At 37.1% G+C, this 72,089-nt stretch overlaps 1 protein-coding gene, 1 long non-coding RNA gene and 1 pseudogene across 2 annotated transcripts; 2 read left to right on the forward strand and 1 right to left on the reverse strand.

Moving 5' to 3' along the window:
- Positions 1-2,394: 2,394 nt before the first annotated feature.
- On the forward strand, positions 2,395-4,730 carry LOC147486780 (pentatricopeptide repeat-containing protein At1g08070, chloroplastic pseudogene; annotated as a pseudogene).
- Positions 4,731-14,771: 10,041 nt separating this feature from the next.
- LOC147486781 (protein FAR1-RELATED SEQUENCE 5-like) lies at positions 14,772-20,189 on the forward strand. Its single transcript, XM_086573850.1, has 4 exons — positions 14,772-15,485; positions 15,594-15,778; positions 16,074-16,320; positions 20,091-20,189. The coding sequence occupies exons 1-4, from the start codon at positions 14,772-14,774 to the stop codon at positions 20,187-20,189; spliced, it is 1,245 nt and encodes a 414-aa protein (XP_086429976.1).
- Positions 20,190-21,029: 840 nt separating this feature from the next.
- Positions 21,030-21,504, reverse strand: LOC147486782 (uncharacterized). The gene is made up of 3 exons (XR_015201065.1): positions 21,476-21,504; positions 21,257-21,358; positions 21,030-21,145 (listed from the first exon to the last, which is right to left on the reverse strand). It is a non-coding gene; the product is annotated as an uncharacterized LOC147486782 (long non-coding RNA).
- Between the last annotated feature and the right edge of the window lie 50,585 nt (positions 21,505-72,089).

Genomic DNA, 72,089 nt, shown 5'->3' on the forward strand with positions numbered 1-72,089 from the left:
CAAGCCCAATAAGTGATGGTGAAGAAGGAAATGACAAAGGATATGAGCATTAGCTATTAGTTCATTACTTGTTAAAACATGGTGATAAGGATTATTGAGTAAAGCTTGCAATGTAGACTGCAAGATTAGGGGTAATATAAGAAAGAAGGTTGTTTCCTCCTATTAAATGTGGAGTTTTTTTAATATGGAAGTATACCTCTTAATCGTATCAAATGGCTAATCGATATACAACTCCCAAACATAGTTCCAACGGTCCATAAATAGTCATAATGATCCATAACATCAAATGCATAATATAGAAGCACAATTACTACGTCGAACCGACCTTTAAGCTCATCGGTGGTTTCCTCATCGCTTTTGGGATCATCCAGGTGAAAAGGGCACCATCCAGGTGGATTGTTTTTGGCAGGAGCTATTTTTTCCCTTTGGCCACAGTAACAGAAAAACATAGTACACAAAAATGCAAGAAGAGCAATGGAAGCAATCCCTGATCCAATTCCAACCTAAAGAGCCCGACCCTTCACACCTGATGTATTTCCACCCGAACCTGAAGACTTTGATGGATAAGAAAGATCCCCTCTTTGACTGAGCTTAAATATCTCCAATCCATTCAATAATGCATCAGTTCCAGAAGCACCAGCAGATATATCAGGCCCTAACTGAATCCAAAGAGTTTCAATCTTAGAAGACACCATATCGAGGTAATCCAATTTTAGTACGCATAGGAGTCACCATCTTCAGCAAGGTCTCTTGTCAATACATCGTTCAATTCGTCGAAAAATACTCCGTCAGCCACAAACTAACGGTTAACCCAAAATAAATACATTAGAAATAATAATAATAATGAAAATTTCACGGGGAAATACCAATTGATAGACCTAGTATTGTTGGTCTAGATTAAAGTTATGACTTTTAGGCTCTACAAACTAAAAATACAAATACAGCCATTCATTAACTATACAAACCACATCTCCATTGCAACTTCAACATTTTTGCAATGCTAAAAATTTCTCATTCTTTTTGAAGATATCAAAGCGTTCTTATGGGTGATGGCTCTGAGGGACAATGTAGGATGGCCTTCCTGAACTTACTGCATGGGTATGATAACCGTATTCAGTGATAAGGTGTACAATGTAACTTATTATCAAGGTCACAGTGTGAAAACTCAAAACTCTCATTCCAGTGTACATGCTTGATATAGTAATTTAAATAGTTCAAAGCCAAAAACTTAATTGATAAAGAATGGTAGCAGTAGCAAATAACCCGGAGTTCGAACGGTCACCGCCATTGCCTTTTATAACTAATCGATCGGCAATTGGGTCAATGACCCTATTCCATGGCCTCATAGTGAGAATCCCAAATAACAACAAGATACAAATCTTCTCCAGCACCCAATTTCATGCTATTTTGCTTTATTGCATTAGCATCAACAAATACCAATGCCTGTAGGATCAAAAAGATGAAAGGGAAATCTTAATAAGTTTCTTTTAGACATACATGGCATGCAGCTCAAGGTGGAACTTCAGGAAGTCAAAATCTACACTCTGTATTGCAATAGTCTAGCTCTCTCAGATCAATGATGTTGTATAGGTTGTATCTTGTTGATTTTTGTATTTGCCCCAATGTAAGTATATGTGTGTCTTTTGTACGTTCTCTATATTGTAGATTCATGAATTCTCGAAACCCCTTACACAAAGTTCGAACTAAATTTTTCGAGATTATAGATTCAGAATTCTCAAAACCATTACTTGTCATATTCAATTCTCAAAATTAAGATACCCGTTTAATTCTTATTCAAAAGATAAAAGGAAAAAAGGGAACAACAATTATTGGAACATAACCAAAAACATAACAAATCATAATTAGGATTTGGCCCTTTGACAGAATTAGGATTTTGGGCAAAGATTCTGAATTCAGATAGGGAAACATATTTACCACTTTAAATGCTCACACCACACACATACCTTAAATTAAATCTGCCGCAAACAAATTCTTTTGACAGGATAATGACGCAGCAGCATATGTGCATCCCGAATCCAATTCTAATCCATCTCGATCAGTTCGATCAGTTCTCCTTATGGTAGGGAGTTATTGTTTTTATTTTTTCTTAATCACATTCATTCCCTGGTTGTTTTTCACGTGTCTTCCGAGAAGGTTGATACAAAATGGACTGAAATGAGTTGAGTAAAAAAAGTTCATTTCTCCATGTCAAAAGTCAATGGGATTGAGATTTTACCGAAATTTTCCTCATTGTTGGTTGGTCGGGTTTAAGCAAGAACCCCTGGACAACCAATTCAAGAAGGTCCTCCATACTCATTTGGTATCAACTCCGAAGTCCTAACCATGACCTGAGGTTAAGTCTCTGCTAAACGTGATACGTACCAGTCTTTCAAAATGGATCAAGTTCACAGGTTTTTAGTTTTAGTCATGGGGGTTTTTTTTTTTTTTTGGGAACTGTGGGTTTTTTAGGCGGTTTCCATTCTAAGTGGGAGACATCTATGCAGTTTTTTTCTCCATTTTTTTTATAATCCCTCTCCTCCTGATTTCTGATTTCTCGTGATTTCTCCATTTTGAGTGGGAGACTTGGAAAGTTTTAAGTTGGTACGGAGACCGTGATCGAAAAGAAAGGGTTTTGGGTTTTGTTTTGGTTTCTTCATGTCAACAAAACGATATGCCTAAATTGTCGGGAGTAAAAAGGGTACTTAAAATTTGATTACGTGGACACTCTCATAGCACAGCAAAAAAGACTGCTATTATATATATATATATATATATATATATATATAGCCCTTAACTCAGTTTGTAAGGGGTGTGGTTAACTGAGTTTGTAGGGGGGTGTGGTATAAAGTATAGTATAAAAAGTATGGTAAACAAAACCTGCTCCCCCTATATAGCTGGATAGGTAGATAGCCAAAATCGAGACAGCCCATCAAACAGCCAAATATCTACCGTTGGATCACGTTTAAATCAAAACACCCAAATATATCTAATCACCTTTTACGAAGGGTTTTCTCTCTTCTATTCCTTTCTCTAATTTTCTTCAAATCCAAACCCATAGAAAATTGAAAATCGAAACCAAAACCGAAACCAAAAATTGAAATCAACAATAGCTATCTATCATTCTGGGCTAAATACCATATAATTGCACTCTTTGGGAGCTCAATGTAAAATACCCTCGTCGTTGGTGATGCTGCTAAGAATCAAGTTGCTATGAACCCAATCAACACTGTCTTTGGTAAGATCTAATGTTTTTTTTTTTAGATTTGTTGTATTTTCTCCAAATGAGTTTACCCTTGTTAGTGCTCTTGCTGCATGCGTTAATCTGTAGACATTAGAACAAGGAAAGTGGATTCATATGTATATTGACAGAGAAGGAATCAAATTGAAGTGCCAATTGCTTGCTAGCCTGATTGACATTTATGTAAAGTGTGGAGGGCTAAAATTTGCATATAAAGTTTTTAATAGTCCAGACAGTTGTAAGCAAGCACTCTGGCCTTGGAACGCCATGATTGGTGGGTTTGCTATGCATGGACGGTCTAAGGAAGCAATTGATCTCTTTGAACGGATGAGGACGATGACACATAGCTCCGAACAAAATAACATTTGTATCTCTCTCTTAAATGCCTGTAGCCATGACAAATTGGTTGAGGAGGGAAAACATTATTTCAAATCAGTGAAGACCTCTTTTGGGTTTGAGCCAAAAATAGAGCATTATGGTTGCATGGTGGATCTTCTGGGTCATGTTGGGTTCTTGAAGGAAACGGAAGACATGATACTGACTATGCCTGTAGCTCCAGACGCTATAATATGGGGAGCGAGCATTACTTGGAGCTTGTCGAATCCATCGAGATATAGAAATGGGAGTAAGAATTGGAAAAATAATCAGTGAATTAGATCCTAGTAATGTAGGCTATAATGTCTAGGGCCGGCTCTGGGCAAGGGCAACTAGGCGGCCGCCTAGGGCCCCGAGTCAAAGCCCAATAATATGCCCCCATTCAATGTTTGGGTCTGGAGTTTGTCTACTATTATCAAATGATCTGGATACAAAAATGTTCATAAAGAGAGTCAAACCTGGGGTAATTGCAGAGAAATTAGAATAGCAACCAACTACACTAATTAATTTTGGATGCTTATTAGGCATTTAAAATACTTTTGTAGCATATTACTTAGGCCACTTTTTAAGAATTCACCTTGGGCCTCAACAATCTCAGAGCTGCCCCTGATAATGTCCTACTGGCTAACATGTACTCTGCCTCGGGGGGGTGGACCGAAGCAAAGGTACTTAGAGAGAAAGTTGAATTATGAGGCGTGAAGGAGACCCCTGGTTCCACCTCCATTAAGTTAAATGGAATGGTCCATCAATTTCTCGTTGGAGATCGTTCCCATCCACAAACAGAGTAGATTTATTCGTTCTTAGATGAAATGACAGTCAAGTTGAAGATTGCTTGGTATGTCCCAGAAATAGGAGAAGTCTTACTTGACATTTCTGATGAGGAAGATAAAGAAGCGGCTGTATCAAGGCACAACGAGAAGTTAGCAATTGCATTTGGGTTGATCAACACTGCACCTGGAACACCAATTCGTATAATGAAGAACTTGCGGTATGATGTGATTGCCGTGAACCAACAAAGTTCATCTCCAAAGTTTACAAGCGAGATATTATTGTTAGGGACTAGCTAAGGTTTCACCATGTCAGAGATGGACGGTGTTCTTGTAAAGACTACTGGTAGAGAAGGATTGTGTTACTGTAAAGACTGCTGTTGCATAGGGACTGGTGGATGGCCCATCTAGCTGAAGACATCACATATTCACCAATTGCTAAACCTTCTCTGTATTGTAGTGCTTCTGTATCTTTTTACTAAAACTTTTGCATGCATAATTAAGTGCTATTGTTGCACAAAGATCAAATTGTTTATATAAGTTGCATTTCCAGCAAGCAGTTGTATCAACAATGTGGGAAAACACTTCACAAGCATTTCACAATTTCAGTTACAGTGCAACTTTATGTATACGTCAGAGAACAGATGCTGGCATGCTACTATACTGTACCTTATTCATATTATTGAGAACAAAATATAAATGCTTTTTGTATCAAGTATTTTTTAGGATCATAAACCTTCTCATAACATTGACAAATTAGACGACATAAATTGATATTATTTGCACATAAATAAAGAAACGCGTAACGATCATTCCATTACAAAATTTTGGATCAGGTGATCATATTGAAAAACAAAAAGAAAGATCAAGATCCGAGTATACATGTTGAAGGGGAACGAACACCTTTGAACACTTCATGTGGAACCACTTTTAATGATACAATTTCTCTGGCTACATTTGTATAATGTCTGTAGGATCCGTAAGTTACAAAATCAATGAGCTTGAGAGATGTCCACCATTCACTTTATGAAGCATTATACAAGAATCCAAAACCTTATTTCTTCACTCTATCCATAGTACGTGTGCCTCTCGATCTTACAGAACTATGTAATACTTCATCCAGTGAGATGCTTTTTGGTATGAAAAAATGATTGTCTACCAAACTCTCAACGACACTATGAAGACCAATATAAATACTTCATCTATATGCCTCGAAAGGATTGTCTAGTCTCAAGCACTGGAGTCGATTCCCAGAAAGGTGAGAGTGCTACAACTTTCCCAATTATGATCAGTGTCGGTGATATTAAACCTGCAGATGCGACTTCATCCACTAGATCCTTGAGCTTGGCAAACACCTATAGGAAATGAAACACCACTCATTTAAGAGTCTGAGTTTTAATGATAATAATACACAAACTTCTTCATTTATAGAAATGGGAGAAAATAACATAAATGAGTTTTCAAAAAAATAGTTGGCTAATATCTGCTTACCATCCGTTGCTGAGGCATTGTCCCTCGCTCCACAGCAGCAGCCGGGATATTAGATGGCAACCATTATGCATCAACTTCAGTGCAAGAGCTGGAAGAGTAGACAAAACCATGTAGACAACCAAAGTTGAATCAGGATCAACTGCGTGTTCTGCTACAAACAAAGGATCGGTTCCTCCTTTCTTTGAATGCCCCCGTCAGAAACCTAACACTATTTGTTGTACCAGTCAATAACATCATTCTTGCAAATACTTTTGAGCTCCTCAGCTTCCTTCTTCGACATATCAAACATATACCTGAACATCAAAGCCATTTTTCAGTACATCATAAAATGGTAGAGAAAACTTTCCGCAAACACTTGTATCTGATTGGTTTGGAATTTTGATGGATGAAATTTCAAAATTTGTTGAAACTTGAAATCTTGACACAGGATTGTGGCATTTCACTAAATCTTGACAAATATCGTGATATCCCAGAGCATCTAGTTCTATGGCCTATAGGTCACAGGTAATCTCAAATAAAAAAAAATGTTATATTATAGACATCTAATCTAAATTCTTATGAAAAGATGATACTAACATTAGTAGCCCACCACAAAAATTTCACATAGTACCAAAAAATTAACAGAAGGCAGATTGCTGCGGTTAGTACAAAATATGTTAACAAAGTCCCAAGGAAATATGTTTGTGGACAAGCAACTGTTTGTTGTCCACAAAAATAGCAGCTGGTGATTGGTGGAGTGCTACCCAAAAATACTGTTAACCAATAAGAAACTGCTGTTTGTGGACAGACTTGTCCACAAATTCGGACTCAAGTCCCAACTCCCAAGTAGGACAATTCAAGTTGGCTACGTTCCAATGATCGATATTACAACATAACAGCAAATCATATTAACAAGCGTCTTTATTACCTCTTGTCCACAATTTGACCCTAAAGATTGCTACAGTTTCATAGCTGAGCGAAGGGTCCTTCTCCAGTTTCTTTGCGATCAACCCATTTTTGTACTTCTCGAAGGACTCGTCATCAAGCACATCCTGCATTTGCCGTATATCGTTAAGACATACAGAAGTTAGAGTTCACAAGTAATATGGAAAGCTAACATGGATTAAGTAGTTATGTTTAACTCCTAAACACTTTTGGTTAAAGGTACATTTATCCTACATCAAGTGACCTGCTTAAATGGTTACCCTGTCTAAAATGCAAGTCCTATGACAGACACGATTCCTCTAAGTCTCCAACAGAAGAAAAAAAAACACAAGTGTCCAAAATAGAGTGTATGCTCTCCATATAAAAGCACAAATCTCTTGGGTGAAAACTTGACAATTTTTCCAAGTCTTATCTGACACAAGAATCAAATTGGACTACTCTAATTTTGTCTTTTAGTTAGTAGAAGTAAAACTTAAATAATATACTGCAGGAAAGAGTACAAGATGGACAACACATTCTCTACTCTGCGGTCCCAAAGTGAAGGAGATTCTCACAAGAGATCTCAAAAAAATATGTTGATTTCGTTATTGCATATAAAAGAGGATGAATTCAACAAAACTTAGAACTTTTACTGTTTCCAATCCAAAGATTGCAAAAACTGCAATGAAACTGATTTTGTTGATTTCAATGTGCTATAAATTTTTGACATTTCTACGAATAAACATACAACAAATTTGAATTTCATACAGAAACCACAAGTTTTAATACATACAAGTAATCCCTCTACACCATTTATGAAGTTGTCGATTCTACCAAGCAAGTAAACTGGGTCATATTTAGAAGATTGAACATAGATGCAAAAACTCAGTACCCTGTACAACATCTGGGACTAAATTGGAATTAGAAAATGGGAATAATATTACCTTTCTCCCTAAATCGAACAATTTGGGTGCTGGAAATCGAACTAAATAGTTGCTTGCTTGCTTTGATTTTGGAGATGGAATGGAAAGAGCGAATGGAGAGAGAACTAATCTTACGAATTTGGTTGTTTGATTTCGGAGAAAATTTGGGAAAAAAAAGAATAGGAGCGAAAACCCTTCGTAAGTGTTTTGTTTCTATTTCCGTTAGATTTCAAAATTTTATATTTGGATGGATTTGGATGATCTAACGGTTGGAGTTTGGCTGTTTGATGGCTGTTTTGGTTTTGGCTGTTCACATAGCCAATATATATATATATATATATCGGGCCGGCTATCTCAACATACTATTTTAACATACTATCTTGACATACCCAGCTAACCCTCAGATCAAACAAGATCTATTTCTAAAAAACCAAACAAATAAAAGAAAATAGGCCAAAAAAAACAGTGGCGAAAATGTCATTTTCTATTTTACAAAAAGTAGCACCTTTTTGATTCATCGTGAAATAGAAACCCCATTTTCTATTTATTTCCAAGTATACATAAAGAGGGAGGGATCTATATACCATGAGGTGCGGTTATGGTTCCACTGCAGTGGAACTTCTAACAAGGTACTACGAAGGAGAGTTGACTCCTATTACCGTGATGGATGTTGAAGAGGTTGTAGAGAGCTCCCCTAGAAAACATTCAGAAGCGCCATAGAAGCCGAGGTTTCACTGTTGACGGAGATTATAGAACCAAAGGAAAACCTTCCACCCCTATTTGTTCATCTGCGTGAAAGAAAACCAGAAAAACTTGATTATATTGGTGTCTCATTTGGACTGATTTCTGGATCTGATTCATTCTGGAAGAAACATGATTTTGTTCCATTCTATGTTTGCCAGGTTCCATATGCCGTAACTGGCGAACATAAGTGCATGGTCATCAGGCCATTGAATAAACGATCAATGTGCTTTTATTCCTCCATTTTATCAAGATTTTAAATGCAGATTTGTGGGACTCTGAGGGTCAAGTTTTAAAGCGATGGAGTATAAGCTTTGCATGAGTATATTGTCATATTGGATAGAAAGGTCAACTTCAGAGAATCAGAACTTACTTCATACTCCTCTAGTGGATATCTGACCTCGCTGAATAGGATAATTTCGCCTCATGATATGAAGCGGCTCGAATCCTTTGTTCACAATCGTGTGGAGTTTCATTTGATCCTAGACCTTGTGCAAAAGCATGTCCATTTGTACTTCCAAGAGAGGCTTCCAGTACCTTTAAGTCTTTAACACCAGTTCAAACTTCTATTCTATTGTGCATTGGATTGAAAAACCAATATTTCACTTGTATTCAGAGAGAAATGAAGCTACAGAGGGAGCAGATATTGAATATGTTCAAAGATAGTATGAGACGGTTCCACAAGTATTTGTACGGTATTGCATCCAATGAATTTCAGTCAACTCTGCCTCAACTCAGAGAAATTGTGATGTTGCCTCATCCGTGTAATGCATGGACAATGATCTTGATCGATGATGCTTTGCAAAAGAAGTTGAGGAGAAAATGAAAATGGGAACGAAGGTTTGGTGAATCCCAAGTTACCGCGAAAGGTATGATTTTACCGACAAGAAAACCGATATTGAGAGTGCCTTACAAAATGGGGAGGGAAGATACCATCAAGTGGTCTTGTCGATTATCAAGTCAAGTAAAAATCAAATGGAGAAAAAAGCGTAAAACGCACAAACAAATAACGAAGTGTCAAGAACGAGGAGACACGATGGCAAAGGATCACGGTCGAGGATGCAATAGCGAGTGCTGTGATAGTGGTGGAAGCTCCTTAAGGTTTATTTTATTTATATTTTCTTTTTGAGTAAAGGCTCCTTTGAGCTGTAAGGCAGGCTCAAACATTATGCAAATTCTATGTTGAAATTTGCCTACCACCTACGTTTATGAACACTCCAGTAGAATTTGTATTCTTGTTGTGATTGCTATAAAAGCAAATTCAGCGGAGGTTTTGACAGCTAATTGATACTTGGTAGGTGGTCAGTACCATACTCACTATCATGCTGATACAAATTCAACCAAAACATTGCTACTACTAGCATCTCGACCGCACTTCCAATTCGTTTAAAGATCGAATTTCAGCTATTCGTTTAAACGATCTTACACTGTTAAGAGGGTAAAGCGTTCTGACAAGTTAGGCCAACTTTGTGTAGTACCAAGAGTCTAAGACTGATCAAAAGGGAATTAAGGATTTACTTTTCAAACACTTCAGAGGTGCAAGTGGTGCAGTTAATCTGCAAACACTTTAAGGTTGTGAGCTGCGTTTCAACAGTGCCGAAGGTTTTTCTTTTCTTTCTATGTAGAATGAGCCCCATCTTGATATAAAACTCTGACTAGTAGGACGTGTAACACAAAGACACAAATTAAGCTAGTTACTGTAGCGACCCAATTTATGATGGCAGACGGTCCGGTGGGTGATGGATCCAGAAAGAGGACATGCAGTGGGGTGAGAAGCATTCTATTAGGGCCGTGGACATAGGAGTCAAGTATGAAGGCTGAGAACCGAGGACTGACAGTGTAGAGCCGCGACTTGAAGGGATAGCTGACCTGGAATTGTACCATCAGGACACGTGCCCAGCAGGAGCACGGGAAAAACCCTAAGGTCGTACGGGAACCCTCCACGCGGCAATCAATGGACCAAGAGATGGAGGGACAGGTGGATGGCCTAAGAAAGAGATGAAGGATTATAAATAGAACAGGAGATAAGGAGAGGAGAATAGGTCACAACAGTTACAAACACTAGCTATAATTATTTAGTTGTTGCATAATGCAATGCAAAAACAAAGTCACAATCTGAAGTCTGAACACATTTTTGCCTACCAAAATTACGAATTCCATTAACAGCTACCACATTGTTTTCCAATTGAATGATTGAACACCTAAAAGAATAGAAAAAAAAAATAAACAAATCAATAACAACACTTCTTTGATGGCGTAAGTCGTTTCTTATTGCTCGGCATCCCCTCCATGCAAAAACATTCAACACACTTTTATCAAATTTCAGCACACCCACTATCAAATTTCAGCACCTCATCCCACTCCTAAGTAATCGTGTTACTCGCTAGAAGTAGCCTACAAGTAAAAGACATGTTAAAATTGGAAAAAATAATAATAATAAGTATGCAAAATTCAATTTACTATAATACACATTCTTACATTTTTAATCTTCTCTGGACAATTTCTTGAGTCATGTTTTGCAATCTTTTGGCATGATTTACAAAACCTTCCGTTCTTTTCTTCTTGGGCTATCTCCCTACTAGACTTTATTTTCTTATTTCTCTCTTTTGTTTGAGAAATATTAGGGTTCAAAATTAAAACCTGTGAATCAAAGGTTAAGGGGTTAATTAAACTTAAAAATAAATTTAATCGCAGTTAAAGCAAGTGATAAGAAACTACCTCCGCTACATCAACTTTGCGCTTCTCATTAGTTGAAGTCACCTCTTTAATAGCTCCTTTTTTAGTAGCTCCTTCAGTGAGAGTTTCCTTACACTTGGCAACTCCGATTGACAATTCACTCATTTTCTCTATGAAAAATGTGTAACTCTCAACATTAGTTGCTGCATCATATGCCAATTGAGTAGCAACCTTAATGCAATGGGAAACTCTTAAAGCGTCCTGGTTTCCATGACCAGTCACTAATCCACCATCAAATACGGCCCTGTAAGTGTTTGCCTTTTGCGTTCACCTCTTCAAAATAAAATGAGATGGAATCTCTTTGACGTCATACCGCAGAAAAATCTTCAAAAGATGAGCGCAAGGTATACCCATAAACTTGAAATACTTATATTCACACTCAGCCTCCAGGGTTGTTCTATCAAAACTCACTTCCCAAACATTGGTATTATGAGGCTTTCTTGATTTCAAGAAATAAATTCCAGTTCCATTGTTGTCAATCTGCTCTTCAACAACTTTGTAGTGGTTTCTTTCATTTTCCACTTGAGACTTAAATTTATTAAAAACATTAACTGTGTACATTTTGCTAGCATGCTTCAAAAGGAATTCATTTCTACCCACTGCACATTGTGACATTTATGTTCAGTGTTGTAATCAAAGTCTCTTTCATGCTTGGCAATCAATCCCAAATATCTTTCATTACCGTGGACAAACTGTATGAGAGTAGTTGTCGAACTAACAAAGTTATCATAATAAGAGTTCATTGATTCATTTCGTCTAGTTGTGTTCATTCCAGCAAAGAAGGTGTCTAAGTGATAAAACTCGAACCCAATTTCTTCTTAACTCATACATTTCCTTTAACCAACTATACTCCACCAAATTGTACTTAGACATCAGTGTAGGCCACTTGCTTTCAAAATCATCTATCCTATAGGATTTAAGAATGGAACTTAACTCTGTAGCAAAGGTGTTGTTTTTATGGTAGACATGGCCCAACTTCTCTGAAAATTTATTAGAAACATGCCAAAAACAATGACAATGTCGTGTAGAAGGGAATACCTTAGCAATCGCTGCAGTCATCACCCTGTCTTGATCAGTGAGAATCGAAATTGGAGGGCGACCACCCATAGTAGCAAGCCATGTCTGAAATAACCACACAAATGTTTTCTCAGTCTCATCAAGCAATAATGCACAACCAAATTGAATGGACTGCAAATGGTGGTTGACACCAGTAAAAGGGGCAAAAGGCATTTTATAAATATTAGTTCGGTAAGTAGTATCAAAAGATACAACGTCTACAAAGTACTCGTACTGCACCTGAGACCGTCCTTCTATCCAAAAAAAATTAACTGCAGTGCCATTAGGATCCAGTTCAACAACGTAGTAGAATTGAGGAATTTTTGCGCTCTTTTGCTTAAAGTAATCAAGTACAGCTGTCGCGTCATTTTCTCTTGGTTTCTTTCTTGTGGCAGAATAGTTTTGACACATCTTTGAAGTAAGCCCAGTTGCATTGCTGGAGAAAACTGATGCAACTTTTCCCACCGGTAAACCCTCATCATCAAAAATCTCTGTTAGGTTTTTTGCTGCTTCTGGCATAGATTTATTCACTCTCATTAAACCCCTCTTGCAAGGAGAAACCAAGCCATGGCTATGGTTGTTTTCAACCAATGTTACTTTGTATATATTCTCCAATTTTTTCTTTCCCAATCTCATTCTTGCTTTACAAGCACACCTAATAGTCAAAGTGTTTCTTGATGTTCCTGACACTCCACTAGACACATCTTCTTTCTTGTTATGGATCCCCTCACGTGAACAAACCAAGAGACAACTAGAAGGTACGTACGTCCACATGTGATTGTCTTTTATCTGCACTCCTAACACGTGTTTCAAATCCCTGTTGTCAACCATACTCTTTGTAGTATTTCTTCGCTTCCTCGAAACTGTTAAACGACATCCCTACATACGGTGCTTCTAACAATTGTATGTCTTCGTTTGTGGCTTCAATTGGAGAAGAATCCACTAGTACTGAATCGGGAACATCGAAAGCTCCATTCAAAGTCATTTCTGGTACAAAAAAAAAACAAATAATTAAATAGAAAAATGGAGACGAGTACAACTTAGAAAAAACATACAATCAGTTCATCAACGAGTTTTTTTTTTCTAAGTATTTAAATGGGACGTGACTTTCTGACACACTCCACAAACTCTATTGTGATACAATGCCCCTTTCAGCTCTTCGCCTATCTAATTGGAGTTACCTCTCCAAATTTGACTTTTCTCTTCCTGTCATCGGTCTTCGGCAGCTTTTGGAAAGGTTGCTTCCGTTTCCTCTTCTTTGAGATCGAGGTTGTTCCATCTTCAAAGTCTGATAGGAGGTCCGGTCTAGAGGTAAGAGTAGTCCAATAAAAGAAAGGGTCGAACAACTTCTTCTATTGAATAGGAATCTGGTTCCTGGACGAACTCTTTCATTGAATTCCCAAATCACTCTCCTGCCCCAAAAATCCCCGAACTCCTGATTCTCCTGCCTTTCTGCCATAGTCTACACTTGTCCACCCAACTGGTCGACTAGAGTATTATTTCCTTAAGCTCTTGTGGTTAGGCGGCTGTTGGGACTTTCTTTGATAAATACTAACTCAATGTAACCAAGGATCGAGCAATGGACAGTGCAAGCATTAACTTTTGTTTTGGCACCTATAGTTCCTGTTTGTGATAGTTACACACAACTCTTATAGATGCACAATACCACTCAATGTTACTTTTAAACTTTATTTCAAGTGTTTATAATCATTGAAAATTGATACCAAAAGATTAATAAAGAGAAAGTCAAAAAAATAAAAATAAATAAACCTGCTTAATTTTTGTTCTTTCACGTACAAGTTCAAGCGAGAGCTTCGAGAAGAAGAACGAGTTATTTTTTGGTGAAAAAGCTGCGAAGAAGAAAAAAGGGTTTTTTCTTTAGCAAAACAAAATGACATTTTTGCCCCTTTTCAATTATTTCAATTCATTTGTTTGGTTTTTAGAAGTAGATCTCTTGACGTCAGATTCTGTTTGATCTTATGGTTGGCTAGGTATGTCAAGATAGTATGTTAGAATAGTATGTCAACATAGCCGGCCAGTATATATAGGGCCCGTATAATATACGGGCCGGATAGGTTGACAGCCAAAAATCTAACAACAACCTTACAGCCGAAACTTATCGTTGGATCACCCAATCTAAATTAGAAATCAAAGGCCCAAATATTGCCCTAACTAAATAGAACAAGGGTATTTTGGTAAATTATTTTTTTCTCTCCCAATTTTCATTTCTATTTTGCGATCAAAACCCTTACCTTCTCGCTCTCTCTCTCTCCAAAAATTGAAAATTTCCATTTAAACTATCAAAAATCAAAATCAAACCAACCAAAACAAACTCTTACCTTCTCGCGCGCTCTCACTCTCTCCTCCACTACTGAAATCAAACCCAAACCCAAAATCAAATTGAAAATTGAAATTCTAAAAATCAACTTTAACAGAGCTTTGTGAATAATTGATTTTACATTTGAATCTTTTGATTAAATAATTTAATCAAACTGAAATACGTGTATAATGGAGTCAATGGAAAAAAATATAGCTATCAGTATGGAAGAAGACGTAGTTGTTGGGTCTTCTTCCAATAAATCCCCAGACAGTGAAATGCATAAACTAGTTGCTCCGTTTGTAGGTATGGTTTTTAGTAATGTTGACGACGCAAAGACTTACTACAAACAGTATGGTCAACAAGAGGGATTTGAGACTCGTGTTCGGTCGATGGATCGGAAAAAAAACGGTGTAGATTTGGCTACGGGTTGTTTAATGGTTTGCTCTCATGAAGGGCTCCATAACAAGAGAGAAGTGGGAGAAGTGGGTGTTTCTAGAAATACTAGCACTATCAGGTGTAGTTGCCCTGCTAGAATGCGTGTTACGAAAAGAAAACACAAAGATATATATTATGTAAGTTGTGTTGAAAATGACCATAGCCACGGTTTGGTTAGTCTAGTAAAGAGAAATTGCATGAGATCAAACAAAAATATGCTTGAAGCGGTGAAGAGGTTGACTGAAATTTTTGGTGAAAATGGTTTACCAGTCAGCAAAGTTGCAGCTATTTTTAATGGGGAAGAACTTGGGTTTACAAAGATGGATTGCTGGAACCATAATTACGGTTTGACCAGAAAAATGCCTAAAGAAGGTGATGCAACTGCCTTACTTAACTATTTTATGCAGAAGAGTGCCGAGAATCCCCAGTTCTACTACACCATTAATCTAGATCAAAATGGGACTGCAGTAAACTTTTTCTGGGTTGATGGGAGGTCTCGAGTGCAGTATGAGTATTTCGGGGATGTTGTCTCTTTTGATACCACATATCGTACCAATGCATACTCTATGCCTTTTGCCCCTTTTACTGGAGTTAACCATCATATGCAGTCGATTCAGTTTGGTTGTGCATTGTTACTTGATGAGACAGAAGACACATTTATATGGCTGTTTAAGGTATGGCCTGCAGTCATGGGTGGTCATGCGCCAATGGCAATCATCACTGACCAGGATAGAGCGATGACTGCAGCTATTGCCAAAGTGTTCCTTGATACTCGTCATCGTTACTGTCTTTGGCATATTATGCAAAAATTTCAAGAAAAGTTGTCATTTACTAAAATTGAGACACTGGTAACTGACTTGAAGAACACTATTTCTTTCTCATATAAGATTAGTGATTTTGAAAGAAGATGGTGTACAATAATAGAGAATAATGAGTTGTCTGAAAATCCTTGGTTGATAGAAATGTAATATACGGGAGAAATGGGTGCCTTGTTATCTCAGTGACAAATTTTTTGCTGGTATGCATACGACTAGGAGAAGTGAATCGATGAATTCTCATTATGACCAATTCGTAAATTTGACAACTAGGCTGATGGAGTTTGTACATGGTAATGAGAGGTCTTTGGTTTTGATTGCTAGGAATGAAAGATATTCCGATTACCGCACCGAGCATAGTTCACGAATTGTGCCTAAAGATGTTTTTCTCCTTATGCATGTTGCGAAGGTCTATACAATTAATCCATTCAATAAATTTAAAGAGCAATTAGAGAAGGCAAAGGCGGAGTACAAATTTGATGGGGATGAGATTATCAACAATGGAACCGGAAGCTACATGGTGAAATTCAGAGACCCGCAGAAGAAGTCCGTTTGGAAAGTGAGTTTCAATAGAAGAACCTTAGAGGGAGAATGTGAATGTAAGCATTTTCAGTTTATGGGGTTACTTTGTGGTCACATGTTAAAGCTTTTTCAGCGTTACGAGATCGAAAAGATTCCAATGCATTTTCTTTTGAAGCGGTGGATGCAAAAGGCAAACACGTATAGAGCAGAGTTTGATACTGGATTAGTGGTCGGCCATGAAAACCATGAACCTTTGAGAGTGGCTCATTGTATTAAGGTTGCTTCTCAAGTGGTTTACGATGCAAGGAATTGATAAGAGCCCAAAACTGTAGTTTTAACCCCTTAACAATAATACTTTTAGACCAATTATGCAAATAATAAATAAGAGTTAATGCTGATTAATTACGTGCTTTTATGTATTTCAGGCATTGAAGTCAATTATGTGCAGAAATGTGTTACTTTGGTGAGATAAAGGAGCAAGGGTTGGTTGCTAAGAAGTTTTGTGATTAAAGGCCATGATTCAAGGAGAAAAAGCCTTTGTAAAGCCCAGGTCAAAGTTGAAAAGTCAAAGTCAACGCGGGCAGAAACAACACACAAAAGTCAGCAGAACTTCCGAAGACCGTATCTTTGGGCTCAGACCTCGGAATTGGGCTTACCTTATGTCAAAACGACCAGCTTGGAAAGAGCTTTCCAATGGTCCAAGCCTTGATCCAATCAAAGGAGCAAAAGTAGATAAAAAGTTTGTTGAAGCAAAATCCAGCTGAAAAGGTCTCTGTAGACTGAAGAAATTGGGTTTTAGGCTCGATTTTCCGGCCCAAAACATGGCTCCTCAGCCCATGCATGAAAATGTGGATCTTGTCTCCTCCATTTCAAGACACAAGACTTAAATCTTAAGAAATAATTAGTTTAGGTAGCAAGTAGCCATTAGAGAATAGTTTAGATCTAGATTTAGATTTTAAATTAATTAGTTTTTCATTTTACCTTGTTTTAAATTCAGTTATTGAATCATTGTTATTGCTATTCATTAGATCAATAAAGTTAATTAGTTCTTCATAATTTAGTTTCATTTTTTCCATTAAATCATTTTAGTTTCAATTCATAGATTTAGTTATTTGTCATTACTAGTTTCAATTAATTCTTGCATGATTAAATTTCCATTTGAGTTGAAATAAGCAAAGTTATAATCTTTATATCATGTCTTGCTTTAATTTATATATTAATGATACCATAATTATTCTAGGCTAAACCTCCATTAGAGGGGGTTGAAGAAGCCTTGATGAAACTTGATTTTTGTTAAGCGTAGAATAGTCGTGATTTCCCATTCCATTCTAGAAAACAATTAGTTCACCATGAGAATGGGTTTGATTGTTTCACATGCTAGATGTTAGTTAGTAGAGATTACCATGAACAACTAGGGATTAGGAAGAACCAATTGTTATGTGAAAGCAGTTCAATTCGGATTACGACGATTCTTCGTTAGTAAACTAAGTCGAGTTAAGGTGGAATCAATCCCCCCTAATTCCTTATCATAATATCAATTTAGTATTCTGTAGTCGTATAAAATCATATCTTGTTAGTTAAATTTCCATCGTAGTATAAATTTCGTAAAACTCTCATTAACTTTGGATAGATTGATAATCTTAGGAAACACGAATTCTAAAGAACTAAGAGTGGAACAAATCTTTTACTCCAACTCTATTTCGATAGAATCGAGAGTAGAAATCTTTGATAAATAACACACATAAAGTTAAGTTTTAGTTTTACTTGCGTTTGAGTCTCGTAACTTATTCGTAGGTAAAACTAATCATTTTTCATTTATCAAATGGCGCCGCTGCCATCTTAGTTTACTTTAGAATTGTTTTCGTTAGTATAATTAGTCTTTCCAAAGTCCCATTTAAACCAACCCACCCTTGTTTGATTCTAACTGTGGTTGTCCATTTCGGAACTGAAATTTTCCTCGCAGGAGTACATGGAGCGTGACCGAACCCTTGGTAGGCAAACTTGGAGTGCCACCCGCGCCCAAATCACTGGACATCAGTGAAGTACAGAGCGCGACTGCGCCCTTAGTAGGCAAACTTGGAGCGCCACCCGCGCCCAAACCACTGGACATCAGTGAAGTATGGAGCGCGACCGCGCCCTTGGTAGGCTAAATTGGAGTGCCACCCGCGCCCAATTCACTAGACGTCAAGCTGGATTTGAGCGCGACTCGCGCCCTCTTCTGAAACGCCTGATTTCCGCAGGTTAGTTCAAACTTCCATTTCTTCAAGTTATTCAGTGTTTCTAACTTGTTATATACACTGAGCTGGCATAAAGAAGACGATATTCATAAGCGAAGCAAGGAGGCTTTCAGGTACTTCTTTCTTCCACACCTCGCATCACCTGTTAGAGGTTCATACTAGCATATCAGGATTGTTTGAGTGTTGTCATGTTTAGTTAAGATTGGTCTTAGCCTTGCATGAGATTAAGGTCAAGTTGAAGAAAAACACCTAACGTAATCAACCGGCAACGTCCACAAACACACCTTTCTAGTATACCACTCACTACACTTCTAGCTAATATACCACACACCACACCTGAAATAATGGCTGAAAAAAGAGAGTCTCCTCTCTCTGACTTTTACAAAGCCTTGAACGATAGCCCAAAATCTTGCATCGTTCTATCAGACCCAGTGGGGGATTTCCGAATCCCCCCAAATATATTTAATTTGTTACCCGTTTTTCATGGGTTAGACCATGAAAAATCTTATCAGCACATGCGTAGGATTGACCAAGTCCTTACTACATTCCACCATCCTACGGTTGGTGCTGAACAAATTAAACTGAGGATGTTTCCTTTCACCCTAGCCGATAAGGCGGTGTCTTGGTTAACTGCTCAAGCACTAGGGGTGTGCATAAAATTGATCTACCCGACTAAACTGACTGACCCGACCCGACCTATAAGGGTCGGTTATCCATTTAAGACGGTTCGGATCGGTTTGTTAAATGGCAAAACGGACAGGGTCGGTTCGGTGCTCGGTTTGGATTTGGTATAACCGAAAATAACCGACCCGATCCACAATATCTTAATATACTATATTAGTAGAAAATTAGAAATGTATCGTACCAAATTACCAATTAGTAAAAAGTAAAAACCCATTAACTAGGGCTGAGCCACTACATCCCCCACCAGTCTAGCCGCCACCATTCCTCCACCACTCTTCCATCAGTCAGCACCATCAACAAAGGTAATAACTAATTATTTGGTTTCTTTCTTTCTTTCTTTTTTTTTTTTTTTTTTTTTTTTTTTTTCTCTCAAAAACAGTAAAGCCAAAACCAATCTAATTAATGAATTAACAACAACATCTAAATGAGCCAAAAGCATTGATGGCGTGTTTCTACAATAATATTCCCACATCTGAAGTCCGGCCAAGTTATTATTCTATTTCCGTCATAGAACTGCTTTTGTTGTTGTTGGTTAAAGAGATGTTGAAAATGTAACATGGTCATACTGGAGATCCAAAATATGATCTTCTTCTTTGCCTTGTAGTATTCGTCTTTTTGTCTGCTGTCTTAATACAAGCCATCGATTATAACTTATTACAAAATAGTTCAAATGGGAAAGAATGATCTCCTATTCCCATAGTCAATAAAAGAAGAGGTACCCAGTATACATGTGTGGTTCTTTTGTTGTTGCATTGTTGTAAGATTTGAAGACAACAAACAAAATACCTATATCAAACCACCCTTTCCATTAATTCTTTTTGCTTGGAATCTTGTGGAGGTAAAACAGGAGAGAGAGAGAGAGAGAGGGCAGGGAGGGAGTAGTAGTTATATTAGCTTTATTGTTGTGATTAAAGATGCTAAAACGTTGAGTACATGGGTTTTGTGAACATGGAGTATATAGTTTCCAAAGTATACACTGAAAGTTGAACTATACCATAGTGAAACATCACAATGCAAAATATTCAATAGAGAGTCAGAGACAAAAGATTGAGAAAGATATATAAAGAGCTATATATTGATCCGTACAGAAAATTGAAAAATTACATTTTTCAAATGTAATGTTGTGAACCTCAGGTAATGGGATTAGGCTAGGTTGTTGATAAAGTTTCCCTTGTACATACATAGTTACAACTTACAAGAAGGTCTCCAAGCCTGTTAAAAACAAAGGAGAATAGCCTTTTTTTCTAGGCTAATTTTCTTTTTTTGAACAAAGGAAAAATACATTATCCCCCCACTCATTGATCATTTGTCATTCATGGATGGGTAAAATCTCCTTTCTAGCTAAACCCTTGAATGCCCTCGAAGTGACAGTCACTTCCATTCGACTAATCGGTGCAAAAAATCCATAACCTATAAACATACAAAACAAGTAAAAATATTAGCATGCAAAAATAGACCCAAAACAAGAAAAAGTTTAAAAGAATTGCATGGATAGATGCATGACTAAGATCTTACTTCTGCTAGTTCCTGGAGAGAATAAGAACCATTTGTATCTTTTGGACTTTTAGAAACAAGAACGCCAAATCCTTGTCCTCTATCGTGCAATACCTAAGTAAGAAAGAATCTATCTTACACCAATAAGTTTGTAAGCAAAAGAAAGCTAAAATGACACAGAAAATAATAACCACGAAAATGTACATGGGTTTTGATCATCAAACAAGAACATAGGATACCTTAAACGCATCTTCATTATTATGGAATAATATATAAATATTAGAAAATTTGGGGCCAATGAAAATAATGTCATATGTCTTAGTGTCTTACCTTCCTTCCTGGAGTCAGTCTAAGCTTTGGGTACTCTTTGATCACTGTTCTAACTTGCTATGCTAGTGTAGTCCAACTCTGTAAACACAGTGAAACACTTGGTTCATATCTTTTAACTCCAAATATAACAATACACACATGGTGAAGAACGTCAGAAAATAAAATATAAGATATGGAAATGAAATCTACCTTTTCATCAACACATCTGAAGTGAACAGATACACAGAACCTATTATTCTCCACTTTAGCACCTGGGACTGATTTGGTTTTCTCTAATAGTGCTTTATAAACCTGTAATTTTTGTCAAAAGCCAAACAACATTAACTTCATAGTTTTATATAACTTTACAAACAAGTACTCATTACAAAATTTTATTTACACTCCAATAAAATTAAAGAATCAACCAACCTCATCAATCATAGGCAAGAATTCACTAGTTTGGTTGGAACATAACCGGTTGTTTTCTCTCGAAAAAATCAACAAAAGCGAGAACCACTTTAGATATAACCCATTTAAAAAGAAAGAAAGATGGATATTGAACAAGAGTACGGGCTTTAGTTTCTGTAAAGTTTTCACTAAATATACATGTTAGTTCCATCAGTTAAAAGGTTTGAATGCCCTCAAAGTGACAGTCGCTTCCATTCAATCTCTGTGGCTTGTTTGCAATTGATCTTTTGAATTTAGGGTTGGGTCAGTTATAATCGGGTAAATCGACCAACAGTCGGTTTTGGTCAGGCATCGGTTAGAACAGAATCTGATTGGGTCAGTTATGGGTCAGTTGAGTCTATAGGGTCGGGTCGGTTCGGTTATAATATTGCATAAACCGACAGGGTCGGTTTTAGCCTAAAACCGATCCGAACCGACCCGTGCACACCCCTACCAAGCACCTAATTCTGTGGACTCGTGGGCCAAACTTGTTCAACTATTTATGGAACATTTTTACCCACCACTGAAGACCGATGAAATACTTTCCAAGATTCATTTCTTTTGATAGAATCCTCATGAATCATTTTCAGAGGCTTGGAATCATTTCACTGATCTTCTTATAGTGTGTCCACACCATAACCTCGTGAAAGAAACGTTAGTTTGTGCCTTTTTCAAGGGACTGTTGCACCACTACAAAGAGGTGCTTGACATAATGAATGGGGGTAGTTTCCTCAGTAAGGGATCCTAAGAGGCTTATAAATTTCTAGAAGATTAGACAAAGCGTAATAATAACTGGAGGATAGTGACAATATCTCCAGTTCAGCTAGTTTTTCTACAACAGTTAAGGCCGCTGGTATGTTTGAGATGAAACCCGATCCTGAACTTAAAAATTTAATCGAATCTCTCACTAAAAGGGTAGAGGCTATTTCTTTTCAACAAAAAGCCTATCCCCATTATGAATGTCAACTCCAATCCATGTAATTTCTGTTCGAGTCCTGAGTATCCTGACTCCTATTGTCCTCTTGCCTATGAACAACAACAATTACAACAAGATAATGTTTGTTCCATTAATAGCGAACCTCACGCATCTTGGCAACAAAACCCCAACTTCAGTTGGCGAAATAATCAACAACATCCAAGGTTGTTTAACCCAAATGTTAGGCTAACAAACAATTACAACCAAGCTCTACCGAGGCAATGACAAAGTCAGGGTAATTATAATTATAACAGCCAAGCTCAACCACGGCAAGGACAAGGTCAGGATAATTATAATAATTATAACAATAATAATTATAATGCTAATAGAGGTATCGTTCCGGTAAATAATAACTATCAAAATCCACCCATTAATAATCAACGTGACATGGTCCCTATCACACAACCTATAACTAACACTACTCCACAACCGGATCATTTTGAGGCATATTTATGCAAACCCAACAACAGATTTTACAAGCTATCCAACTTTCCTTACAGCAGATAGCACAAGATAATGTACAAACAAAAGGTGTGTTTCCAGGACAAGCGATACCTAATCCTAAAACAACAAACACAGCCTTTGAGGTAAATGGTAGTACTAGTAAGGACAATGAAAATGTAGATGAGCTAAATTCCATCACCACTCTCTGTTCAGGCAGAATGGTTGATAACAAAGTAACTATGCCTATAGTTACCCCACCAATAGTCCCTACACCAGATATTGAACTAGATACCGAAATAGAAACTGAAGATCCTACCTTTGTAGAGGTACCAGTTAAACCACAACCTAAGAAACAAAATGTCAAGGTTAAATATCATGTTGATCTATATGCTAAATATAGAGAGAAACCACCGTTTTCTCAGAGATTAGCTATGTTAAACAAGGATACGAATTTTGACGAGATTAGAGAAGTTTTTAAAAATCTAACGATAAACTTACCTTTTCTTGAAGCAATTAAAAAGTTACCTCACCATGCTAAGTTTCTCAAAGAGTTGTGCACTACTAGGCGTAAGACAAAGATTCCTAAAGACGCTTTTTTAACTGAACAGTTTCCAACTTTAACGAAACACAATGGAATCATTAAGTACAAGGACCCTGGTCGTCCTACTGTACAATGCACTTTAGGGGATACTCACACGACCACTATTTTATTAGACATGGGGGAGAGTGTTAACTTACTCTCTTGTTATTTATATAAACAAATAGGTCTACAGGAAATACAACCTACAAAAATAACGTTGTAATTAGCTGATAGGTCTATTAAGTATCATAAGGGTGTAGTGGAAAACATGCTTGCTAAGGTTAAAGATTTCTACTATCCTGCTGATTTTGTTATCCTCGATACAGAAGTCGCTAACGACTCTATTCCGATCATTTTAGGGCGCCCTTTCTTGGCAACTGCCAACGCGCTTATAAACTGCCGCGATGGTTCGATGTCCTTATCCTTTGGCCATCTTTTTGTTAAGGTCAATGTTTTTAAAATGATGAAACAATTACCTGATACGACTATCGATGGAGAGGTTAGCATGATAGAAAGCTTAGCTCAAGAGTATTTTAACAACACGTTTCCTGAAAATTATATGCACCAATTCATTTCCTTTGGAAGTTCTACTTTCAACAAGGACTCCTTGGACGTAGATGAAATTGAGGAAGATTTCCTTCAACTTTTTTGCAACTCTTCTTTGCCACCTCGCGAGTCCCCACTTATCAACATCCATTTATCCCTTGACGCTATGATAGAAGATGAATTTTTCACCCTCTATCCCAGTGATTCTGTTGACCCACCTATTGAGGAATGTCTTGCATATCTCAAGGCTTCTGATGATCTAGACCTGATAGCTCTAGCTAACACTCATTCATCTTCCCTCACCAATTTTTCCCACCTTCCACCTTTTTAAAGGAACCTGGAGTTTGCGCTTTACCCTCGTGCTTCTTCTGTGCTTAATAAATTTCTAAATCCTCCTAATACGGAAATAATTCCCAAAGGAAAGGCACTTGACACCTTCATTTTCAGAATTGAGACAGTTCCCACCTACACCATGAATGAATTTTGTGTTAAACCCACATTCTTATTTCTTCCATTCCTTACGTCTAAAATTCATCCATATCCACCATATCTTCCACAAATATCCATTTTCTCAATATCATTCACTTAGACACCCTCTCATTCAAAGATGAAGAAGACGGTGCATGCTTAGTTACATTCTAGATCTATCAGACCTCGCTTTCATTTCACTAAGTTGCATCGTTGAAAATCTTGGTACTTGATTATGTTTGGAGGTGCATTCCATGGTAATTATTTATGGAACGATCCACAACTATTTCGGTTGTTGATATATGGTAAACTGCATATCAAGTATATACATATGTTTTAAATATAGTCTTGAGTATCTGACTATAAAAGACTCATTTTGTTGTTGGTGTACTTCCTTTCACTTCCATAGATTGGCAAGTGCACCATCCAGATAACCGGACCCTCCCTATGGAGTGTGTGGCTGTAAGTACCGGATCCTAAGTCCATGCTTAACATAATTCATATTTTTCACTCTTACATGTTTTCTCGGTTTTTGAGTCATGTTCCTCTATGGTGTGAATTATGCATTTATTGCTTTCTTGTTTTTTCTCTATTAAATCTTTTTCATAAAAAATATAAATAAATTCTAAAATCATAAAAATAGTAATTTAGGAAGTCTCGGGAATCTTACTTTAAAAGACCCACGTTTAAAACAAATTTTCTAAACTCTGTTGTCTAAAATTTATTTGGGGGTGGGGTGTTCGTTTTTCCATCCTTGATTGTTCAACTTTCCATTTGCGTTGCTTATGCCGTTTAATCGTATTTCGATTCAGGTTGACATTATCTATTAATTTAGATTTTATTCGTTCGCATAACTTAAGTCATGCATGCATGTCGAGGCATTTTCCATCTTCTTATATGTCACCCACAGTTGGAATAGAGTGTTTTATGTATCATTGGATTGGAAATTCTCTCTTGATCGTTTCCATATCTCATTCACATAAATCGGACCGCGGGTAACGAAGCAACAATTTTAGTTTGAAGTTGCGCAAAAAATTGACGAATTTTGAAAATCGAATTGGGCTTGGGCCCAATCTCGCACGCACGTGTGTCTCCATCTTCCAAACCAAAACAGCTCGCGAGTTTTCCTTTTTCCTCACCGCCATTAACAAAGCTTAAAAACCCTAACCAAAAATTTTTTTTAAAAAAAAGAAAAGAAAAACCTAACTACACCCACGCCCAACAATTTAAAACAACTTCAAATCTTCTCCAAAACATTCCCCCACCAATTCTAACCTTTTGGAATACCAAAAAAATACAAAAAATTCACAAATTTCGAACTGCCACGGCCACCACCGCGCCTCCTCCCATTATTTTTAGTGAGTTTGATTTCAAACTCTTTCTCCACCTTTTTCAAACCCACACATCCTTTCAAAACTTACAATGACTCAAAGACGGAGAATTTTGCCAGAACAAGATTTTACGGCCGACCACTTCGCGCCGTTTTACGGTGACGAGATGATTAGAAGGGATTGGAATAGGTTGTGGTATTCGACTGATGATTTCTACCACTCCGATTTGGTCGAACAATTCTATAAGAAGAGGGAGTTGGATGGGAATAGAATTTTTGTTAAGGTGGTTGGAACGAGGAGAGAAGTATCGAGAGAGTTGTTGGCCGAGATTTTAGGCATCACGCCAAAACGCCACCTCGACACCACCTTGCAGGAATCCCAGTATACTAAAGTTCCTGCATTTATGAAAGACACTGTCGTGGAGGGTCAGTACAATCCGAATTCTAATTACGTTCGACAGTCGTCTCTGTAATTTGTGGATATGATCTACTAATCATAGATAGCATTTACACAAAAAATTATCTTATTTGTAAATCTCTAACCTAGTTAAAAATCATTGTCAACTTTGATTTTTTTTTTAACGGCTCAAATTATTCGATTTTGCAATCATCTTTTCACATAGTTAAACATTATCAAATGAGTTAAAATTTTATAGAGGTGATCTTCATGATTAGTTGAACACATCCATAAAAATTAGGTTATAATTCGCATTGTAGGTGAAGTCGTGGGGTATGGTATAAAGTGTGGTAAACGGAACCTGCTTGTGTATATATATATATATATATTACCACACCCCCTACAAAGTGACTTAAGGGCTAATAATTTGTAGATATGATCTACTAATCATAGATAGCATCCACACAAAAATTCATCTCATTGGGAAATCTCTAACCTAGTTAAAAATCATTGTCAACTTTGAATTTTTTATAACGGCTCAGATTATTCGATTTTTTAATCATCTTTTGACATAGTTAAACATTATCAAATGAGTTGAACATATCCACAAAAAACTAGGTTATAATTCATGTTGTAGGTGAAGTTGTGGGGCATAGTATAAATTATGGTATAAAAAATATAGTAAACGGAACATGCTCATATATATATATACAGTCATTCGCTAAAAAGTAGCTACTTAAGTTAAATTATTTTCTAGGTGAAGTTTTACTTACATACTTATCTTAAATTAACTTAAGTAGCTACTTTTTAGAAAAAGACTGTATATATATATATATATATATATATATAACTATCAACACTAGCTTAGAACCTTAGAACCAGGGGCGAATCTACAGGTTGGCTGACCAAGACTCCCCTAAAACTTCCCAAGTTATATATATACTAGGGTGTGCCCGTGCCGTATGACACTGTAACCTAGCACCTTTAACTCATTCATATAACCAAATAGCCTATCAATGTGTTGTCCCATCAAAAAGTAAATTGAATGTTAAATGGAATAGCAAACTGGATGCACTCCTCTTTCAAACACCTAGATTCCACCACGTCATATTTTGCTGAAAATGAATAACAACCATTGGATGGGCCTTTCGGGCCCCACACAATTCTGTTTTATTATTATTATTATTATTATTATTATTCTCTAAAAAGTAGTTTTTTTTTTATTGGTAAGCCTGTTTTACATGAGATCAGTAACTTTTTGATGATGGCGGGATTCAAGCTTCAGACCTCTGGTATCATCACCTAAAGGTTTTACCGACTTTGCTAGTCAGCACCTGCTTAAAAAAAACTACTTAAGTTAACTTAAAAGAAGTACGTAAGTTAAACTTCACCTATAAAATGAACTCAACCCCAATGTTTTGTGGATATGATATACTCACTATAAAGATCATCTCCATAAAATTTCAGCTCATTTAGAAGCCTCCAACATTGGCAAAAAATTATTACAAAAACTCGACATTTATGAACCGTTAGATTTCTTTTAAAGATGACAACAATTTTTATCTATGTTAGAGATTTCCAAATTAGCTGAGTACTTCATAACCACAAAAAATTATATTTGAATTCATTTTATAGGTGAAATTTTACTTACGCACTTATTTTAAGTTAACTTAATTAAGTAGCTACTTAATAAAAATTCATCTCATTTGGAAATCTCTAACCTAGTTAAAAATCATTGTCAACTTTGAATTTTTTTTAACGGCCCAGATTGTTCAATTTTTCAATAATCTTTTGACATAATTAAACATTATCAAATGAGTTGAAACTTTATAGAGGTGATTTTCATGGTTAGTTGAACACATCCACAAAAAACTAGGTTATAATTCGCGTTGTAGGTGAAATTATGGGACATAGTATAAACTATGGTATAAAAAGTATGGTAAATGAAACATGCTCATATATATACCACTAATACTCTAATATATGGATATCTTGAAAAATTAGGAAAAAAAGCCCATACAAATTTGTCACGAGCCCACGCCTTTACCAAAAAGAAAACTGAGACAGTTCAAAACAATAGAAAAGAAATAACACTCAAAGGTCAAAACGGGAGCACTTTTTAGTTTTCACTTTTCACAAAAAACAATCAATTCTTGTCTTCTTCCGCCAAGGTGTCCAATCTATTTATCCACTATTCATTGACTAAGGTATGTAAATTGCATCTCTTTTTTTTTTTGTTAAAGTGGGCAAGTTCACTTGTAAATAAGCATAGAAGAATTTAATAATTAAACCTAAAAAACCTATATTTTTTTTTTATTTTTTTGTTTTCCAATTTTCAAGTACTAATGTGTTATCTACTTGACTTATTGTCTTGTTAACATGTAGTTTATGTTGGAGCATTTTAATATATTTATTAGATTCTCCAATTGACTAATTGAGATGTTACATTTATTATTGTGATATTTTATTTGTTTTTTATAGTTTAGAGTAAACTATTGATTACGAAATTATTATGATCTATCTTAGGTAAGAATGTATGAACATCAAGCTCGCAAGAAAATGAAAACCATGCTTTCCTTCTTTAAACCCAAAGATGCCACCCCAAGAAATAATGTAATTTCTACATCTAGTCTTAATATTTCAAGACTTGGTGGAGATGATGACCAACCTCATTCACAAGTTCAAGTTGCTGAATTTGAGCAAGTTGAACCTTCTCCTCAATCCCAAAGAGTTAATGTTGAAGAAGTTGACTCCACATCTTTATTTGAACGTGATCCGGATAAATGTACTCTGATATATAATTACTCGTTTAATCAACAAGATGATGTTCGATGAGCTTTTCTTGGAAAGGGGTGTTGGCTACTTAAACTCATTGAGAAAGAGTATCCATCCACCATATTCGAAAAACAAACTCGCCTGTTTAAATTCTCTTGGTTCACACTTTTTCCTTGGCTAGAGTACTTACTCAATATGGATAGAGATTATTGTGCTTTGTGTTTTATATTTGAAACAAATCTGCCAAAGCATCCTGCATTCACCGTTGAAGGTTTTAAATGTTGGAAGATGGTTAATAATGGAAAAAAGTGTTCTTTTTTGCAACATGAAGGAGGTCCATGCTCACCTCATAGGTCGGTGATGATAGCTTGTGAAAATTTTATGAATCCTTTTCGACATATATATAATGCGTTAAATACACTATCTGAAGAAAAGGTTGTTAAGAATTATTTGCTAGTCAAAGCTATTCTTCATTGTATTCAATTTCTTGCACTACAGGGGATTTCTTTTAGAGACCATGACGAGTCTAAAAAGTCAAAAAATGGTGAAAATTTCAAGGGAGTATTGGGATTTGCAGCGATATTGAATGACAAGGTTGTGGAATTATTAAAAGATGCTCTGAGAAATGTGACATATACCTCACATTCAATTCAAAATGAACTTTTGCATATCTATGCCGATAAAGTAAGAGAGAGAATTCGTGAATAAGTTTGTGATGGAAAGTTTTGTGTCCTTGTTGATGAAGCACAAGATAATTCAAACAAGGAGCAAATGGCGACTGTCCTAAGATTTGTTGATAGAGGTGGTTTTGTTATAAAGCATTTTCTTGAAATTGTTGGTGTTAAAGACGCTTGTGCTTTAACTTTGAAAGAAGTTATATGCAATATCCTTGCTCGCCATAATTTTCATATTATAAATATGAGAGGTCAAGGTTATGATAGTGCTAGCAATATGTGTGTGGTCAACGGAATGGATTACAAGCATTGTTTCTGAGGGAGTGTCCATTTGCATATTATGTGCATTGCTTTGCACATCGTCTACCAATTGCTCTAGTTGCGGCTTCTAAAGATGTTTCTAATGTTTGGTTATTTTTTTTCATGTTGGCTTCCATTGTTACTCTTCATGTTGCACCTAAACGTAAACATGAGTTGGAAGATATACGGAAAAATGAAATTGATAAGCTGGTAGCTAGTGGTGAACTTGTTATTGGAAAAGGAGTTAATCAAGTTTCTACTTTGCAACGAGTGGGACATACCTGATGGAGTTCTCATTTTGCTTTGGTTTATAGCCTGAAAGAGATGTTTGATTTAATTTGTATAGTTCTTGAAAGCGTCATGAAGAACGGGTCAAGCAACTTTATTTGTTGGGAAGCTAAAGGTGTTATTCTTGCAATGAAAAGTGTTAAGTTTGTCTTTCTTTTTCTTTTATTGCATAAGATTATGGGAATTATTAATGTCTTATGTAAAGCCCTGCAAGAAGAGTCCCAAGACATCTTAAATGTTATCAACTTAGTCTCAAGTACTAAAACACTTCTTCAAGAATTAAGAGAATCTTCTTAGGACGTTTTCCTTAGCAATGTGATTTCATTTTGCAAAAAACATGTCATTGATATGCCTGATATGGGTGCTCGACACATGGCGGGTACAAGTCTTTCTTGCCAATAGAAAGATTACATTACAATTGAGCATCATTACCACGTTGAGTTATTTAATTTTGTAATAGATTACCAGTTAGTGGAATTAAAGAACAGATTTCCAAAAAAAAACAATAGAGCTTTTTTCTCTTAGTTCCGTTTTGGATCCGAAAGATGCTTTTAAGTATTCTGTATTGATGACATTTGCAAACTCCTCGAAAAGTTTTATTGTGGAGACTTCACGAAGCAAGAGATACATCACTTGAGAAGTTAACTGCAACATTAGAAACTTGATGTGCTCAAGTATCTTCTTTTTCAGAAATTGTCTACCATCTCCGAATTATGTCAAAGACTAGCTGAAACAAGAAAGACAAATATTTATTATTTGATTGATATATTGATTTGTCTTGTCTTGACACTTCCTGTTTCGACGACAACTACAGAATGAACATTCTCAGCTATGAAATTGCTCAAAACATGACTTCGTAACAAGATGGGGGATGAATTTCTTGCAGATTGCATGGTTGTCTACATTAAACGAGATTTTGCTAAAGAAGTTGATTTGGATGCAATAATAGATGTATTTGATAAGAATCCATGCAGGTTAAAACTTCACTAGTGTGATGCTAATGTACTATATTATTCTTGCACATTTCTTTGTTATGTTTGTCTAGGTCTATAGTGAAAACACTATTTTGTCCATTTTGGGTAAGGTAATAAAAGTGATAACTTTTTTGTTTATCAAGGCTAGCTAATTATAAACTCAAATAGATACTCGTATAATTTTATGTAGACATTGATTATTGGTTCCTAAAAAAATCTTTAAAGGTTAACTCCATGGTAGCCCCCATAATGTAAAATCTTAGATCTGCCCTGCTTAGAACAATTACAAAGCCCAGTCGTGACAGATGAATCTGTTAGGAATATACAACTTAATTGTACTTACTCTTTACCAATTACCAAACTATACAAACCTTTTGTCTTGTAAGTGTCTTGTACTTCTTAATTAAATCCGAGCCTAGTGTAGATACACTATATCCTTAAGACAGATTTTCCCCCTCACGGTGCTTGAAGGTTGATGGAAAATTGTCTCCCAAGATAGAACGGATTTCCTTCTATAGAAAGCTAGCACTTCAATTCTATAGAATCAACGAACACAACATAATATTTGACTAAGAACAGAGGGAGAAGAGAAAGATCAGAACTCTGTGTGATCTGGTGTATTTTTCTCTCCAAATTCATCCACTATTTATAGGTGAGTGGTGCCTCTTCGAAACAACACAGTGACTCTTGGGAAAAAGTAAGCAACTCTTTGAAAAGTCACATGTTTCGAAAATACACACCATTTCGGCATGAAGCAATCGCTTTGAACCCGGTGCCTATTTCGAAAGGTCACACCTTTTTGGCATGATGCACTGTTTCGAACCAGTGCACATTTCGAAAAGTCGCACCTTTTCGGCATAATGCACTGTTTCGAACAAGTGCATCATTTTTAAAAGATTTTTCTCACATTATGTACTGTTTCAAGAAAAAACCCATTTCATCTCAAGTGGGGTAACTTGGGAGACAAACTACTCATTCATATTTTAATGGATTTCTACAAATTCATTTTTTTCTAACAATCCCCCACATGAATGAAAATTTGGCTTCTTCTATCATAAACATCGGATTTCTATTCTTTTACAAATGAAAAGATACCGCATCAGGTCAAGTAGCATGGGAAGCCTTGAACTTGCCTTAGTGAAAGACGATCGGATTTAATTGGACGATCAGTTGACTTCAATTAATGTCCTTGAACTGTCAGCCGTTTGTATAAACCTAGATAATCATCTTCACACAATACCTTCTCGAATACTGTTGGTTCTCACGTTTGTGTTCATTTTGGCCTTGAACACTTCTTGGTTTCAGATAGTGCTTTTGAGACATTTGCCTTTAAAATTCTCATAGAAGCGTCCCCACTTCGCACTAACATAGGTGATTTCTATAAAGAGTATCCTACAATACTCCACTTGGATAACATAACTTTCCAAGATATAGTAAATCATTAAAAGCTTGACTTATCCTGGTTCTCACGGCAGATATGCAACGCTTTATATAGGAATGGGTTAGAGTATAATATTACTCTCCGATTAACCGAGTCACAAACATAATTCAGTTGGCCCATTGAACCTAGATCTTGGGATCTCCAGTCAACTAGGTTGGTTTTTCTATTATGATGACTCTTGGTTGATTATCTCAAAGGCTTTAAGCCCATTCCCCTTGATAATCTTTCTACTTGCTCTCTTGTTAAACCTTTTGTAAGCAGATCCGCAATGTTATCTTTTGACCTTACATAGTCGATTGAGATAACTCCATTTGAGAGCAATTGTCTAACGGTATTATGTCTACGACGTATGTATCGAGACTTCCCGTTATACATGCTACTCTGTGCTCTACCAATAGCAGATTGGATGTCACAGTGTATGCACACTGCTGGCACAGGTTGAGCCCAGTTTGGAATATCCTCTAAGAATTTTCGAAGCCACTCTGCTTCTTCTCCAGCCTTGTCCAATGCTATGAATTCTGATTCCATAGTGGACCTCGCTATTGTAAGACCCCTATTTTATATTTACATTATCTGCGTAACAATATTTAATATTTTTGTATTTGACTGTATTTTTCTGGTCAACGTGCTAGCGTGTGAAATACCAAATAGTAATTTTGAATAATGTTAATATAGGAAACTAGTATTTGAATTTTGAATGTGGGTAATTTATCTTTAATTTTTTTGGAAAGCTTTAAATAAAAAGGAAACAAGGTATTAACCTAAGTAACATATATATAATCCTTTTAATAGAAATAATATTTCCATAGTTAGGATATAAGAATATTTAGTAATTTGGAAGTTAAGGAGAATATAGGGTGTCTCCGGAGAAACTAGTTTTTCTGGAAAAACCACAAACCACACACACAAGCCGAAAATGGAGAAGAACGCGGATTTCGCGAGCTAGGTGGGATTGGTTCTCTCATTTTTCTTCGATATTTTTCTGTTGCCGATAACAGGAGGTGAGTAGTTTATTTTTCTGTTTTCCCGTATACAATCACAGTTAACTGTACTTCCCAAAACTATGTTCTGTTCATCGTCCATTTTTCTGTTTGTTTTCTCTTCAAAGACTATCATTACTTGTGAATGTTTAAAACTTAGTAGATTGATAGTATTGTTAACACCATTAGGTGGTGGTGAAGGGAGGCGCGAGCCCCTAACCTCCTCCTCTGTAAAAATGCCATTACTACCATTACTGTGAAACTGAGGACTTTGATTTTTGTGTATTTATTTTTGTGTTTGAACTGTTTTGTGGTATTGTGGGTTGGTGGTTTGATGTATGGTGGTAGTGGGGAGTTTGTGGGGGTTTGAAAGCTTCCAAAAATATTAATGGTGGTCGGATCTAACAAATTTTGAAGTGTTCTTCTAACTGAAAATCGGGGGTGCTTGGTGAAGCAAAGTGGTGGGGTTTTTCACCCATCCCATTTTCTCTTAGATCGGTGTGGGTGGTGTGTGAAGGATGTTGGGGTGGCTGGAAGCAAGCGGCTGTTGCTGCGGAGGGGATGACAGTGAGAGCGATCCAGTGCTCCCGGTCGGTGTATAACTGTTTGGACTTGTGTCTAATTAAGTTGGGCCGGACCATATTAGTTTTTGGTTTTGGGCCGGTTTAAAAGGGTTTATGTGGGCTGGTCCTAAAATTTGAATTGGGTTGCATGGGACCTAGTTAGTTTTGAGATTTCTTGTTGGGCCAGATCAGTTATGGGCCGGGTTAAACCGGGTCAGTTTAGCTAGTCGCTTAGGACCAAGGTTTGAACTCTTTTTAAACATGGGTTTGGGTGAGGACCGGGTGGAATGACCACCGGTTAGGACCGTCGACTGTTGGGTTGACTGTTGACTTTTTCTAAAAATGTTATAGATTGATTTTATGGACCAATCTATTTATAGGATGTGGGTGACTCTTGTATAACTTGTTTGTCAGTATCTAATATAGATTTGACGTCGATCTTGTGTAAATTTTGACACGGGAAGATAGAGAAATTTTAAGATGCATAGATATATACACTTGAATAAATTACGTAACGAAAATCCTAGAACCTAGCTACCACAACTCATATGTTTTGTCCCTTCTGGCGTTTCAGTGAATCTGAATGGCCTTCGGGCGTAAGTAATGTGATTGGCCCTCCTGGCGTTTCAGTAAAGCTGAATGGCCCTTCTGGCGTAGCCGAATAGTGGCTTGATTATTCCGTTCGCAAAATAGAACGAGACGCGCGATATTTTATGCCGAATAGGGGCATTACTTCCATAATGGCTTTCGTGTGAGGGTTACCTGTTGTGCGGCATCCCGCTCAGGGTAGTTACGCACGGAGTGGTACATTATGTAAGGGGAGGCATGTGGATGTACATGTTCGGCGTTGGGTAGCGATTATGGTAGCCAGGAAAACTAGGTAAAACATAGAGACGACGTATTATTAGGGACACTTGATAAATGTTACTGATATGTTATTTTTCCCTTCGGTGTGGTTAGCAAGTTAAGTTTCAATTTATGATATGATTATCACAAATTGCTTTGCAGGAGAGTGGGTTAAACTAATTATTCTTGCAGAGAGGACCCACTCTGCGATAGAGCATGCATAAAGGTAAGTACTAGGATGCCATAAGTTATTTACTCATAGTTAGAAGCTAAGGTGCCTTTATGAAGGAACTAACTACCTTAAGCTAAAGCGCCTCGGTGGAGGAACTACCTACCATATAAAGAAAGAAACTTTAAGTATATCTAAATGGTTTTTTTCTAAGGCTACTCATACCAACATTATTTATAATGTTGACCCGATTTGCATGTTTGCTAATCGGGTGTGTTCTTATATGAACATAGTCGATCAGCCTGGACAGGGTTAGCTGATGTTCGAGAAGGTGGCGTGCTGCTCGTGATCGATGTTAGCTTTTATTTTTAATAAGATGTCATTTCATTTTTCCTCAGAGATGTAGTGGAATTTGTTGGGGACATACGTTTAATTTATTTTTTCGAATTCTTAACTAAAGAAGTTTGTAACTTAATTTTTGATCACAAGTTTTCTTAATGATGAGTGGATTGTTTTGGAGTACTTTATTATTTAGTTTTCCGCATGTGTTATTATTCATTAGGGTTATGATATAGATTGGGTTGTGAGGTTGTTGTCACATCTCGGATATCGAGGAGTCGGATATAATAATTATTATTATCTGATTTATCGAAATTCGGGGTGTGACACCTATGCACGTTTGTTTTGAGGATTTCGAAGAAACAGCTGCACCTCCAAGTGTAAAGACATATCCACTTGTGGACTTTGAGTCTTTAGTGTCAGATATCCAATTAGCATCGTAGTACCCTTCTGGAATGGCTGGATATCTTGTATAGTGTAAACCAAAATTCTGAGTATACTTTAAGTATCCCAAAACTCTCAATATGGTAGTCCAATGATCTCTGCCAGGATTACTCGTATATCGACTTAGCTTGCTCACATAGTATGCTATGTCAGGCCTTGTACAGTTCATGACATATATTAAACTATCAAGTATACGAGAGTATTCTAGTTGAGATATGCTATCTCCAGTATTTTTGGCTAAATGAAGATTTACGTCAACTGGTGACCTTTTTGGTGTGATGTTATATTTCTTGAACTTGTCAAGAATCGTCTCAATGTAATGAGATTATGATAGAACAAATCCATCCTCCATCCTAGAGATCTTAATTCCTATGATAACATCAGTGACACCTAAATCTTTTATGTCAAACTTACTAGACAACATTTGTTTGGTAGATTTTATGACATCCATATTACTACCCAAAATTAGCATATCGTCTACATATAGACAAACAATGACACATCCCTTTTGAGTGCTTTTGACATAGACACACTTGTCACACTCGTTTATTTTGAAACCGTTTGACAACATTGCATTGTCAAATTTCTTATGCCATTGTTTAGGTGCTTGCTTTAATCCATATAAAGATTTAGCAAGCTTGCAAACTTTCCTTTCTTGTCCAGGAGCAATAAACCCTTCGGGTTGTTCCATGTATATTTTCTTCATCTAACTCACCATTCAAGAATGCCGTCTTTACATCTATTTGATGTATCTCAAATCCATGTATTGATGCTATTGCTATTAGCATCATTATGGAAGTTATTCTTGTAACTGGAGAATAAGTGTCAAAATAATCCAATCCTTCCTTTTGTCTAAAGCCTTTGACCACAAGTCTAACTTTATACTTGTCGATTGATCCATCAGTCTTAAATTTCTTTGTGAATATCCACATATATCCCAAAGTCTTGGAACCTGGTGGTAAATCCACCAATTCCTATGTATGATTTTGCATTATGGATTCAATCTCGCTATTTATTGCTTATTTCCAATAAGTAGCTTCTGGAGATGACATTGCCTCCTTGAACGTTTGAGGATTATTTTCCAACAAGTATGTTAGAAAATCAGGTCCAAAAGACGTTGACGTCCTTGACCTTTTGCTACGTCTAGGTTCCTCCTCAATTTTGCTTTGTGTAGGATGGTTATTAGTTGTAGCATCTAAAGTTATCTTTGTTGAACTTGACTCTATACACATGTTATACGGAAACGTCTTTTCAAAGAATGAAGCATTCCTTGACTCTATAATTGTATTAACATGTATATCTTGAATCTCTGATTTATGAACCAGAAAACGATATGCACTACTATTGTTTGCATATCCAATGAATACACAATCAATAGTCTTGGGTCCTATCTTCACCTTCTTAGGTTTAGGGACTTCCACTTTAGCAAGACACCCCCACACTTTTAAGAATTCATAGGAAGTCTGATGACCTTTCCACAATTCGTATGGTGTTTTAAGCGTCTTCTTGTTAGGAATCTTGTTGAGAATGTAATTGGCAGAAAGCAAAGCTTCCCCCCACAAATTTTGGGGTAAACCAGAACTTAACAACATAGCGTTCATCATCTCTTTTAGAGTTCGGTTTTTGCGTTCCGCAATACCGTTTGATTGAGGTGAATAAGGAGCCGTAGTTTGATGAATGATTCCATGTTCAGAACAGAAACCTTCAAAAGGTGATTCATATTCACCTCCTCTATCACTCCTTATAGCCTTAATATTTTTTCTTAGTTGATTTTCAATTTCATTTTTATAGTGTTTGAACACTTCAATTGCCTCATCTTTACTTCTCAACAAGTAAACATAACTATATCTAGTGCTATCGTCAATAAAAGTAACGAAATACTTTTTACCACCTCTAGTTTGCACGTACTTAAGATCACATATATCTGTGTGTATTAAGTCTAGAGGTTCAGTACTTCTTTCAATGGAATGAAAGGATAATCTGGTCAACTTGGATTCTACACAAGTTTCACATTTATGGTGTGGGTCTATTTTTAATTTTGGTATATAGTCCAAATTAATTAATCTATGCAAAGTATCATAATTAATATGTCATAATCTACCATGCCATACATGTGAAGACTCAATCAAGTAAACAGAAGATTCAACTTTATTGGCGCTCTTTGGTGTAATAGTAAAACAAGACATCCTAAAGAGCCCATCCTGAAGATAGCCCTTTCCCACGAATACATCATTCTTAGTTAGTACAAATTTATCAGAAACAAAGACTAACTTAAAGCCATTCTTGCTCAGCAGCGACCCCCCAGAAACCAAGTTCTTGCGAATGTCAGGCACATAGAGCACCTCATTCAAAATTAGTTCCTTCCCAGAAGTCAACCTCATCACCACCTTTCCTTTGCCTTCAACCTTGGACATAGAAGAGTTTCCCGTAAAGAGTTGTTCTTCCTTTTCCACAGCATGATAAGTGGTGAGCATCGACTTGTTGGAGCATATGTGGCGAGTAGCACCAGTATCCACCTCCCATTCCCTTTCATTTCCAATCATGAGACATTCAAAAACCACAGCAGATAGGTTCATGTCATTAACATTGTCAGAAAGCGTGTCCATTGTCATATTGGCTTCAGTCTTTTGCTTCTTATACTTCTTTGGCTTGCGACATTCACTTGCCTTATGTCCAGCCTTCCCACAATTGTAGCACTTTCCCTTGAACTTAGTAGGTGTACTACTCTCTTCACCTTGAGCTTTGTCTTGGTGCTTCCTCTTTCCCTTAGCACTTGATCCTTCCACAACATTGGCCTTTGCCACCATGGGATCCTTGCCCTTCTTCTCAGATAGGCGGTTATCTTCCTCTATCCTTAGACGGACAATCAGTTCTTCAAGATTCATATCTTTGCGTTTATGCTTAAGATAGTTCTTAAAATCCTTCCAAGATGGTGGTAATTTCTCAATCATAGCAGCCACTTGGAAAGATTCTCCTAGGGTCATTCCTTCAGCAATGACATCATGGAGGATTACTTGAAGTTCTTGGACTTGGCTTATGACGGTGTTACTATCCGTCATTTTGAAATCAAGAAATCTGCCAACTATGAATTTCTTCATGCCAGCATCTTCACTCTTGTATTTCTTGTCCAACGAATCCCAAAGTTCCTTAGCAGTCTTTAACACACTATACACATTGTATAATGAGTCAGCCAACCCACTAAGGACATAATTTCTACACAAGAAATCAGCATGAAACCAAGCATCCTTGGCCAAAACCTTCTCTTTGTCGGTTTCATCAGGGCTTACATCAGGAGCCTTATCCCATAGAAACCTTGCCAAGTTCAGGGTAGTCAGATAGAAGAGCATCTTCTGTTGCCAGCGCTTGAAATCAGTTCCATTAAACTTTTCAGGCTTCTCCCCATGAGGAACAGAATGGGAAACAACAGTAGGAATAGTAACAGCAGGAGTAACTGGTGGTGTTGCCATATTCTGAAATATAACTACACTTTGTTATTTCCTTAAACCAAAAAAGAAAAGAAAACATAAACAAATTATGTTCGGTAAAGAAGAAGAAGAAAAATAAATATGTCTTAAGTTGTTAGGAATATACAACTTAATTGTACTTACTCTTTACCAATTACCAAACTATACAAACCTTTTGTCTTGTAAGTGTCTTGTACTTCTTAATTAAATCCGAGCCTAGTCTAGATACACTATGTCCTTAAGACAGATTTTCCCCCTCACGGTGCTTAAAGGTTGATGGGAAATTGTCTCCCAAGATAGAACGGATTTCCTTCTATAGAAAGCTAGCACTTCAATTCTATAGAATCAGCAAACACAACATAGTATTTGACTAAGAACAGAGGGAGAAGAGAAAGATCATAACTCTGTGTGATCTGGTGTATTTTTCTCTCCAAATTCATCCACTATTTATAGGTGAGTGGTGTCTCTTCGAAACAACACAGTGACTCTTGGGAAAAAGTAAGCAACTCTTTGAAAAGTCACATGTTTCGAAAAGACACACCATTTCGGCATGAAGCACTGTTTCGAACCAGTGCCTATTTCGAAAGGTCACACCTTTTCGGCATGATGCACTGTTTCGAACCAGTGCACATTTCGAAAGGTCGCACCTTTTCGGCATAATGCACTGTTTTGAACAAGTGCATCATTTTTAAAAGGTTTTTCTCACATTACGTACTGTTTCAAGAAAAAACTCATTTCATCTCAAGTGGGGTAACTTGGGAGACAAACTACTCATTCATATTTTAATGGATTTCTGCAAATTCATTTTTTTCTAACAGAATCTTGGCCTCTTAGATTGTTGCTCATCATGGTATTAGCAAGTTAATAATTCCTTGTTGTTTGGTGAATTGGTGATTATGGGAATTCAGTTTGAAGATGCTCTAAATTAAAAGAAAGTATAAAATGCTTTTTGAAAATAGGCATAAATCCACTTTTACATAATAGTAACAACTTATTACTGCCCTGTACTTACCAAAATATTACCCGAACTTGTTTTTTTTTTGCCTAAGGGCATCTCCAAAGGAAAGTGTAAAAATCCACCTCCACATAGGCGCCATTAAGATTATACACTATATCTAACTCCCAAATACATAAAGTATATATTTACTACTTGTGGCTCTTCCAATGGTAGGTGGAGGCAAATGTGTAAAAAGAGATAACAATGGACTTAAACTGTCACAGCCCGTCCACATAGGTGCCATTAGGATTATACACTCTATCTAACTCCCAAATACATAAAGTATATATTTACTACTTGTGGCTCTTCCAATGGTAGGTGGAGGCAAATGTGTAAAAAGAGATAACAATGGACTTAAACTCACAGCCCATTCAAAATAATGAAAAATGACGAGCTTAACCCGTCGCAAAGGCTTAAAACAAATAGTGGTCCGCCTTCATATGTCATTCAAAACATCGTCCGTGCTTCTCAATAACTTATAAATCACTAAGCGACGGACTTAGACCATCACAAACAGAAAAATAAACTTCAAACGTAAATTGAAGTGATGTCCGAGTTTTTAAGTTAAATAGACGTTACTATAAGTGTCGTCCGGGCTTTTTTATTAACTAATAGTCGGGTGGGGAATTCCCCACCCCATCTATTGAGTAATAACCTATTACCTACAATATACAACCCCCATTGGAAGAAGTTTTTTGGCACTTGGAGTGTAAACTTTAAACTTTATACTTTATACTGTATACACCCCCCATTGGAGATGCCCTAATTGGCCTAATTGTACGAACTTCCAATTTCTTACCATTTGATACCTTTAGACATTCAGAAAATTAGTTTAAGGGAGTCTGGTAAGAATTGTTTGGACTCCAAAGCCAGAGGCATAATATTTTTAGTTTTTACATCCAAGTTTGACTAAAACCAAAATTCGACACATGTAAATCCACTTTTGGAAGTAATGGACAAGAATACCCCCTTTATTTATTTGCAACTACTTGAAATAACGAGATTTACTCTTCCATAATCTCTTAAAATTTTATAAATATTAAAATGCACTTGATTTAATGCATTTTAATTCAATAATTAAGTTATTTAAACTCAACATTTTAAAATAAATAGTCGATAATTCACTTATAATAACATACTTTACATTTTAAAATGCATATGGTGTAAAAACTTAAAAATTGCTACGCCTCCCTAAGCATTTGACACTAGACCCTAAGCATAAACCCTACACGTCTGGACACTATTTCAACCAAATATGATCAAAATACTAAGTGGTGACGAAAGAGATGAATTATGTAGAAAAGTAATGAGAAAAGTGATGGTGATTGAGAGAATGATAAGATTGTACTTTTCGGTTGCCTACGTAACCAAATTATCAATGGGATCAAGTCTCAATAACGTTGTTCTGTATGAAAAATAGTTTGGTATTTATATAGGTAGAGTAGAGACTTCTTGTAGCTCAAGTATTCTTGTAGCTTAAGTAATTGTAATTGAACCTGACTCTTAATTGATGATTATCTCTTTGATATGAAACGAATCTAGACATAAATTAATGTACGAAAGTGGCAAGCCATGTGGCTAAAGTTCAGCCCTAGACACATGAGTTAATGGGCATGTACATTAATCTATGATATTACAAATTGGGTTTTAGCCCTGTCGATTAAACGAATAAAATGGATACCCCTACTAATGGGCGTTTGCCACGTAGGTGGGGGTCGAAACACCGCCCCCTCTTTGGCATGCGAACAAAGTTCATATGGTAAAGAAGAGAAGAAAAATCATGGAAAAAATGGAATAAGAAAAGAGTAAGCGGAATGTATAACAAAATATCGTGTGAACGTAAACGATAGGAAAATAGACAATTGGGAAAAATTCGTGAATTATCGGAAACGAAATAATGTCAAACTAACGTATGCGGGACGCAATGTAGTTAAAAAATGGCTGAAAAATACACAAAAAAAATAAAAGATGCACAAAAAAAAATTCAAAAGAAATTGATTGCCGAAAACTGTACCGAACGCATTACGTAATAATACGAAAGTTGATTTCGACGACACGTGCCACCGGAATAGCGATACTAGGATTAGACCGTTGAAATTAAACGTATGGGCAATTTAGTAATAATAGTAAGAAAATGAAGCTAAATAGGAATTGGATTCGAAGATGAAGATTTTAGCAACTAAAACTGGATGCCAACTTCGGATTAGATAAGAGTTCAGATTAGATAAGAATTTAGATTAGATAAGAATTCGGAATAGATAAGAGTTTGAATTAAATAAGATAATAGTTTGATTGGTAAATCAAATGATAAATAATGCAATCGATAGGATAGGACGACATGAGCCAATAATGCCTTGCGAGTCAAGGACTCTAGTATGCTAGCTGACTGGAAACTAAAGGTTGATAATTGTTGGTATTTTATAAACAGAACAAACTTGGGTTTATCATTTTGGATACGAGGATGAAGTTTTAGATTCTTTTACCATAACTTGAAATAATCGTGTGAATTGATTTTGATATTATCTTATCCTTATTTCTTCAATAAATTCGTTTGCAATATATTAGGTTGTACGATATAGCGATTGGACTTGGTAAGCTTTTAGAGCACTTCAAAGTACAGATAAATCCTGATGATTATGCAAATGACAATCTCAAGTTTGGTCTTGTTGAAGTGGTTTATGAATGGGCCAAGGTTTGCTATCCTTACTAAATTTATGTGTTAGAGAGACCTGTTTCCGACTTTTGATTAGTTCAACTTCTGAATTTTCTTACTTATCAACATGTTCTATTAGATTCCCATTCATAAACATGTTCCTTACAACATGTTCCTTACATTTTCTTAGTAAGTTACCATCAACATGTTCTATTGCAGGGTACACCATTTGCAGACATTTGTGAGCTTACAGATGTACCTGAAGGTTTAACTGTGAGGACAATTGTTCGATTAGATGAGACTTGCCGTGAATTTAGAAATGCCGCAGCCATTATGGGTAACTCTGCACTTCACAAGAAAATGGAAACTGCATCCAATGCTATAAAACGCACCTTCTCACCCACCAAACAAAAAGAATGTGCAGTACCAACTTGATAGTTACTAATAATGAAGCTCAACACTGCACTTTCCCATCTACCATGTAAAACAAAAATATGTGGAGAAGCTTGGGATGGGAAAAAAAGACAAAAAAAGGTGGCAGATGTAGTGAAGATAACAGGCCGATGCGATCATCGAAGTTCGAACCGGGTAGCATTAGTGTTACAAGGGATTGAAGGGAAACGAGCGCGAAGATGAAGAACAAGGTTAGTACCGTTTTTTTTATGTTATATCAAATAGTAAAGCAATCGAAAAGTATTGAAAGCCATGCTAAAAGAAGAGTCATTCACCAAAGGTTATATGAGAAAAATAGATTGCACAAGTGGTGTCAATGATTTTTGATTTAGTATGAATAGTATGACAGTATTATTATTTTTTTTTTATTAGTAATATTAAAATATTAGTTAAGTCTCAAAGACTGACAAAATTTTGTATTTCTATAGCAGGTTGAAACGGCTGCATAATGAGCAAAAGATATGTATTACAAGTTTCGAGCGGAAAGATCTCAATGTCATAGAAAAAATAAAGAAGTTGAAGAAAGGTATTGCTCAGGGTTACCGCAATGCCTTAGAAGAAATAAAGAAGCCGGAGAAAAGTTTCGCTCAGAAAGAACAACTCAATGCCTTAGAAAAATTAATAAAGCTGTCGGAAAGATTCACTCAGAAAGATCGTCTCGTTGCCTTAAAAAAAATAATGAAGTTGTCGAAAAATTTCAATTCGCTCGGAAAGATTCAGAAAAAACGGCTTAATGCCTTAGAAAAAATAATGAAGTTGTTGAAATTTTTTGCTCGAAAAACTTATCGTAGAAAGAGCGGCACAATGCCTTAGAAAAAATAATGAAGCTGACGAAAATTTTCGCTCAGAAAATTTCTCGTAGAAAGATCTGCACGGTTTAGTTGTACGAGTTGTATAAGCAAAAACTGATAAGGAACCATTGGCTTTTCCCAAACCAATGATTATGCGATTGTGTGAATGTAATATCATAGAGCTAAAAATTCTTGTGACGAAAATAAAAATAAAGTATGTGTTGGCAATTGAATATCGTTGTGATGTCAAATAACATACCTGTGGAAAACTGACAATGTTGTTGAGTTATGTAGATGAAACGAAATAGAATGAAACGCTCCCAATGCTAACTTAACTTGGCAAAATAACGAACTAAGCGAACGTAAAAATGTTTAAACTCAAACTGACGAAACTAAACGTGGTAACTTCGTCAAATTGTGTCGTAGCGATAATAACGAACTAAGCGAGCATAAAAGCGTTCAAACATAGACTGACAAAGTTAAATGTGGTAACTTCGTCAGATTGTGTCGTAGCGATAGTAACGAACTAAGCAAGCGTAAAAGCATTCAAACTTAGACAGACGAAGCTAAACGCGGTAACTTCGTCAAATTTTGTCGTAGCGATAATAACGAACTAAGCGAGCGTAAAAGCGACCAAACTTAGACTAACAAAGCTAAACACGGTAACTTCATCAGATTTTGTCGTAACGATAGTAACGAACTAAGCGAGCGTAAAAGCATTCAAACTTAGACTGACGAAGCTAAACGTGGTAACTTCATCAGATTTTTTCGTAGCGATAGTAACGAACTAAGAGAGCGTAAAAACTTTCAAACTTAGACTGACGAAATGAAACGTGATAACTTCGTCAGATTGTGTCATAGCGATAGTAACGAATTAAACGAGCGTAAAAGCGTTCAAACTTAGATTGTGACGAAATTAAATATGGTAACTTCGTTAGATTGTGTTGTATGTAGCGATAGTAGCGAACTAAGCGAGCGTAAAAGCGTTCAAACTTAGACTGGTGAAGTTAAACGCGGTAACTTTGTCAAATTTTGTCCGTACCGATAATAATGTGCAAAGAAAAGTGCAAAGATAATAACGGAAAAGAAACTATTGAACTAGAAACAGACTAACAAATTTTTGTCCGGTTTTTCGTTCAACTTGTTAATTTTGTCCGCTCACTTAGTAAAATAATTTGTTACGACGAGCAAGAAACGAACACTGTCGGGGCTGTCGAAAATAAACCAACAATGTCAAGGCCCCATTTTGCAAATGACCAAGGTTTATGGATTGGATGACGCTTCATCACAGGAAGTTTGACCCATATAATATATCATGTTTTTGACAAGGCATACACTTCTCGGACAAACGCTTAACATCCGTTGGCATATATGGCCACCAATACCAATGGGTCATTGATATGTGAGCAAGACATCGCCCCCGGGGGTGGTGTTCATATAGTCCTGAATGAATTTCTTCAAAGCCTAGTAAATCGTTCGTTCTGCCTAACACAATGAAGGAGAGGATTGAGACTTGTGCTATTGCAATAGAGTTTTCGGTCATCAGGAATTCTGAAGCATCGTCAACTACATGATCGTCATCGGTAGATACCAAGACATTATCAGTGCCAAGCTCATTGGAATCATCTGACAGCATAAGTGGTTAATATAATATTGTCGTGACAGTGATGACTTGATTTTTAACGGATAAGTATGCGATATAATCAGGATGCCTTACATCATAACGCAGATATTGTACAATACTGATATATATAAAATTTCATGCAATTCTTTGAACTAAGTCCAAATAAACGTCCATTCTATCATCGCGAGCCGCGTAGTATCATTCAAAGTGGCTAGCGACTAACTTAGAATAATTAATCGTAACTTAGTCGCCCCCAACTAAAGAGTTATGCGTATACCGCAAATAACAGTTTCGTACTCGGCCATATTATGTGAAGCGTCAAAACCCAAATGTAGAGACCTCCCAATTATGTCTTCATTCAGCTTCAAGAGGACAAAACCAAGACCGGAGCCAGACTTATTATGTAAACTATCGGTGTGAATCTACCAATCAGCTGATATATCCGATAAGTATTTCAAGGCATTGCCCCCAGGAGGTAATTATAATTAGATATTGACGTGTTCCTCATTGAGTAATGCGTTCGACATAGGAATATCATCGATTAGAAAATTAGCCATTAACGAAACCAAAGTTTCTCTTTTTAACTGTATGAGTGTCAGAGACAATGTTGTAAGCGCTAAGGTAACTTTTCCATTCTGCGACTCGATCCGTAGACATTGCAAAAAAACTTGCGCAACACATATTCAATAAGTATAAACTTCGACTATTCCTTCTTTGAAATAAGCTTAAGACGGCTGACAGCATGAAACAAGGGCAATGCAATTTTCGCAAAGCAAGAATGCCTCTATTCAGCAGATATAAGAGTCGTACTAACAAACAATATGAGATGACCATCATCACTATCAAACGACAATGGACAAATATGAATTAGATACGTGATAAGTACCAAAAACTGTAATATTAAACCCTGAGAGACATAGCATTTTGGTCGATTATGTGTTTAATAATCATGTAATAATTATATTTTAGTACTTTTGCAAGTTTCCGCAGTTAACGTGATTAAAATGATAAAACATGCATCGAAGTACGGGAATACTGGAATATTTGAAGTTTTCCCACTCAGTCCCAGTAAAGCCCAACAAAGCCTGACTAGAGCCGAAGTTTCCAAAGGAACAAAACCAGTGCAGAACGGGTCCACATGTAAAGAATTAGCAAACTTTCGAAGCTCACATCTTATAAATCTGGACACCGACATTGGCTAGTGAGCTGCCAGAGCAACCAGGGCGAATAACTCTACTCAAAGACAGAAAGTTGTAAAAACGCCAAAATCGGTGCCGCCACTGGACACACTATGTAGACCCACTCTGTGGGCCCAAAAGGCATGACGAGTTAGCATAGGCAGGTGGAAAGTGATGGTCACAATTTTGTGCCACTTTGCAAAAGGAGAAGACACATACCAATTCAAAGTTTGAATTGAATTGGGATAAAAGACAAAACCAAACATAAATTTTGGTTTGATATGGGACAAAAAGACAAAAATCTAAAGTAAAACAGTTGGATTCAAAGTTTTGAATATTGAACAAAAAGACAAAACCCAATTAAAAGGCTTCACGAGAGACCAGCCTATATATATGTAAGGGGGGTCTTTAATATTTCCCCTTCAGCATTTTATGCTTTAGCCTTGCTCAGTAGTTAATTAGCTTTAATTTATCGTCTGTAGCTTCATTCCAGTACTTTACATTCTGTCATTTTCTCTTCCAGCAGCTTCAATACTGTAAGTTATTTCCTCTTAGTAAAAGTCATTTCTTTTCAAGTTTAATATCTGTCCTACATTTACTTATTTAATGTATACAACAAGTTTAATTATTCCTCCAATGACCATGAGCTAATCCCCTCCCCCGCCCCCCTCAGGGGGAGGGTTATGATGCTCGTGTGAGAATCCGGATTGACACTTTAATGTTCTAGAATCACTGCTTAGGAATTAGGTGTAGATTATACATCCGGTCCCAAAATGATTGAGACTGTACAAATTTGGAGTGCTGATGCTCCAAAACAGTCTCGTGAGAGACCCAAAATGTCTCACACGCGACTCTCTGGTGTCAGACAGCTTTCTAATTTGTCCAGCTGATGTAGAATCGAACCAAGAGTTGAAATGATATTCCAGAGATGAAATATTAGTTCAACTCCTTATGCTAGTGCGATGCGACTCAGAGATGCATGCATTCGCTAGGGATTGATACTCGACGTCATCTCAGGTTTGTTTATGAACTCGAGACGAATTAGAGCTATAGTGATGTGGTAATATAAATTTGAAAAATAATTCTTGCATGAGTATGATTAACCCTCTCCCTGTTTCTCTATCTTTGTTTATTTACATCGAAATCACCGTTATTGTTTTATGTTATTTGCATTACCGTTAAATTACTTAAACCAACTAAATAACCTAAAATTCTACTCACCAAAAGTTGTAAATCCAGTTATAAACCTTGTCGAGCCCTAAGGTTGGACGATCCCTTACTCGACCTATCCTACCAAACCCATGTGAGTTAGGTAACTTGACTAAACGGACGACTATACGGACTTTGGACTTTGGACTTTGGACTTTGGTCTTCGGACTTCGGACCTCGGACTTAAGTATAAAACCAAAATGTGAAATTAACATTTTATCAAATGGAGCCGCTACACGCCAAAGGACTTTGGACATTTAACGTAATAACTAGAATTAATACATCCCCTACCCCCTCATCTTTTTGATTTCCATTTCTTTTTGCAATACTAACATATTACATACCTGTTTGCCCCAAATTTTTCTACTAACAGATATCTGTAAACTAGATCTTGTTTATTTTTATTAGTACAGTCTAAGTATTCCGTAGGAACTTGAAGTACTAAACTGACAAAAGAGTCTCGGACGAGACTATATATATTAGTAGTGTGCGAGACTAACATGGAGTATCAACACTCCAGTTTTCAGGTACAAGCCACTCTCCTTCTTAGTACTATTTTGGACTCTCTAGTCCTGTTTATCCCCCATCCAGTAAGTTCACGAGCTCGGGAGTTAATTTGATCGTTGTACGAGGAATCGCGGGACGCCAGGTTTCAAATTCTTAAACTCCTCAAACTTTGTCGAGGATATTATTTGGTTGTTTGCTATAACCTGTTTTACCTCGCATGTTTGTGTGTTGGCATGAGAACTCTTTGCATGTTAATGTGGTTTGTCATTACATCTTCACATTAATACGATTAATATGATTCGAATATATTTGGATGTATGCGTAATTTCAAGCCACCTGCTTAGAATATTTTTGTATGTGTATGTTACATCAATTCACGTACGCGGTATTCATTTGCATGAGTTCGTTCTCGACATTCCCCTAGCCCACATATAGTTGCACTTATCGATAATTATAGATTATTGCATGCGTAGGACATAATTCTATTCACGTATAAGTAATATAGATTTGCATGTGTAGACTTCCTGTGTAACACTAGCATGTGTTAATTATATGTTTAGTTTCTATTTTGGCATCTATCGTTTTTAATTGCATGTTCCGTAATCACGTCTCCATAATACATTAATTACGTAAACTAAAAAAAATAAAAACAAAAAAATAATAAAAAAAAAATCCTAATAATTAAAATTTCATCATAATCATTTTAATAATACCCCGCATAATACACCCTCATAAATCATCATCCTATTCTATCAGTGTCTAGGAAACTTACAAAATTGAGGTTGCCTAATTAAGGAACGTGCTAGCACAAACAACCTCCCTCAATTCTCTCTGCTGACCTGGCTGCTGGAATATTCACACGTTATCCTAGCTTACTTGCTCAAGTTAACAACAGCTCAGAAAGACGTGCTTCACCTCCCTCATTCCTTAATTCTAAATCCTCCTGTCATAATTTGTTCCTTATGAGCCTAGAATTAAAACTTGTGTTTGTATGAGACTATGGTCTGGTACTAATAAGGAATTATAACTAACATATCGTCGTCGGAAATACAATAAACAACTGCTTCAGTTATCTCCTAGACATAGTTTTTCCTCCGTAAACCAACCTCGTCAAGTATCTCCGTTGTCATTATCTCCCTTAATTATGGCCCAGGAAAATTCCACAGTCGAGAAACCCCTTTCGGATTTCTATACTGCCTTACAAGAAGGACCTGCTTCCTGCATTAAACTCGATGAGATTGTAGGAGATTTTCGCATTCCGCCAAACATTTTCGGTTTGTTGCCTGTTTACCATGGTCTAGACCATGAAAAACCGTACAATCACCTTCGTCGGATGCAACAAGTAGTCACCACTTTCCGCCATCCGACAGTTACCAACGAACAAGTCTTGCTTAGGTTGTTTCCCTTCACCTTAGCTGATAAAGCTTCAATTTGGCTCACAGGACAAGCACCGCAATCCATTGACACATGGGCCAAACTCGTACAAGCATTCATGATAAAGTTCTATACTCAGAAGAAAACTACATAAATGCTTCAGAAGATTCAATTCTTTCGCCAACACCCCCAAGAATCCTTTTCGGAAGCATGGAGTAGATTTACTGATCTGCTTCTCAAATGTCCCTATCATCAACTCGACACCGCTGTATTAGTCCGTTCATTCTTTAATGGTCTCTCTGACCATCAAAAGGAAACATTAGATATCATGAATGGCGGTTGTTTCATGGACAAAGGCGCTACTGAAGCATACACTTTTCTTAAGAAAAAAGCTTCACGAAGCATCCATTGGGATAACACTGATTCTTCTAGATCTTCTAAAGACACTCCTACCAAAGTTACGTCTATGTTCGAGGTTAAACCCGATCCGGAATTAAAAAATCTGATCGAGTCCCTAACCAAAAAGGTCGATGCTCTTTCGATTTAAGTAAATGATCAAAAACCCAAACAGGTTATGGCTACCAACGCTTCCCCATGTCCTCTTTGCTTAAGTCCGAAGCATACTGATTCTTACTATCCCTTGGTATACGAGTGCCCTCCCCAACCATCTGAAAAGGCTTGTGCTTTCAACATCCCTAATGCACCTTGGCGACAACATCCGAATTTGGCTTGGGCCCCTCCTGCCCAACAACAAGCTCCTCCGGGTGTCAACAGCGCTCCTGTACGACCACCCGCGAACTACAATTCCTACCGTCAAGGAAATCCTCTGCAATTCCAGCAAGGGCAAAGTAATTTTCCCAACAACGTTAATATAGGGTACCAAAACAACCGCAACCTTGTTCCCGCTAATCAAGGATATGACTACCAAAATCAACCCGTAAACCATAATAGTGAACTTGTTCATACTTCTCCACTGGTACAATCCACTGTCGATAAAACAGCTGAAACTTTTCTGACTTACATGAATCAATAGAATCAAATCTTAGCATCTATCCAACAGTCTCTTCAGCTGTTAGCATAAGATAAAAGTCAAAAGGGCGTGTTCCCTGGCCAAGCAGTTCCAAACCCTAAGCCTACAAACATGGCCTTTGAACTTAACAATGCACTAGGATCTAGTAATCCCAGCCAGGGTGAGCTAAATGTCATCACCACTCTTCGTTCTTGCCAAACCATCGACAATCACATACATATGCCAGACGTCGAATCAACGGAAGCCGCGGGTGACGTCCTTCCAACTCCTACCTCGCTACCTATAGCGGACGAAGTTGTTCCTTCCAAATCTACATCCACATCCCTAGGGAAAGACGTCATTGATCCATATGCGCGATTCCGCCCAAAAGCTCCATTCCCTGCCCGTTTGGCAAAGAACAAACCGGACGAACATTTCGATGAGATCCGTGAAACCTTTAAAAATTTGACCATAAACTTACCTTTTCTAGATGCGCTTAAGCATTTGCCCAAGCATGCCAAGTTTTTGAAAGACATGTGCACCACCAAACGACATACGAATGTTCCTCAACAAGCGTTCCTCACTGAGCAGTTTCCCTCAATTACTACTACCAATGGTGTGGTTAAATACAGGACCTGTGTCGAATTAACCGTATTCATGCACATTGGGCGACAAGTATACCGCTATCGCACTTTTAGACCTAGGTGCCAGTGTTAACCTACTTCCCTACTACTTATTTAAGCAGTTAGGTCTTCATGAATTAAAACCTACCAATATGACTCTGCAACTCACGGATCGCTCCATCAAGTACCCAAAGGGCATAGTAGAAAATGTCATAGTCAAGGTCCAAGATTTTTACTACCCAGTTGATTTTGTCATTCTAGATACCGAAGTAGCCTGTGACTCCATTCCTATCATTTTGGGACGTCTATTTCTTGCAACTGCTAATGCTCTCATAAATTGTCAGGACGGTTCAATGACATTGTCTTTCGGGAACCTTTCTATCGAAGTCAACATGTTCAAATTAATGAAACAATTTTCCGATCCTATAATGGAGGGTGAGATTAGCTTGGTTGATAGTCTGGCACAGGATTATTTCACAAACTCTTTTCCCGAAGATGAGGTACACCAATTTCTTTCTTTTGATAATCCTGAGTTTGATGATGACTCGTACATTATGGATGTCCACACATTATTAGAGTCAGTACCACTATTTAACCCTACTACTACGTTGACATCTGATTCAGAAGAACCGGACTCGCTCTTTTCCATTGAAGAGATGGCCCCTCATGAATCCTTGATCCCCACTCCTCAAACTCCAGATTTAAAACCTCTACCCTCTGATTTGAAGTATGTGCATCTTGATCTCGATGGTAGTCACCCTATAATAATTTCTTCTCACTTGACTACCGACGAAGAAGCACGTTTAATTCGTGTCATTTGTGAACACCGCTCTGCTATCAGATGGTCCTTAGATGATATCAAAAGAATAGACCCTCGTGTATGCACGCATTGCATACATCTGGATGACGGTTCAAAGACATCGTGAGAACCGCAACATCGCCTTAACCCCGCCATGAAAGAGGTGGTGCGAGAGGAAGTTTTACGTTTACTTGATGCGGGTATCATATACCCTATCTCTAATAGTGACTGGGTTAGTCATGTCCACATTGTTCCTAAAAAGTCCGGTATTCAAGTTGTACAAAATGAAAATGGTGAATGCATCTCCACTCGCATTCCATTAAAATGGAGAATTTGCATTGACTATCGCAAACTTAATGCCATAACACGTAAAGATCACTTCCCTCTCCCATTCATTGATTAGATGCTAGAACGTTTAGCCGGTCATGCTTATTACTGTTTTCTTGATGGCTATTCCGGCTACTTCCAAATTTTCATCGATCCCGCCGATCAAGAAAAGATAACTTTCACATGTCCCTTTAGAAGCTTTGCATACAGACGAATGCCTTTTGGTCTTTGCAATGCCCCAGGCACCTTCCAACACTACATGCTTCACATTTTCATTGATATGGTGGAACGTTATATGGAGTCTTCATGGACGACTTTTCCATTTATGGAAATTCCTTTGACGATTGCCTATCCAACCTTTCTAAAGTGTTAGCGCATTGCGAAGAGAAAAATATGGTACTTAATTGGGAGAAGTGTCATTTCATGGTTACCGAAGGACTTGTTCTAGGTCATATTGTTTCGAAAGACGGGATAGAGGATGATAAAGCTAAAATTGTTAAAATTGCTTCACTACCTTTCCCACGAACAGTTCGTGATATCCGTGCCTTTTTAGGCCACGCTGGGTTTTACAGGTGATTCATTCAGGATTTTTCTAAAGTTGCTCGACCCTTAACCAATCTCCTACTTAAAGATGTGGTATTTGACTTCAATTTCAATTGCAAACAAGCTTTTGATACTCTAAAAACTGCCCTGACTACCGCTCCTATCATTCAACCCCCTGATTGGTCTCAACCATTCGAACTGATGTGTGATGCTAGCGACTTTGTTATTGGCAGCGTACTAGGCCAACGATGTGATGACAACCCATTGTCATTTACTACGCTAGTAAAACTCTTAATGACGCTCAACATAATTACACAACCACTGAGAAAAAGTTCCTAGCTGTTGTCTATGATTTGGATAAGTTTTGCCCTTACCTAGTTGGATCATCCACCATTGTATATACTAACCATGCCGCACTTTGGTACTTACTCACGAAAAAGACACGAAACAGCAATTGTTCCGCTGGATCCTTCTCTTGCAAGAATTCACCCTGGAAATCAAAGACAAAAAAGGAATTGAAAATGTCGTGGCCGACCATTTATCAAGGCTGGTGGGTGACATTGATAGTGATTCTGAAGCCATCTGTGATTCCTTCCCAAACGAATATTTGTACTCCATTTTCTCCTCTCCATGGTACACGGATATCATTAACTACCTAGTTACTGAGGAAGTTCCTTCCTCTTGGTCACGTCCTGATCGTAAAAAGTTCTTATCCATTGTAAAATTTTATTTTTGGGATGACCTACCTCTTTAAGTATTGTTCCGACCAACTCATTCGTCGCTGCATTCCCGACTGGGAGCACACCGACGTATTATCTTTTTGCCATGAACAATCTTGCAGTGGTCATTTCAGTGGGAAGAAAACTGTGGCCAAGGTGTTACAATGTGGTTTTTACTAGCCTACCCTTTTTCGCGATGCACACGAACATTGCATAGCTTGCATTCGTTGTCAGCACCTAGGTCGAATTACCAAACGCAATATGTTGCCCCTAAATCCTATCCTGATTGTGAAATTTTTTTATGTTTGGGGCATTAATTTTATGGGACCCTTCCCTATTTCTCAAGATTTCCTCTACATCCTAGTCGCTGTAGACTATGTGTCCAAATGAATTGAGGCACTCGCATATCGCTCAAACGACCATAAGACTATCGTGCAATTTGTAAAAGAAAACATTTTCTCTCGTTTTGGTGTCCCCAAAGCTATCATTAGTGATGGGGGTACACATTTTTGTAATAAAAGTTTTGGGTTTTTAATGAAGAAATATGGAGTTACTCACAAAGTTGCTACTCCATATCACCCACAAACGAGTGGCCAAGTGGAAGTTTCCAACAGAGAGATAAAGTCCATTCTTGAGAAAACTGTCAATCCAGCAAGAAAAGACTGGTCTCTCTGCTTATCGGATGCCTTGTGGGCATACCGAACAGCATTTAAGACACCTATAGGGATGTCCCCTTACCTCATTATTTTTGGAAAACCTTGTCATCTACCAGTTGAACTTGAGCATCGTGCCCTTTGGGCCATCAAAAGCCTCAATTACAATATCAACGCAGCAGGCAAGAAACGAAAACTGCAATTAAATGAGCTTGAGGAGATTCGGAGTGATGCTTATGATCTCTCGAAATCCTACAAAGCTAATATGAAAAGAGTGCACGACAAACACATTTTGCGTAAGAATTTCAAAATTGGCCAAAAAGTTTTACTGTACAACTTTAGATTACACATTTTTCCTGGTAAATTGAAAACACGATGGTCTGGTCCTTTCATTGTGTCAGCTGTGACCCATTATGGGGCAATCTCTTTACTTAATCCACAAGATAACAGTGAATTTCAAGTAAATGGACAACGCCTAAAACATTACCACGAATTACGCTCCCCAGATGTTGAACGGACTCTTCTTCAAGATCTGGTCTACATAGACTAGATGTTTTTTGGCGTACTCAATCTTGTTTCTATAAAAGGTACGCCATTTTGGTAGCCGGGCCACCTTCTATTTTATGATCTCAAAAGTTCTTTGAAGTGTGTGGTTGCAAGTGCCAGAATCTTAGTCCACGAAAACTCTATTTCAGAACTGAGTATAAATGTCTTCTAGAACGTGAGAAAACGTTCATGCCGGTAAACGATGGGTACCAAAAATTTCCCCTCCTTCCTTCTCTTCCATTTTCTACTTTTGCCTCGCAAACTTCAAGCTAATCATTTGGTGTAAGTCTCACTTATCACGAATAGGTAATGGTCGTAGTACTTTTGCTCGTAAATGACGTGCACGAAGGATGGGGTGGTGTATGCATTGTCAAACACCGTTCTGTCTAGGTCTTGACTTCCTATCCGATACTAGCCGGTATGAGGTATATTTTTGTCTGACACCAGCAGCGCAGGATAATCTTCGTCGCCACGCCGTTTCTCCCACGGGTTGTGAATCGTCTTGAGAATCTGACGTTAAAAAACTCACAAACATCTTGAAAATCTGACATTAAAAGACTCAATTTGTCTTAAGGATCTGACGTTAAAAGACTCACCTTGTAGATATGTATATATTGTTGCCTTTTAAAAAAAAAAAATCCCGTGCATTAAGTTGTGCACATAAAGATTTGTGTTCAACCTCAGATGTTGCATACTTAGAACACAAACAGGCAATGGATTCCACCAGATCAACTCCTAGAATTGGTTACTTTGAGTTCCCTTTGGGGCGGTTTGAGGATAGCCGTATGTAATAAGGGCAATATTATTAGACCGTAGCGCACACGGTCCAGGATGGTACCGTCCTGCCCCTAACCCCATAATACATAAAGGTAAAGCCACAGTCTGGCTGGATTGGGTTCACTCCAGAGCCGACATGACAGTTGCCTATGAATTTAGATGGTGACTCTTTTGGACATCCAGTGTTTTTCACGTAAATCTCCATTGTATATAAATAAAAAATTTGTTTATAAATAAAACACCCCTCCTTCTTTTCAAAAACTATGTGACCTTTGAATGACTCATATAATTGGATGGCATTTTTCGTGCCGATCATTTCGATATCTCATTCATCCAATTCGGAGTCCGAACGTGTCGTGGGTGAGCGTTTCGATTTTTCAGGCTTAAATTGAGCTTTAGGCTTGATTTGGGATTGGGAAATTTTTTGGGCCCAACCAAATCTCGTATTCTCTGTCCATTTATCTTCTTCCTTAAAAGTCGGATCTTGTTCCCTCTCGATTAAGTCTCGCACGAGACAGGCCCACGTTATATCCAGGTGTCGCGCGCGACCACCACAGCTCCGAATCCAATTCCCTTCCGTCAGCAACTCCAAATTCTCCCCCTCATCTCAAATCAATATCCATCCTCTTCATACGATCACCAATGGCCGGAAACAGGCGAATTTCGATGGAGAAAAATTTTGGAGCTCTATTTGAGAATGGGTTGTTTGCTCCATTCTTCGATACGGAAATACACTCTAGAGGATGGGAATATTTGTTATATGCCAATGGTGGGCTCTATTCAACAGATTTGGTGTTGAAATTTTACAACAATGGGAGCTTTAATGGCGATCATTTTTGGGTTACCGTCAACGGTGTGCCCCACGAAGTCACACCCGCTTTGATCTCGAATGTAACGGGCATACCTGTGGTCGACCACATGCTGACTCAGCAACAGTCTGTGTACCCATGGACTTACGACCTAATGATCGACAAGCTTATCGAGGGCGAGTACAATTTGGATGGGAAATGCGCGTATCAATGCTCGGTGCGACAGAACTAGCTGGGTGTGACTCAATGGCTGGGACAGAATGTCATTGGCACCTCAAAGCCCTCGGACATCAACAAGACATTCCTCAACCTTCTCTGGATCCTCCAGGAGCGCAAGGGTAACTTTTGCATAGTTACCTTTCTTTTTGATATTATTACGCATGCCACTCTCAGGTCATCCCCTCTTGCCGTTCTTGTAATGCAAGTTATGATTAATTTGGGTTTCCTGTCTGCCACCCCGTTACTCCCTATGCCAATATATGAGAATATGCTTGTTTTCAAGAAATGCATACTGGCCCGTTGGGAACCCACAACACCAATGGCAGCTGAGCACGCTAACGTAGGACCATCTCACCCACCCTTCTTTGATAAGACTGCTATGAGTAAGATGAGCCATCCTATGGATGCCTTACGTGCTATGAACAGTGGCATGAGAGACATGTAAACTCACCAGGTATCGATGAAACATACCTTGGGCAAGTTAAGGACGGATATGACCACTCTCCACGAGTCGCTGACAGACAGCATGGGCGAATTTCAGCAGGAAATGTGAGCTTCCATGAATGCATTTCATAACCAAATGACTACTCACCAGAACCAGTTCCAGCGAATGCTCATGGCAAACCAGCATCAGTTTCAAGCTCAGGTGATGGATACTCTAGGTGATATCCAGGAACATATAGTCCTATCTAATATTTAAGTTTGTATTTTATTTCCCATGTCATTATGGTGTATTTTCACATCTCTGTACGTTGTTACATCTTATTGTGATATTATATCTACATTTTCCTTGTCCTTCTACTTACGCTATCTATGCAAATAAAAAGGGCACTCCCTGTAGTCACATGCCCCATTCTCCCATCCACACTACATCCACTTTTGCGCCTACCCTGTGACACCTTGATTTGTATTTTCTACATTTTCAGATTAGTGCCTATTTATAACAAGGATAGACACCTCTAAAATTCAACTCCCCCTTTCCAGTAAATTTTCTTCACCACTCCATCTTTAATGGCCCTCACTCGAATTTTCGTGCTCGAGCAAAAAAATTTGGAAAATTTTCAAAACGATCTTTTAATTTTCATCCATTTTTTGACACTGAAATTTTATGTCAAGGATGGTACCCTCTACTACATCATAAGCAGGCATTTTATTCCAGAGAATTGGTCCTGCTGTTCTATAAACACGGTTATTTCCAAAACGGGCAATTCTTTGTCCGTGCAAATGGATGCGAGTGTGAATTGACTATGGAAATCATCTCCGAAGTACTTCAAATTCCCATTACAAACCAAGGAGTACACCTTCAGGATTCACCTTTTGACAATATCAGGCATCTAATGTTTGCAACTATCCTTCACGGCAAATACAACCGGAAAAACCGTGTTGTTCATCAGCGATCCTTGCAAAGAAACCAATTATCTGTGATCCAATGGCTAGCTCATAATATGCTCGGCACATCTAAAACTTCCAAAATAACAAAACCCCTCCTCCATCTACTCTGGGTCTTGCAAACTAACTGCAATGATTTTTGTATTACTAAATTTCTCTGGAACGCTATCGCACGTGCAAGGAAAAAGGCAACTCCTTTGCTAACCATTGTGACACTTATCATGATGCGTTGGGGTTTTTCTATTACTGCTCCTAATACACTTCTCAAAACAGCTAATATTCTCACCATTCACTCAGTTGTAGGAACGGTTTATGGAATCCCGACGTTGCAAAGAACCATGTCGATGCAGAAACTAACGAAGCTTGTTCCGCTGACAACATCTTCATTGAAAATGCATTATGCAACGTACTTAATCCTATGGAAGGCCTTCGTTTAATTCAACAAGGACTGATGACATTATAAAAACATCAGAACATAATCATCACCAATCTCCTTGAATTTCACGACCTACGGACAATACAATAAGAGGAACAAGCACAATTCTTGCACAGCCACAACCAGTTCTCGGCAAATCACACTCTCATAATGGAGAACCACGCCAAGATTTACCAGACATAGAGCGAAATGTTGCAATGGGAAATTGCACGGATTGACGGCATCGAGAATCTTATAAATGGATTTCTCTCACAAAAGGACCCTCGCCGTTACTTGGGCCCATGATACAATTTAAATTTTGCAATTTTATATTTTTTGTCATTTTCTTTTTAGTTTTTAAATATAGTTCAATTTTCCTATGATAAATAAATGTAATTTGTTTTAATTAGTCATTTCCATCGTATTCTCATTTTTTGTTTATCTTTGTCTACAGGTGGTATCTTTTTTCACACGTCTTCTACGATGGCATCTCCAAAGATGATTCCAGAACAATCTTTCCATTCGTTGCTAAATTCTCTTACATATGGACATCTCTTCAGAGATTTCATCACACGAGTTGGTTGGAACTCTCTTATTCTACACCCAGAGTAGACATACTCCCCAGGTTTGGCAACTTATTTTTACGATCATATGGAAGATCTACCTACTGTACAGGGTTTCTCTTTGAACGGATTTGCAATCCGTATTGGTAACACACGCCACCTTTTTTACGAGCCAGCAGTTGCTATGGCTCTGGACCTTCCTCCTTTTCAGCCAGACATCCCGATTCAATACATGATAGAAAACAACTTTAATGACTATTCTTGGGAAAATTTTGTCGCTCGTTATGGTGATGGCCTTGCCTGTGTCATTGAGCGTCGCGGGCGGCATGGCCGAACAACACTATTCCACTAGCCAGTATGACCATGAATGTTGGAACTGCCATGTTATTTATTCTTCTGAACATCATGGGGGATTGTCATTTTTCTACTACCTCAAAATTAGCTTGTAAGACTCTTCATGCCCTGGCCCAGCAACATACTGCCTTCGACATCACCGACCTAGTAATTGAGAACCTTAAGAGGGCTCGGTCTTTTCGGCAGCACTATATCACTTTGCCAGTTATAGCATGCAAGGTAGTGAGGACGTACTTCCCACAGTTTGCGGCAATGTTTCAGGAATGGGTAAAGGTAGACTCTATGTGTCCAACAAACAAGATAATTCATTCTTTGCGATTTCGGGTATGGCGGTGCCCTGCAAGGTATCTAAAGAAAGTCTATTGCTTCCCTAATGACGATAAAATGATAGCTCACTTGGACACTTCAATAAAAAAGAAGTGGAGCGAAGTCTGGAAAGCTATGATAAATTGGCGTGATGCAAAGGAATTGCTTTTCTACAGAGATGAAGCAAGGATGGACTATCCCCCAGTTCGTAATTGGGGCAATGTGAGTTGATGTACATATTTGTTTTACGTTTTGATATGAAAAATAAATAACCTAACAGTGTGCTTTCACTTTTATGATGTATAATATATAGTGTGTTACAATAAATTTCTATAGAAGATGTCAGCTATATTTTTTGCTCAAAGCCTCTTAGGTATATTCTTTCTTCCTCTTAACACTTTGAAGACACAGCGTCCGATTGTTTGGAAGTGGCGAAAACCTTTCGCAAAAATTAAGCATTCATAGTTGTATATAGTTTTATTTTATGTCTAAATAAATGTATTTAGTGACAAATTCTCATTTCCTTTTCTGTGATGAAAAATATTTAGAAATCTCACCCTAGCATTTGAATTAGGAATTGTTCTTAGAAACTTGAGTTAATACATATGCAATAGTTTTTACATCTTTTCATGAGCATTCATGCACTGACTATCATTAAATGTACACAGCAGTAAGTTTCTGGGACCTACGGTTAGACAACTTAGTTTCCATATCCTGTAAGAATCTAACCAAAAAGCCTCAAAATGTGTGATATGTGAGTAATGACACAGAGGAGTAGTTTTTCCGAATAGAGAAGTTCACACGTCTACTTACTTGATTACTACCCAAATCCTAGGCGAGAATTTAGGCCTTCTTTGGATCGATATAGCCAAAAATTCACACCTGTAAAAAAATTTAACACTAGTCGCCCCACTGAACCTTTCGTTAACCCTTTCTATTTCACCAAAAATTCACTACCCATCTATTAACTACAAATAAATAAGGCCACCTAGATGATGAGTATGAGAAATAGGATGAAGTGCAGAAAAATGAAAAATGAAGATAAAAACTTGTCACAAATCAAAATCATTTACCTGCTTCAGAAGAAAAGAAAAAGGAAAATAGAAATATGTTTCCAAAAAAATCAAAAGAAATATCGAAGTTAGAATTTCCCCCAAAATCAAATCAAAAGGGAATATAAAAACTTAAAGAAAGCCAAGTATGGAAACCCATGTTAAAAGCAGGAAAGAAAATAAGGATTTCTCTAGTATAAATATCTCGAAAACCTTATTCTCTCATACTTATCATTTTTGAATTTTCCATTCCAATATCTTCTACACTACCTTCTAAGCCCCATAACACATAATAAAAACCTCTAGCTCAATTAGGAGTAGGATAGTGTAATAATAAGTAGTAGTTGTGAATTCTCGACCTCGGCTCCTCTAATTGTCATTGAGTATGTGAGGAAACGTGTGCCCACTGCACACTGGAGTCAGCAAAACTTGAGTGGAAAAATAAGAAAAAATTGTGTTTCGACACATACCTGTGAGAACCTACTTAATGACGCTATCCAAAGGATCCAGAAACGGCATTGCTCGTACATTTCATTATAAAGATCACTGCATGCATGCTCATATGTAGATGTTTTGATTATTGTATGTATATTAACTTAAATTTCGAAAGAATGGATTCTTATTTCCCTCGCTCGTGAGATGTATAGATATCTGAGATTAATTAAGAAAACAAGCCTTTGTTACTGAGTCGTTATAGTATAAATAAAGTTTGTGAGTATCTTCTCTGGAAAACTCTCACGAGGCTATAACTCGTCCACTAGGAAATTCCTAGTGGTTCAAGGCCTTGTTGCATACGGTCAATGCAACCGCACTCTGCGAAATGAAACTTAGCTTAGGACAATACATTTTTTGCCACTTATCATTTTAATGTCTCTTCTTTGCTTGAGGACAATCAAAGTGCTATTTGGGGGTGGTGTGATAAGCACCCAAAATTGTAATATTAAACCCCGAGAGATATAGCATTTTGGTCGATTATGTGTTTAATAATCATGTAATAATTATATTTCCGTACTTTTATAGGTTTCCGCAGTTAACGTGATTATAATGATAAAATATGCATCGAAGTACGAGAATACTAGAATATTTAAAGTTTTCCCACTCAGCCCTAGTGAAGCCTAACAAAGCCTGACTAGAGCCGAAGTTTCCAAAGGAACAAAACAAGTGCTGAACAGGTCCACATGTAAAGAAGCAGCAAACTTCCGAAGCTCACATCTTATAAATCTGGACGCTGACGTTGGCTAGTGAACTGCCAGAGCAACCAGGGCAACGAACTCTACGCAAAGACAGAAAGTTGTAAAAATGCCAAAATTGGCGCCGTCACTAGACACACTAAGTGGACCCACTCTGCAGGCCCAAAAGGCATGATGAGTCAGCATAGACAGGTGGCAAGTGATGGTCACAATTTTGTGAATTGAATTGGGCTAAAAACAAAACCAAACATAAATTTTGGTTTGATATGGGACAAGAAGACAAAAACTAAAGTAAAACAATTCGAGACAAAACTTTGTATTTCAAAGTTTTGAATGTCTCAATTTAACAAAAAGACAAAACCCAATTAAAAGGCTTCACAAGAGACCAGACTATATATATGTAAGGGGGGTCTTCAATATTTCCCCTTCAGCATTTTATGCTTTAGCCTTGCTCAGTAGTTAGTTAGCTTTAATTTATCGTCTGTAGCTTCATTCCAGTACTTTACATTCCGTCATTTTCTCTTCCAGCAGCTTCAATACTGTAAGTTATTTCTTCTTAATAAAAGTCATTTCTTTTCAAGTTTAATATATGTCCTACATTTACTTATTTAACGCATACAGCAAGTTTAATTATTCCTCCAATGACCATGAGCTAATCCCCCTTAGGGGGAGGGTTATGCTGCTCGTGTGAGAATCCAGATTGACACTTTAATGTTCTAGAATCACTGCTTAGGAATTAGGTGTAGATTATACATCCGGTCCCAAAATGATCGAGACTATACAAATTTGGAGTGCTTATGCTCCAGAACAGTCTCGCGAGAGACCCAAAATATCTCGCGCATGACTCTCTGGTGTCAGACAGCTCTCTAATTTGTCCAGCTGATGTAGAATCGAACCAGGAGCTGAAATGATATTCCAGAGATGAAATATTAGTTCAACTCCTTATGCTAGTGCGATGCGACTCAGAGATACGGGCATTTCGCTAGGGATTGATACTCGACGCCGTCTCGGGTTTGTTTATAAACTCGATACGAATTAGAGCTGTAGTGATGTGTGTTAAAAAATTATTCTTGCATGAGTATGATTAACCCTCTCTCTGTTTCTCTATCTTTGTTTATTTACATCGAAATCACCATTATTATTTTACGTTATTTGCATTACCGTTAAATTACTTAAACTAACTAAATAACCTAAAATCCTACTCACCAAAAGTTGTAAATCCAGTTATAAACCTTGCCGAGCCCTAAGATTTGGACGATCCCTTACTCGACCTATCCTACCAAACCCACGTAAGTAAAGTAACTTGACTAAACGGACGACTATACGGACTTTGGACTTCAGACTTTGGACTTCGGACTTCGGACTGTGGACCTCAGACTTAAGTATAAAACCAAAACGTGAAATTAACGTTTTATCAATACGCTTTGCTGAGATTCGTGAAAAGTAACCATTGCAAAGTCCGTATTTATTGTATTGAACTCGTGGGTAATCATTGCAAACAGCGAGAATCTAATCATCACCACTTAAACAATCTCACATGCTACGATGTCATTAGCGTGTGTTACATTGGGGTGTGACGGATACAACATCATCTTCGAGAGGAATGGTTTGTTTTAGACGATGTTTGTAGTAGTTGTTATATTTGTCGTACACTCATGCACTTTTGAAGAAGTGTTTCTCGAGACATATGACGGACATTATCCGCAACAGATGACGAAGAATCGTCAGTGGCAATAACTTCATGCCGAATAATTTGGCGCATCGGTGGAACGGTAGCCTAGTCGCATGCAATCGGGTGTTGAAAAGAAATATAAGGGAGTAGTCCGATACCGCCAGGTTAACCTTGAACCTTACATTCGTGATGATCGTCAGTAAGTGCGTCGAGAACTTAGGCTCGTCGAGTATTCGTCATAACTTTTATAGAACGTGATCGTCGATTTTGAATAAGAACCACAGACGACGCCAATTATGTTTCGACCAAATATGATCAAAATACTAAGTAATGACGAAAGAGATGAATTATGTAGAAAAGTAATAAGAAAAGTGATGGTGATTGAGAGAATGATGAGACTGTACCTTTCGGTTGCCTATGTACCCAAATTATCAATGGGATCAAGTCTCAAGAACGTAGTTCTGTATGAAAAATAGTTTGGTATTTATATAGGTATAGTAGAGACTTCTTGTAGCCCAAGTATTCTTGTAGCTTAAGTAATTGTAATTGAACCTAACTCTTAATTGATGATTATCTCTTTGATATGAAACGAATCTAGACATAAATTAATGTACGTTAGTGGCAAGCCATGTGGCTAGGGTTCAGCCCTAAACACATGAGTTAATGGGTCTGTACATTGATCTATGATATTACAAATTGGGCTTTAGCCCTGTCGATTAAACGAATAAAGTGGAGACCCCTACTAATGGACGTTTGCCACGTAGGTGGGGGTCGAAATAGACACTAGACCCAAAATTCTTATAAACTAGACACTAAGCCTAAACCCTAAACCCTTACAAACTAGGCTCTAAGCCTATGCCCTAAACCTTAAGACATTAACCCCTTGTAAACCTAAGCCTAAACTCTAAACTTCTAGACACTAAACCATAAGCCAACTCGTTGTGTTTCACAGTAGTTGGTCGAACCCACATCATCATAAAATGCATTTTGTATCTGCATTTTAAAATGCATTGTGCATATGCACTTTAAAATGTGTAAACAAGTTTATAATGTGGGTGCATATGCATTTTAAAATGTGTTGTATCTACATCTGCATTTTAAAATGTGTTAAGTTTATAACGTAGGTGGTTTAATTTTTGTGGTTTTTCTTTGTGATATACCATATTAAAATGCAAACCACATGGTTATAAATGAATTCAATTACTTTATTTTTAGTGAAAATATTTGTTAGTTATTTAAAGGTAAAAGAGAGAATAAAACGGTTATGAAACTCAAGAACTAAATCAAGAAATTGGGTTAGGAAGCCTGTTTTAGAAAAGTTTGCATTTAAAAGATTGAAGAATATTATTTTATAGATTTACTACTATTTACCTTTTTTTATAGTGAAAACTACTTGTACAAGGAAAAAATAGGATTTTCAGGCTTTGACTATAACTACCCACGTTTTCGTGGAAGTGGACATTTTAGTTATTGAGTTGTATAACCGTTTTATTCTCTCTTTTACCCTTAAATAACTACCAAATATTTTCACTAAAAATAAAATAATAGAATTCACTTATAACCACGTGGTTTGCATTTTAATATATGGTATATCACAAACAAAAATACACAAAAATTAAACCACCTACATTATAAACTTAACATTTTAAAATGCATATGCACAACACATTTTAAAATGCAGATGCACCCACATTATAAACTTGCTTCCACATTTTAAAGTGCATATGCGCAATGCATTTTAAAATGCAGATACAAAATGCATTTTATTATGATGTGGGTTCGACCAACTACTATGAAATACAACAAGTTGGTTTATGATTTAGTGTCTAGAAGTTTAGAATTCAAGCTTAGGGCCTACTTTACAGAGGGTTAGGGGTTAATGTCTTAAGGTTTAGGGTTGAGGCTCAGGGTCTAGTTTGTAAGGGTTTAGGGTTTAGGCTTAGTGTCTATTTTATAAGAATTTTGGGTTTAGTGTCCAGACGTGTAGGATGCTTAGGTTCTAGTGTCAAATGCCTCTACAATATGGGAGGCGTAGCAATTTTTAAGTTTTTACACCATATGCATTTTAAAAATAGAAAGTATGTTATTATAAGTGAATTCTCGACTATTTATTTTAAAATGTTGAGTTCAAATAACTTAATTATCGAGTTAAAATGGATTAAATCAAGTGCATTTTAATATTTATAAAATTTTAAGAAATTGTAAAGGAGGAAATCTCGTTATTTTCAGTAGTTGCAAATAAATAAGGAGAGTATTCTTGTCTTTTACTTCCAAAAGTAGGTTGACATGTGTCGAATTTTGGTTTTAGTCAAACCTGGATGTAAAAACTAAAAATATTATGCCTCTGGCTTTGGAGTCCAAACAATTCTTAACGGACTCTCTTAAACTAATTTTCTTATAACTAAATTGTTCACTTCCACAAAACGTGGGTAGTTATAGTCGAAGCCTGAAAATCCTATTTTTTCCTTGTACAAGTAGTTTTCATTATCTAAAAAAGGTAAATAGTATGTAGTAAATCTATAAAATAACATTCTTCAATCTTTTAAATGTAGGTTTTGGATTTAATCTCCCTGCTAAAAAAAACGGTCCCCCCCCCCCCTGTTTTTAGAAAAATATCACAAAGGCAGAAATACCCCCCATACTATCTTCTTCTTTCTTCTCTTTTCAACAAGATCGAGACCTCTTGGTTTTTTCTGCTTGCATAGAAATCACTTGAACAGAATACAAAATGAAAGAAGATTAACATCATATCATATCATGATAAAATTAAATGAGGAAAGTATTAGATGTGACATGGAAGGTTGTAGATCTGGTTTTTTTATTACGATTTCGAGATTGAAAACAATTTGAAGATGATGTCATTTGAAAAAAATTGTTCCAATCATGATTTCGAGATGCAAAAATAAAAAATTGACTTCCACATATCTATGAAAAACCATTTTTGCATAGCAAAATAACTTTACAAAAAAATCACCGTGTAAAATAATTTTTCATAGAAACACAGTGTGTAAAAATGAATTTGCATAGTAGTTACTATGTAAATGTACGTTTTCATAGCTCTAGTGACTATGTAAAAATACATTTACATATATTCTGTCAGGTATCTGAAAATTTTCAATCCCAAAAGTTATTATGTAAATTTAAGTTTTCATATATAGCTCCAATGACTATGTAAATATAGTTTTACATTTATATGACTATAGTACCCTATGGAGTGGATAATCCTATTAGGCTACATAACTCGTTTCAACTCCTCACTGATGAAGTTGCACCCATTGAGCAACATGGTCAGGTTATAGTGATGCAACCTGAGCAGAATGTACAAGAAATTTTAGTAAATGGGGATTTCTGTGTTATGCTTCTTGAACTTCAAGTCTCTGAAGCTGAGAGGGTGATGTATGATGCCAATTTGGAAGAGTTTATAGCTGTGAGAGATGAATTAACTTTTCATGAAGCAACAAATGACTTTGATGGAGAGACTGAAGTATTCTCTGATCATGAAATGGAGGAGAATGCAAGTGTGGAAGAGAACTCTTTGGCTTTAGTTCCAGCTCCTGCTAAACAACCAGAGAAAAGAGAAACTCGATCACAAAAGAAACAACAACTAGTTCCTAACAATAGTCCTAGAAAAGGGAAGCACTAACAACAGCAAAACACAAAGTTAGGTGCAAAAGTACAATCCAAGGGATCAGGTACAATTAAACCCCCTCAAAAAATTTAATGGTTAAATTAGGAGTTTGGAATGTTCGAGGAATAAATAAGCACTCAAAGGCTAGTGAGGTGAATAAAGTAAGGATTGAAAACAAGTTATGTATATTTTCTCTTTTAGAAACTAAAGTAAAGAAGGAGAAGTTTGATACCATAAGGAAAATCTGCTGCCCTTTTTGGTCCTATATTAGTAATTATGATAGTGATCCTGATGGTAGAATTTGGATGTGCTGGGACCAAAGCTATGTTCATGTTAATCTGATTCAAGAAATCTCCCAACTTTTACATTGTGAAGTATAGCTATTGCCTATAGGGCAAAAAAAATTGCTTACTTGTGTATATGCAAAGAACTCTAGGCATGAAAGGATGGGGCTGTGGAATGATCTGGTTAGCTTGCGGCTTTCTACTCTAATGCCATGGTCAGTGTGTGGGGATTTTAACAGTATCCTTTACTCTCCTGAAAGACTTGGATGTGAACCCACCCACCCTAGTGAATTAGTTGAGTTCATGGGGTGTGTCACAGCTACAGGTTTGTCTGATCTTCGATATGTGGGGAGTTTTTATACTTAGACTAACAACTCTAGAAAATACTCCAAAATAGATAGATGCTTGGTCAACAACATGTGGATCAATGCATTTCCAACTTCATAAGTAGATTTCAAGCCGCGAGGAGTCCCAGATCATACTCCTCTCATTCTCTCATGGTTCATTGATACAAAGAAGTTGTACTCATTCAGATTTTGCAATGCATGGGCTCTACACCCTGAATTTCAGAATATTATGAGAAGCAGTTGGCAAAATCAATGTCAAGGCAACCCTGTTTTTACCTTGAGTTACAAAATTAAGAATTTGAAGAGTGTTTTGAAGGGCTGGTCTAAGAAAAACTTCTCTAAACTCAAGGAGAGGATTGAAGAAGCTAGATTGGAGTTATTTAAACTACAACAAGAACTACATAATGCACCAGGGAGTATGTTCTTGATACAGAAGGAAAGAAAAGGAAAGAAGTCTTATAGTGATCTACTAAGGATGGAATATGAAGACATCAAGCAGAGGTCTGGGTGTACATGGTACTTACAAGGTGATAGGTGCACTGCATACTTTTACAACATTGTTAAGGAAAGAAAAGGCATAAACAAGATATGGTCAGTGATTGATTAACAAGGCACCAAGCATAATGAACATTGTAAAGTAGTGGATTTGTTTATTAGCCATTATAAAGCTCTGCTAGGTGTCACAGCTCCTGTTGATGTACCAAATGAGTTTTATGAAAAGCTCTATGTTAAAGATACCATCAATGATGCAAACTCTGAATCACTAGCAAGTGACATAGAGGAGAAGGAAATCACTGAAGCATTATTTGGCATGGATAGCTACAAAGCCCCTGGGCCAGATGGCTTCAGTGCTTGTTTCTTTAAGGTATATTGGTCAATTGTTCAAGCTGATTTTATACAAGCCATGAAGTTTGTGATTATCACCAAGGAGATGCCTAGATGTTTCAATTCCACGTTTATATGTCTAGTTCCTAAAGTACCTAACCCAGTGAAAGTAACTGATTTTCGACCTATTGCATGTTGTAACACTACTTACAAGTGCATCTCCAAGATTCTGACTAATAGGTTGAAATTAGTAATGCCAACTTTGATTTCCTTGAATCAATCAGCTTTTGTTTCGGGAAGGACTATACAAGATAATCTACTTCTGTCACATGAATTGATTAGAAGCTACAGCAGGAAATATGTATCACCTAGATGCTCTCTTAAAGTTGACATCAGCAAGGCTTATGATACATTTAGTTGGAATGTTATTGAAGCAATGATTCTGAAGTTTAAGTTCCCTGATAATATGATTAGGTGGATCCGAATGTGTTATACATCACTTCAGTTCTCCATTCTGCTCAATGGGTCACCAGAAGGATATTTTCAAGGGTTATGTCACAGCCCGAATTTCTCAGCAATTAAAAAAATGAATATTTAAAATATAAATATCTCAAACATCACTTGGTTCAATTGTCTAAAAACCCAGGCTATGACAGGGTGGATACAACACATGTCAAAACCTAAAAACCCACATCATAAAGAATCTTAACAACAAAAATAATCTCCAAATATTCTCTTTATTACTTTATGCAAGTCTATCTTCCACCAAAAATCATCAATATAACATTCTAAGAATAACAGGTCCTCAACATCGTATTCTCATGTCATATGAAAAGAAAACTACGTTATTACATCCTTCCAATAAGAATCAGACCTAAAAGAAAACTAACGGACTGCTCCAGGCAAGAATCCCAAATCAAACGCCGCGGTTCCACTGCCTTCCACCTATGTTCTCAAGAACACACCCACGTTGCCAAAACAAAGCAAACATGGGTCAGCAAAAATGGAATTTGCTGGTATGAGTAGACTAACCCCATAAAACCTTTATCATACTTTAATTATTCAAACAATCACTTTATATTATCCCATAACTTAATCATTCACAGCTTGGAAGACAGGTAGTTCCGTCATTTTAACCGACATAATTTCTTCCCAAGCAAGACTTCCATTATATAACTCATTATAATAACTCGTTTTAATATCTAAACCATTGAATTAAAACTTACCGATATCCATTTCTTTGTATAAGGGGTAGGACCGTGTCCAAGACAAAATGTTATTAAGTCCTACCCTCCTGCAAAAGAAAGTTAGAACTTCTATATAACCTTTATAGATATTATATTAGGCATTCAAAAGTAAACCCAAACACTCGCATAATCAAAGAATACAACTAACCCGCAAGGTGAATACCTTAGTTCCTCTCTAGGGCAGTCCAAAGAATCTAGTCATTCATGGCACATTCAATGAATACCCGGGTCATTCATGGCACATTCAATGAATACCCATAGATAACGCAAACGGGCCATTTATGGCACATTCAATAAATGCCCACCTAACATATGACATCAACAGTCATAAAACTCAATTCCAAAACTTGAGGCGTGGAGAGTTCTAAAAGAGTGCGGTAAATTGTTTACGCATTATTGAAATTTATTACATATATCATTTTAGAGAACGAAAGAGTATCTTGATTCATGTATTTGGTTTACGCGTTATTAATTTCATGGATGTCTAAGTGTCATAACGTTGCATATCATAAAAACTGAAATATCACATAGTAGTTAATACACATACACACGTATATATATATAAGTCTTAGCCTAAAGCCAAGCATGCTAATAGCCCTAGACCTATCCTAATAGCCCAAATCATAATCCGAGTTAAAAGGTCAAAATTGGGTTAACTGGTCAAAGTCAACCATAGTCAAAAGTCAACTCTAGTCAAAGTCAACTCTGGTTAAAGTCAAAATCAACCTGCCAAGGGTCAACAGCAGTCAACCAACCCCAAACTCCTCTAACCCAAAAGCCCAAAGTCAAAGGCCCAAAGTCTAATACAAAAATCCAAATTTGAAAATCTAAACTAAAGCCCATAACTGAGTTCGGCCCAAGCCCAACTACAAACCAAAAACGCACTGTTCATCTCCTTCCTCCCTCACAGCCTCCACCACCACCAAAACGCGCAGGCCACCCACTCCTCACTTCATCAAATCGGTTGTGATCCCCATCAAAAACCAAACAACATTAACAAAGGCAAAAACTCCATCCACCTACTCGATAACCCATCCTCAAAACTAGATCTACAATTTCGGACCGCCATTAATGGCTGCTACAAGCTTTCAACAGCCCCCATCCACATTCCAACATTTAAACATACATCAACAACCCACCAAATCAAACAAAAACAGTTTAAACTATTTTAAAAATGCATAAAAACCAATCCCAGTATCACAGTAACGCCATTAACACAGTTATTCCAAGCTTTTATCAGCCCAGTAAACCAACAGCCCAAATCGATATCCCAACCTCAATCAAACAACAATAATACAACATCAAAATCCAACTAATACAAATTCTAAAAATGTAGACTGGCGATTTTATTTGGGCCGCCATTAACAGTTTCTTTAGAGCTCCAACAGTTCAATAGATTTTAGTAATTATGAACAAACACCCTATAACCGACCGGTTTTAACAATACTCCAAGTTTTCTTTACCATACCCATGCACAATAACACGCAAATAACCACGGTGGAATGAGCGTAGAAAA

The sequence above is a fragment of the Coptis chinensis genome, chromosome 7 (assembly GCF_015680905.1).
Source record: "Coptis chinensis isolate HL-2020 chromosome 7, ASM1568090v1, whole genome shotgun sequence".
NCBI lineage: Eukaryota > Viridiplantae > Streptophyta > Magnoliopsida > Ranunculales > Ranunculaceae > Coptis > Coptis chinensis.

What these genes read in the sequence shown, in the direction of transcription:
- LOC147486781 (XM_086573850.1), top strand. Translation starts at nt 14,772, where the DNA reads ATGGAAGAAGACGTAGTTGTTGGGTCTTCTTCCAATAAATCCCCAGAC. An exon ending in GGGTTGATGGGAGGTCTCGA is followed by an intron (nt 15,486 to 15,593) that starts GTGCAGTATGAG and finishes CATCATATGCAG; the next exon opens with TCGATTCAGTTTGGTTGTGC. An exon ending in CGTCATCGTTACTGTCTTTG is followed by an intron (nt 15,779 to 16,073) that starts GCATATTATGCA and finishes TTTGACAACTAG; the next exon opens with GCTGATGGAGTTTGTACATG.